The sequence below is a fragment of the Tubulanus polymorphus genome, chromosome 5, assembly GCF_964204645.1.
Source record: "Tubulanus polymorphus chromosome 5, tnTubPoly1.2, whole genome shotgun sequence".
Classification (NCBI taxonomy): Eukaryota; Metazoa; Nemertea; class Palaeonemertea; order Tubulaniformes; family Tubulanidae; genus Tubulanus; species Tubulanus polymorphus.
Window position 1 is genome coordinate 20,106,438 of NC_134029.1, and position 50,630 is coordinate 20,157,067.

At 39.6% G+C, this 50,630-nt stretch overlaps 4 protein-coding genes across 6 annotated transcripts; 2 read left to right on the top strand and 2 right to left on the bottom strand.

Annotated features, from left to right (window-relative positions):
* Positions 1–836: 836 nt before the first annotated feature.
* On the bottom strand, positions 837–17,819 carry LOC141905024 (FHF complex subunit HOOK-interacting protein 1B-like). 3 transcript variants are annotated; one of them, XM_074793732.1, is made up of 12 exons: positions 17,735–17,819; positions 14,312–15,208; positions 13,631–13,789; positions 13,039–13,125; positions 12,635–12,682; positions 11,231–11,398; positions 10,682–10,761; positions 10,430–10,564; positions 4,563–5,581; positions 3,792–3,970; positions 2,416–2,653; positions 837–2,059 (listed from the first exon to the last, which is right to left on the bottom strand). In XM_074793732.1, the coding sequence occupies exons 2-12, from the start codon at positions 15,137–15,139 to the stop codon at positions 1,776–1,778; spliced, it is 3,225 nt and encodes a 1,074-aa protein (XP_074649833.1). In that variant the 5' UTR covers positions 15,140–15,208; positions 17,735–17,819; the 3' UTR covers positions 837–1,775. The 3 variants fall into 3 exon arrangements, with proteins under 3 accessions (XP_074649833.1, XP_074649832.1, XP_074649834.1); XM_074793731.1 differs by having other exon boundaries at positions 10,430–10,597; XM_074793733.1 differs by lacking the exon at positions 12,635–12,682 and having other exon boundaries at positions 10,430–10,597.
* A 576-nt stretch (positions 17,820–18,395) lies between these two features.
* Positions 18,396–28,653, top strand: LOC141905680 (E3 ubiquitin-protein ligase SH3RF3-like). The gene is made up of 14 exons (XM_074794652.1): positions 18,396–18,458; positions 19,146–19,517; positions 21,211–21,272; positions 22,031–22,145; positions 22,913–23,014; positions 23,133–23,228; positions 23,487–23,524; positions 24,012–24,438; positions 25,097–25,200; positions 25,594–25,761; positions 25,856–25,943; positions 26,593–26,931; positions 27,382–27,671; positions 28,392–28,653. Exons 2-14 carry the CDS (start codon positions 19,170–19,172, stop codon positions 28,558–28,560), a joined length of 2,346 nt encoding a protein of 781 aa, XP_074650753.1. The 5' UTR covers positions 18,396–18,458; positions 19,146–19,169; the 3' UTR covers positions 28,561–28,653.
* Positions 28,654–33,680: 5,027 nt separating this feature from the next.
* LOC141905643 (lipoyl synthase, mitochondrial-like) lies at positions 33,681–37,442 on the bottom strand. Its single transcript, XM_074794602.1, has 10 exons — positions 37,358–37,442; positions 36,962–37,104; positions 36,580–36,682; positions 35,957–36,037; positions 35,719–35,875; positions 35,577–35,634; positions 34,856–34,984; positions 34,608–34,753; positions 34,118–34,300; positions 33,681–33,960 (listed from the first exon to the last, which is right to left on the bottom strand). Exons 1-10 carry the CDS (start codon positions 37,430–37,432, stop codon positions 33,899–33,901), a joined length of 1,137 nt encoding a protein of 378 aa, XP_074650703.1. The 5' UTR covers positions 37,433–37,442; the 3' UTR covers positions 33,681–33,898.
* Positions 37,443–44,850: 7,408 nt separating this feature from the next.
* On the top strand, positions 44,851–49,196 carry LOC141906298 (uncharacterized). Its single transcript, XM_074795545.1, has 4 exons — positions 44,851–45,010; positions 45,522–45,820; positions 46,500–46,560; positions 47,510–49,196. Exons 1-4 carry the CDS (start codon positions 44,851–44,853, stop codon positions 48,997–48,999), a joined length of 2,010 nt encoding a protein of 669 aa, XP_074651646.1. The 3' UTR covers positions 49,000–49,196.
* Positions 49,197–50,630: the final 1,434 nt, after the last annotated feature.

A 50,630-nucleotide genomic window follows, 5' to 3' on the forward strand; every position in this document is an offset into this window, starting at 1 on the left:
TTAAAACATACAAATGCTGCCGAGACCTAAGCATAAAAACGAAATGAACGACAATGAACTGAAAATACTTAAACGATTATTAAATGCTCGCGATCACAGGCAAAAACAAGCACTTGCGCATAAATTAACATTAACCATTCCACACGTAACATCAGATTATAAGCGTTATAAAATTAGTCGACAGAATTGAAATAAACAGTAGAAGCTAGAACCTGATGCACCAAAACAATCGGGCACCAAAAATAAAATCGATGAAGAAATTACATGATTTCTTTTTTTAATCTTTTACTAAACTATAGTTCTCTTTTAACGCGTTACTACACGAAGCAGGAGGAATTACACTATTTCTATTATTATGCCATCAAAATTTATAGTTAAATACAAACTCGGTATATGTCTGCTGCCTCAGTAACTAACAGAAATGATCAACAGAAATAATGGAATTATATCCATTTAAAAACAATCCCCAAAATGGTAGAACATATTTTCAACTTTTGAACAACTATATTTCTATGTCCTTCTTAAGCCTAACTCGGGTCAAATAAGATCTGACCTAATCGTTGAGTGTTAAGGACTTGGCAACCAGTCGCCGCTTTTTCAGTCGGGGAACATGAGTGTACTTACGACTGTTGAAACTGATCGCAGACCAGTCGTAAGCCGATCGGACATGTTATATTTCTTACTACGATCGGTATGGATCTTATGTGACGGATCTTATGTGACCTGAGTGTACTTACAACCATTTGTAGCCAAAGAACAACGACGTACAAATCACACGACTTAGGCATTCGGTTCAAAATGATCGTGGATCTCAGGTGACCTTAGAATAGCTAAGATGTAACAAACGAGTCGTGGCTGAATCTGTGACTCGACCTCGCGATGTGACATGAGTTCTTAAGACTGAATTGCAGACAATCTGAATCAGATCCAATCTTAGTGCGACCTGAGTATGGTGGTATAGTCCATATACTTGTTTTGCAAAAGTAAGTGAGGATATTAGAATTTTTGAAAATGTATTTAATGAGATATGAGGGCGTTTTCTATTAAATAGCTGGTAGTGTAAATGTAGATGTATATATGTTATACTTGGAGCAGGAATGACGATGGGACACAAAAATGAGATATTTTCATAAGACTCTCGGTCAAAAAAAGTTAGAAATATAAAATTTGGACCATTTATTATAATGTTAGTGAAGTTTGTTTAAGAGTTAAAACAATTGTTATTTTCTCTAAATACCGGGTAATCAATAGAGAATAATATAATATTGAGCACACCTATTTATTATACGTCAATTTGTGTAAGTCTTCGATTACAAACTCTGTTCATTATTAAAACAATAAATAAAATAATGTCCCCCAATACCGACATTCGATTTTAAGAATAGCACATTTTTTTCTCCTAAATAACTTTCTAAAATATATCAGAGATATCATCGTTGATTTTCAAGCCTCTCAACTGCGATAATAAATAAAATCTTACCAAATGAATAACAAGAATATAATGTGAACATCTATCTGATTTAAACTCTTTTAATACGTAATACAGATATTCTTCTTATACGAAGTATCATCTTTTGGACAGCAGAGTTCTTCATATTTTTAGGCTATGTACTAGCGTTGCTTTGAGCAACGGGCTGCAGACGTGTTTACTAATCGCGCACTCCGAAAGCGATTTCCGAGTGATATCCGTACGTTGCAATTATAATTCCCAGATAAAATTTTGCAAATTTCCAGTTCGAAAAGCGTGCGGCGCATCTTCATCCGGGGGAGGGATGCTAGGTGCTGTCGTAGCCATCGTCGACTCCGCTAAGCACGGCGTGTTCTTGCGAAATAGCCGCGAGCTCTTTGAGAAACTCTTCAAGAACGATGGCCGCGTAAACGGAGTTTTTCACCTTGATCGACTCGGCCGGGTCTGGTTGAATAGGCTGGATTATCGGTCGACTGTTTATGTAGCGGTATCCGCCGTGCAGCAGTTTCTCCAATCGTTGACCTTTCCTATCTTTATCCGGCTGCGGAGAGCGTCGAAAGAAATCGCTGAAACTCGTCCGTCTTTTCTCGGCTGAAAATAACAACATTTATAAATAAATTTGACAATTTTTCAACATTTGAAAGCAGAATAGACCAGGGTGGCCACTTTCCGCCTTTTTACAAATTCCCCGAGTTTTCCCTAATTTTTCCATGTTATAACAGAAAATTCGAGGTATTTTTCTAGGTTTAAAATGTTACTATTTATTCTATTTATTGAATTACTAGCGATAAAGAAATGCATGGTCAATAACATATCAAAATTCCCTGAATTCTCCAGGTATTGTGCAAAATTTGTCATCATCCCCGAGTTTCCCTGATTTTTTCCAAGATTTTTCTGATTCCCTGAGCTTTCCAGGTCAGTGGCCACCCTGTAGACCCTACTAGTACCTTGTTTGATCTCCGGAATAGCCGATATAGTTCGTATTCTTGCGTTGACACCACCGGCGGAGGTGCCAGCTCCGGTGCTCGGTATGAACATACTATCGCCTCGAGCCTTAGAAACGTCCTGCACTCCCTGCATGCTATCCCGCCACGCCAGAAATCGTCGCGCTTTCAATAGCAAACTCTCAAAATTATCCACCGTATACGAATAGCAGTCGATCTTGTGTTTTACCGAACCGAGAACCTGCGAAACACGTCGGAAAAATGCACATTCATTATTCTTTTTTAAACACTACGAATTGATTAATAACATATCGATGTCGCCCAATTTTGATACATCTAAAGTATAAAATGTGATGTTTTACACTAAAGCCCACGGTTTCAGTGCCTTAATTTTCTATGTACAGCCTTTCGGCTCGCACTGTATCCCTTGGAACCTACATCATGTATTTATGAAGAAAAAAAAATAATAGCATCGATTATCAATTATATTGTATGTACGGTTTTCGAAAAATAAATATCTATCTATCTATCTAGGCCTTGTTACACATTTCAGGTGCGGAATTAGATGTTAGCAACGTAGGCAGACGCCAGTGTCACGAAAACTTTGGGTGCTTGGATCCCTACCGGACACAGCCTCCATTGGTCGATGTCGCCCAATTTTGATACATCTAAAGTATAAAACCAGGGGCCAGTTGCTCAAAATTTGGTTAGAGTTAACCAGTGGATAGTTGATATGGTGACAATTGAAATTTTTACTATGGTATTTAACAGCCGGTTATCTTTAACCAACTTTTGAGCAACTGGCCCCTGGACCCAGTTCCACAGTTGTGAGTTAGAGTTAACTCTGAGTTAAAGTTAGTTCATTTTCAATGAGTTAACTCAGAGTCAAATCTTAACTCACAACTGTGGAACTGGACCCTGATGATTACAGTGAAGCCTTGTTACAGATTTCAGGTGTGGAATCAGATGTTAGCAGTGAAGGCAGACGCCAGTGTCACGAAAACTTTGGGTGCTTGGATCCCTACTGGACACAGCCTCCATTGGCTTTCCAAGCATCCAGCCGCGTATGTATGTAATCTATATATCATTTATACTGCGTATGTACATGGCGAAATAAATATTATATTATAAATTATTTTATCATTGCTAGGATATTGAACCAAAGAACAAATTTTCATGGATTATGCTCTTTTCTATATGTTGTGCTACCCTCAACAGTGGTCCCTGGATCCACCCCTGTATTCTCTAGTCCCATGAAGTTCCGCAGTTGTGAGATGAGTTAAAATCACATGTACAAGCAGTTCATTTCAAATCACGACCCAAAACTGCGATACAGACAGATCTGTTGAACGATAATCAAATTGTTGCGAATGACTTACCTGGATCAACGACTTAATCTGCGGCTGAAACACGAGGTTAGGATTGATGAGGAACGATTTGAGTAGAGGTTGAGGGTAGTAGGCGAGTCGTGCGATCACCCCGGTCAGCAGTAGGTTCACATAAAACGTGTTCTGCATTAGGCTTTCGAACTTCTGTAAAATTACTGTTAAAAACGGTCCTACAAAAACGGATAATTCAAAGAAGTTAACATCACGATACATATAATCTTTGTTTTAAATTAAGCCCATCACGTGATATTCAAACTCTTAAGATTAAAGTTCGGATCTTTTCAGACTATAAGAAATATCTGAAGTCACATTTCAACGAATATCCAAGTCAAACAGAACCCAAGTTGAATAGAACCAACTTCAACTTGAGTAGAATATTCGGTACGTATATACATCACTATATCTGATTTGCTTTCCCCCGACTATTCCCTGAAGTGCACGTTGTTTTCCCTGACTTGTTTTGCTAAGAATTCGATCAATTAACACAGTCAAATACACGAAACATGGACTTAAACTGTCTCAACAAATTTCCCTGATTTCTAGCTTTTTTTCTACAAAATTCCCTGACTTTACCCTGGTAAGTGGCCACCCTGCATATGTTTGAGGTGCCTTACTGTCTGAACTAATTTCCCTGATTTCTAATTTTTTTCCACAAAATTCCCTGACTTTACCCTGGTAATTGGCCACCCTGTAAATGTTTAAGGTGCCTTTCTATATTCAATCTACTTCACCGTCCACATATCATAAGAATTCATTAATTACCTATATTAGGCGGCCCTAAATCATCACTTTTCGCATCTTGTTGTTTGCCAGCGTATGTCGGTTGCGCGGCGGATCGCTGATTCACGTCGGCGTTATCTTGCACGGCGGGACTACCTTCTCGAGACACGGACAGCTCCTGCGTCGGTATCGCCTGCAGCGTTTCCGACGCGCTCGCGTTCGACTCGAACTCTGACAAGTTCACGTCGGACGGCATCGACTCCGACAACACGCTGTCCGTACGCAGACGCAGACTCAGTTCCGACACGTCCGAGTACGTGCGGTATCGATAATCGTAATCGCCCGCTTGTTGACTCGCCGCGCTGCCCGAACGATGCCGGTCGGGGTCAACGAATTTGAAACCTTTGATCAGCACGTCGATTTCGCGAATGCTCTCTTCGATGGTCATCTTTTCGCCGTCGTCGTCGTCGGGGGTTTTAACTTTACGCAAACTGTGTAGGAAGACGTTTAGATCGGCGTGGTCGCCGTCGTCCTGAGAACGATCCATGTCGGACGTTCCGGAATCTTGCGATTCGACGTCATCGCCGGCTGCGGCTGCTGCGGCGACGACTCGTCCGTTCGGTTCTCCGCTAGCTCCACCCGGAACCGCGTCGAAACTCGCCGAGCTCGGCTTACGCGGCGACATATCGACGATGCTATTCTTACGCGAATCGCCTTTCGTTTGTCCGTGCGATTTGATTTTCAAACTTTCCATCCCAGACGTCAGAGAATCGATCGTCAACTGCGTCGAGGAACGCTTTTTACCGGGATTCGCGGCGTCCCGGTCGACGATCGCGGCTTCTTCCTCCGTTGTCGTTTTATCGCCCGATTTACGAATCAGGCTATCGGCGGCTGGGCGTTCGCCGTCGTACGGCTGCGACCAGCATAAACACGATTTGGCACACGCGTGAATATTCGCTTTCGACTCTTTCAGGTAATCGATGTACGACGTTTCGTAGTGATCGAGGCGACTACCGTAACTTCCCGGCGGAAACGACATCGACGGATCTGGACAAGCCGCCCTAAAATGATCGTCGAAAAAACAGAAGATTTTATCAGACATCCACGACGATCATCATTTAGTTTCAGTCAAACCTGCTTTATTCGAACCGGTTTAATTCGGACTTTGATCTAATCTGGATTCATGTACAGTAAGCCTACACAATGCATGTTAACCCTTTCAGTGCTGACTGATTTATACCCGAAAATGCTGGAGGTTATTTGAAAATTTAAAAAGATTTCACTCCACTGCGCGTCTATACGGCATGGTGCATCATTAGTTATTAATATCTAACTATATTTGACAGGTACTACCATCTTTCAAAAGAGATAAATATCAATGACTTCCAACATCAATACAGCGCCATACAGTGAACTAGCATTGTCCATCACTGATTCATACACCGCACTGCGGTGTAGATGCGCTGAAAGGGTTGAACATGATGTTTTATTCGGATTTTTCATAAAGAACCAAAATTCATCGATCCCGAATGATCCAAATTAAACAGGTTTTACTGCAATTTCAATGAGGTTAATAAGTTTGTTTTCTTTTTTTCATTATCAAAATTCAGAATTTTCACAGCTCGGATTTAGATGACTTCCATATCAGTCAGTCGTCTTGGCTGGAAGAATGTCTACGCAGAGACTAAAGATTTCAAGCTTGAACGAAGGATTAATTGTGGTGTAGTATTAGTGCAGAATAATTATCTAACAAACGTACTTGAATATCATAATTAACGCATTGAATGTGCTTACGAAGATGTACATGTAGCATTAGGATTTTTGTGCCTGGGCTCAATTCCATCCGTGCGACAGGAGCAACTGTAAGCTTAAGACCTTTCATCTCAGTCTGATTACCTACAGACGATACAGGGCCGGATCCAGAGGCCAATTTTGAAGGACTCGTCACGTCCCATAAGGGCACTGCGATGTCCAAAAAGGCAATAGTAGGTTAGAGGGGCTAATTTTGAAGAACAAGTTACGCCCCAAAATGGTACTTTGATGTCCAAAAAGCCTGCCGCACTGCAAATGCACCAATTATCGTCATTGCCAAAATGAAAAAGGGCATTGAATTGAAATTTGATGGACAGGCTCATAAAGCCCCCCTGGATCCGCCCCGCAATATTTCACATCACCCTTATAGAAACCAAAGCAAAATCCTATTTGGAATCGGGCCCAGATCCATATTCACTATACATAATGCACATGTGCGTTTCAAAATTATTACGTTGAAAATGGACGATACTTTCAACGCAATAGCTGAACTATCTACAGGATAATATTTAATACTTCCGTGCTCTGGAATAAACGAACATAAATGTCTGAAAATAACGTATATATGAGAACCAGGGCAGCTGCGTCTACGTCTCTGATCCCTGATAACTAACGAAAGAAATGAAAGAAAGATTATCTACGATAGAAAACTATGAAGAATGCTTTTCTGAATAGAAAATGACTGAAATTATTATGGTATATGTAGTCACACCATGCACAGTTCAGTTACTTCAGTTTAGCAATTGATGATTTTAGTTGCAACACACCGCATAAAAAAATATGCTACTAGAAAGCTGATCATTCCTTATTTTATCAACATGAAGGCAGATTTTTCAGTATTTGTTAACAATTAATTTAACCCTTTCAGTGCATCTACACCATAATGCGGAGTATAAATCAGTGATGACTTTGCTAGTACACCGCATCATGGTGTATTGATGTTATTAATGACTAGTTTTTATCTCTATTGAAAGATGGCAGCACCTGTCGAACATAATCGAATATTAGTAACTAACAATACGCCGCACCATGACGATCTTTGCTGCAAATTTTCGAATTGTCTTCAGCACTTTCAGGTATTAATCAGTCAGTACTGAAAGGATTAAAGAACTGTTGAGCCAGGTTTCATTGAAAGATACGCCAAGAACTTATGGACTTCAATTTCTTTTTGGTTATGACCTAAATCCCTCATGAATTTCATAAATAGAAGCCAATTCGCCTTTTACTTCAGTAAGAATGAATGTTTTCATCTATGAAACAGCCTAAAATCTGAAACATACGTATTGTTAGTACGGCATGAAGCAACTGCTGGTTAAACCTTAGACATACTAATAGTGAGTTGTAGCTCGGTATGTCTACGGTTAGAATAAGAGGTGCTGTCCCGATCTGTGCATGCCGAGAATCAGAATATTTACAAACACATACTGCGGCGGTGGCGGGGATATTGGACGTCTGCTACTTTCTACTCGAGTCAGCTCGCGTAAGGACCCCAATAAACTGACTAGTCCAGACGTGATTCGTCCTCGAGTTCGCGAAGTCGTCGGCGCCGGTTTTCGAGAAGAGCTTTGCTTCCGACTGCAATGCAATTAATGACAATCGGAGATAAGCAGAGGAGATTTCAGCGAGCGAGAGAGAGAGCGTCCGGTAGGTTTCTAGAACTCTGTCCGACGAACAGGGTCATCATTACGAGTTCGCCAAGCACAGGAGGGCAGCAAGATATCGACCTATTCCATTGATAAGCTGTTTGAAAAATATCCGAAGCATAGACTACAGGGAAACCAAGCTTTCAAATAACACGTTCACCGCCGCCATGTTTAACAGGTTATCTCGTCATTGGCAATAGAGCTAGTTCATAATCAGCCGGCATTCAAAATTGACTAACCAAAATTACCAGAATGAAGCTGAATTTGTTCCCATTGCCGGCCAATTAGGAACTCTATCATTCCGATTGCCATAGTGCATATATCGTAGTGAATATGACCTACGAGATAACTCATAGTGGCACTGGGCCCAGTTTCCCATAAAGGATTAAGGCCTAAATCGCTTTAAGATAAGCCAAATTAATGAAGAAATTAAATCGATTTAAGAGTTGAACCTTTTTGTTAAACTGGGCCCTGGTGACAGTACTGGGAGTACGAGATATCTCATAGTCGGCAGCAAATGTGTTAAAGGAACCACGACTATAAAATGCATTAAGAATTTGTCTTGAAATTGAGTCTCGGCCTCTTTTTTAAGGGTTGAATAAAACTACACGGATCTACAACCATAGGTGCAGGTGTGATTTTTTACATTTAATACAACATTTCGTTACATTCGTTCGCTCGAACATGTTATATCCAAAAACCAACGAAGAAATTGAGGAATTACTGTAAACCGCTAATGTTAGCTTTCACTTATTGGAAAGTGATAATACCAATGTATTACCAACGAAATCATATACAACCTTTCCCCAAGACATGTGCACGCATCATCACGGATAGAAACAAAAGATGAATCGAAAATGCCGAAAGTTTCTTTTAAGTTTTTCGAATTTTTGTCTAGCGCGTACAGACCGTCAGATTTGTAGAAAATCATCTTTCGTTTCTAAATCCGAAACGAGCGAAAGTGCGAATTAGTCTAGTCTAATATATGTACGATGTTAAACGCAAAGCCTTACCCTAGTCTCATATCACAATCATGTGACTGAGATCTTGTACAAGCGGGCGACAGGTCACTCAAGCATCGTGTGTGGTCACTGATCGATAACACATAATAATTAAAACGTCTATTATCATTAATAATCATTAATAATCATTAATAATCAACGGTGTGTTCATTGCGAAATGCATTATGTCTGCTACGTAATCACAATTTGAATTAGGGTCCCTAGAGTTTTAGAGAAAATTTTAAATTTCGAGGAAGCGTCTGCATCACTTGCGTATCCCAAATACAGTAGACTCCTCCTAAATCGGTACTGTTTAGCTAAGTAAAAATTCGGAGGTTTTGTAAGCAGATTTTTATCCACAACCTAAACTCCATTTCTAATTGGGTAAAAAAAATCCTGGTCCCAGCTGTACCGATTTCGGAGTAGTCTACTGTAGGCCTACAATTACAAACTAGACACAAATATCTAATTGCTCATTTCACAAAATTGAAGAAATTTTGCTCACATTATAGGAGTTTCAAGCACCTTTAAAAACATTTTTCATTTTGAAGGAGTTTTCTAAGGAATCAGTAAGTCCTAGGGACCCTGTGAATTTACCGGTAGCAGGTGGCGCGAGTATATAGCGATTGCTGAATTGACTAAGGACGGCAAGAACATTTTAAGACATAATTTTTGTTTGCAAGTAAGGATTCATTCAAGTGCAGAAAGCCTACAGTTACATTGTATAGCGGCGATAGCAGTGCAACAAGTGGAATATTTACACAATTCCTGATTATCATTTACGGACATGCATAGATACTACTACATAATAACACGAAGATATACGAAGATTTAAAAGGGCCGTAGTTGATTGAATAATAAAATAGACTCTGCGAGTCTGATATTGTCACTGACATATATGCATGTTAGCCTCAAATATCGGAGATACCGTCTCAAACGCACAACGGAACTAGTCTTACAGCGATGAGCTTGATCAATTTGAACCAATTTTGATTCAAAGCTAATCCATTAGCACTCAAGCCGCCCGCATCTGCCCTGCCTATTTCTTAATCCTCAAGCCACCTGAATCCAACCCGCCCTGACTCTTTTTCATCAGCCAAACAAAAACGGTTTAAGTGCGATTCGAACACAATAGCTTAGATAAACTAGACACAAAGACACCAAATTCCGGACGGCAGAAGGTCACAATTTTGGTGGCCCACCTCACCAAATCTTATATCAAATCAAAGCCCAGAGTGTTTACAAGAATATAACCAAACTTGTAATACATGAATGAAAATTAACTGAAAATTAGTTATTTTGTATCATGATTATTTTGGATTTACCCTTAGATTTTCTGACAAGTAATAGACACATACATATTGAAATGTCCCAGTGCTAATGGGTTAAGTCAAACTCATAACTGTGGAATTGGTAACTGACTGATTTTGTACGATGTTACGAATTACGATACCTTTGTAGTTCAGGCGTGCTCGGAGCATTTTGCGGACTATCGTTCCAATCAGGTACGCAGCACGTCGGCGTCAACGACAAGAACTTTTCAGCAGCTTTACCGTACAAATCGACTCCTTTCAACGACCGACGCTGACTGACCATGACGTGCGTGCACGGAATCAGATACCTGAATTTAACACGCAAATTCTTTCTAATTTATTTATCATGATATATTTCTATCAACGTTCGCGGAGTATTTCATTCTTTTTACCTGAATATCAGTTGGTACATGACCTCTTCGCAGTTCAGGTCGACCAACGTTTTGAAAAATGCCAACGAAACCATGCATAACTGGAAAATAAAATAATCACTGGGTCATTAGCTAGTAAGTATTATTTTCCCAATTTTATCCACATGAAAAAAAGTTGAAAATTCGACAGTCCCTACATTAAGACATTTAATGATATGGTAGTTGAATTGATGTGGAGAATCATTGAAATACTGACTTTATCCGGGGTTCAGACAGTGGCTGATGTTTTGTCTGTAGCCCCATTATTATGAAAAATACAACCATTGAGATGGCTGAGGAATTTTGAAAATAGATCAATGCATAACCTTCATTTTTTCTCAGTCCTCCAAAAATTCAAAAGATTGTTTGAATAACAAAAAGGATTTTCATTTTTTTTCTGTTCCCTTCCATTTTAATAAAAAATTTTCTATTTTCAACTTTCCCTCCACCCTCTCATTTTCTCATCAAAAAAGGTCCACGATACTCCAAGTAAACAGAAAAGAAGGCTGTAATCGAGCAGATTAGCCTTACGCGAGTATTGCTGTTAATCCTAGTGACGAGTGAATCCAGTATAACGATTTCGTCGTGTTTTCCCGTCAGTATAAACCGTAGAAACGTTCTCATCAGAGCCGGCTCGGTGATCTGACGTACGAATAAATCCAAGTACGCAGTCGCGGCAATAATTTCTTCCATTGAATTCTGAAAGAAAAATTCATTTCGAAACTATTCGCATCGTAGGACGTTATGACATTTTGGTTTTCATAGACAAGTGAACATCTCATTTCAGCAAAAGAACAAAACCGACAGACACTAGCAGCCATCACACTGATTTGGCACGGGATTTGGCACAGGATTTGGCATGGATTAGACCCAGGTTTAATTTGGCCGTGCTTGATTTGGAAAGAGCGTTCACACAAAAATCACTCACTCAATACTAAACAATGCTTAAACAAAGCAAAGCGAGTCAGTTTCAGAACCAGTTGCAATTCACACGCAATCATTTGACCGTGCAAAAAGTTTGGCTCGGGTCGGGCCAAAATGGCATATGCGTGAACAATTTTTTTGTTGCGGGTCTAAATCGGCATGGGCCAAAAATGCTTGTGTGATTGCAGCTACTGACGGATGATTTAAACATTTCAACTGCAGCTAGTTTTTGAGTTGAAACATCGTAACCCTCTTGTGAGTTTTTCTTTGATTGTGGGTTTTACTCTATTCATAAGTTATGACATATACGTTTAAAGGGGTGGTACATCAAATAAAGGTGTACGTGTAGAGGTAATTTTCAAAAACTTGAAAACTAAACAGGCGTACCCCGAGGATTACACAAAAATGGAAACTAGTTAAGGTATAACATGCTACCGAATTGTGCAATTGTTAACTGAAGGATTACTGGTTAGCTAATACTAGAAATAAGAACAATATCCATGGGTTCACTCGGCTCGCAATATTTACACTAAAAGCTAATGTTTCGATCGACAAAAGATCGAGTTTCATTTTTGACAACATGGTTGTGCGATAACACGAAGCACCTGTACTACACATATAGGTTCATAGTAGAGATTAAAGCCATACATTTTCGATGCCTCTTGGTTGAAGCATATAACAAATTTTAGTTTGCGCCTCACCGTGTTCGAGGGATGGTCAATAAGTAAAGGGGACGAAGTGAAATTCCGTAACGAATTAGAAATTCAAAATTTTCAGCTGTTTTATAACAACCATGCTACGGCGAAGAACGTTTTAGTTTCGGAATTTCGCTTCATTATACCATTCACAGATTAGTGGTGCGTTCTAGTAAGAGTTTCCGAATAAAGTTAGTTAAACAAATAAAGGTCTTGTGTAACATATGAAAAAAGTGCCGCCGTCGGTCAAGTTTGGAACGGATGAAAAACGGAAAAACGCAAAGCCCGTTGAATGACGATGATGTTTTCTACGAACCCGAAATGCCGGCATATCGAACAGCGGAACGGGTATCCCACATAGATCCTGATAATCAATAGAGAATGCGAGATTTCAACGATTTAGAAATATCTTTAGAATATATCGAAATCGTTTTTTAGAGCCTGTTTTCGTTCATTTTCATCTGAAGTATTATATAGGGTACACAAATTATTAAGAGTCTAGACGTACGAGCAAAGCGTGCATAACAACAGACGCTACTGGTTAAACTAGCGAGTTAGATCTACAACAATTACGACTAGTTTTCAAATCATCGGGCCAATCTCCGATCAATATATTGATATCACAACAGTTAGATATTCACAATAGGATAGTAAGATCCGATATTTGGAGTTGTGAGTCCCATTATATTTGATATCGAAACTTCATGGCATAAGGCTTACCTGATGAAGTGCCGGTCCGAGAACAGGCACTAGAAATCCGTTGTAGATGAAATTTAATAGTTGATTACGCACTAACGGATGCGCCACCTGTAAAAAAAGTTTCGCTTCATTATTAGACGAAATATACCAGTAGGTAAAAGGTACTAAATTGATGCTACCAGATTTTAGTTTTTTCGGTCCAGTTAACTATCGATCAAGCTAGTCTAAGATGGGGATAAATGCCAAGAATTCAGAAAACGACTCCCAGATTTCTTTTCGGATTCGATTAAAATCTATCAATAATTTCTCATTTCTATGAATGATGAGTAAAAATCATGTTATACAGTAGACTCCGCTCTTTCGGGACCGTAAAAATGTGTCTTGACTGATATCATGAATGTTGTGATTTCATAAATAGTGTCACAAAAAATATTTCGATAAACATCCGAGTTGATCGGATCCGACTCGAGCAGAGTCTACTGTATATGGACCTTAAACATAAATCCGAGTTGTTGCGCCGACATGCACAGCATCTAGCGGGATAGCTGGTGGCACGGGTCCTTATTGATGACCGTCCCGCTTACTACGAGCTCCATAACAAACTTCCATTTACCTGTACGACAGCGTTACAGAATTCTAAAGAGTTGAGAAACATGACGAGATCGGGAATTTGCAGCCAATCTTCGCGGTTCAGTCGAGACCAGTCGTCGTTTTGAATGTCGAGTTTGCGCGGTAATGATGAATACAGACCGCTCAGACCAGTCGCTAATACCTACAATCATATAAATTAATATCCTAAACTAAATATCTCAACTGGGGTGAACTTCAGTTTTTCGTAGTTATTCGACTATTAGTGAACTAGGGGAAACCAAATGTCGGTTATAGTCCGAACTGCAGTCCAAAAGTAGCGAACCAACACTATTCAGGACAGTTACTGTAGTTCGGACATAGTTCCAAGATGGCCACCACTGTGATTTATGCATAAAGTAAAACTATAGTGCGTTCGATTATTAGTTCCAACCACTCTGATATCTTGTAATGGCATCCATTTACAATAAAATTAATGGTTCTTTCTCTAAGTCTTTAAGTTACACTAATCTTACTATTTCGGATACCAAAAGTACAAAATAAACCCTTAGTAAGCACTTTGTAAATTTTTTTGGCGAAAAGCAGGCACTTTTAAAAGGGGCTTTCTGAATTTCTTCAATAGTAAAGTAAGCGCTTAGGAGACTCGCTTTGAACCCTAGGCCTATTTGTTGATACATACAGAAATGAAATGAACTTTAAAACTTACGGGACAGAAATCCGAATTTTCCGCGATGTACATTCCGATATTTTCATTCTGCGACGAAAGCGCCATGATCAATAACAGCGCGTCGCGCGCCTGCTGCCCGATCGGGCCTTCCTTATGCACGTACGGTATCAACAGCGAAAACATGAAAAACCTCGCCGGGCCCTGCTCCGTACTGGCCGAAAAGAACAACTCCAACAGATTATGATTCTGCGTCAACGCGACGCACAGTTGATTCAACACAAGTATCAGGTGCGTTTCGATCGGCGTGTTCGGACAATCGGCGCAACTCGCCAACAAACTCAACAGCGGCCGAATCAACGGCTTGTGCACGATCAATGGCTGATTGCCCTGGTTGATGATCATTTCGTACAGTTTCAACAGTTCCAACTTGAGTCGTTGGTGAAACTCGGAGTTCTTGACGCACCACGAACAAACGCGTTCCATGATGTTCTCGCAAAGCAGGAACTGCAAAATCGGACCCTGCGAGCCGTTCGTGCTGCTTTTCTCTTCGACGAGCAGCAACAACATCTGATCGAGGTACCGCAACACGGCCTGCACGTCGTCGCCGGTCGCGCGTAGTTTGTTGTTATTTTGGCCGTTTGGCCGTTCGATGATGGCGACGATTTGCAGCCAATGACACTGAAACACCTCGAGCATCGTATCCGGATCCGTATCGCATCGTTGGCGCGTCGGCGAACCTTGTTTGACGCCGCCACCGCGTATCGGTGAGCCGTGTTTACCGGGCATTGTCTTCGTATCGCTTTTAATGCCGAAACTATTCATTAACGACCATCGTCTGCTCGCACTATTGCGGCGAAATATGCTCATCTAAAAACCCATCGCTTCGGATTATAGCTGATGAAGCATTGTTGATCTCTAGCTACCAGCTACAGCTACCTGAAAAACACAAAATTCATTAAAATGTGCAAAAATGAACTGTTGCATGTTTTTATGAGAAAACAAAACAAAAACAAACTACAGTAAACCTGGTCTGAGGTAAACAACGTCCAAGTTAAGGATAGGAAAATATGTTAGCAAGCCACAAGAATGATTTCATTTTTGTCTCCTGTAAGTCAAACGTCTGCGGTGGCTATGTCCGAGTAAGGCAAGGTTTGCAGTATAAAAGGACTACGGTGTGTAAAGGCATTACAGAAACTAGGCCTATCTTTGACTACTTCTCAGATATTAACTATCGTAACTGGTAGGGATAATTACCGGTACACTTGGGAATATTCCGAACCCGCAAAGAAGGAAGTAGTATTTAATGAAGGAAGTAGTATTTAATCAAGTCTCTACGCACTGACCCAATAAAACATGTAGCAGCCTAGACACAGCTAGTAGAATTAATCAACATTACATCATAGTACAATAGTACAGCGTTGTAAAATGAAATCATATTCAACAGCTACACAGCAGACTTGATAAATACGGTGTAATAAGCGATATAAAAGTTCAGACCAATTAAGCGTTTGAATGGTTGATAACTAAAATTGTGTTCAAATGCTTACACAGCGACTATGACAAATTACTTTTTTTTTCTACACCGCAATAACCATTGATATGAAATTTCAGACCAATTAAGCTATATGAAATATTTTCAATAACTGCCTAAGCTTCGAGTTACCGTTTTTGACTTGCTGATAAATGACTGGTTCACACGATGATATAAGCATTCAGAATAGCCTGACAGTATCAAGACCGAAGGAAATCAATTTTCAGATTTGATAATAACAAAATAAGTCTCAAGTACAAGTAGTTTATCGATGATTCGACCTCATCGCGGAACATCAAAATTAGTCAATTATCACTCGACCTAAATCAACAGTTTAGAAGGTAGACTTTCTAAAACAAAAACATGTTCTGAATAGGCCTAGGCCTACACTGTAGTTTCCATTTTCATACATTAAAACAGTGATAGTAATGGAGCTTGTGAAAAAATGTATGCTTTTATATAGGCATTTAGCCTATGTTAAGTCAAATGCAGTATTTGATGAATAGTATCTGGACTAATAGCTATTTTAGCGATCTAAAATTCATTTCTTTTTGAGGGCTCTCTGTTGCATGGGTGAGGAATGAGGGGTCATTACGATAGTTGTAGAAGCTAGTGAATATCATTAGAAAGTACCAAATTTATATTATTCAACCTAAATTGAGGTTAGCATCAATGTTTTCTACAATGCAGTATAATTGGTACACCAAAAAATGATCGGATGTGTACATTAAGCTATAAGATCTCTTGCTTTATAATTGGGAACAGTAACTTACAAGAGAAGTATAAAATTCCTGGTATTAATCGGGTCACCAGTCTATCTTTTCGACACAATATCTTTCATCATCGCTATAACTATCACTGATATCAGTAGAATTATAGATTATCTATTCAAAACTTAATCAAAATTGATAAATTCGAAATGGAGGTCGGTGTTTAGAACAGGGGAACCTGGGTTACTTTAAAAAAATTCAGGGGACCAGAAAATCTTTTCATTATAACCGGTAGTTCTGTATATAGCTGATCCTCATTTCAAATAACTTCAGATCTGATCAGAAAATCTGTTTGTCATAACCGATAGTTCTGTATAGGCCCTATAGCGCAACCTCGTTACAACTAACTTCAGATCTGATCAGAAAATCTGTTCGTTTATAACAGATAATTCGTTCGATCGAGTATGAAATTGGCAAAACTGTCTTATTTGGCACGAAAGGTTTGTTATAATTGATAAATCATTGTATCTGAGGTTCCACTGTAAATAAGCTCAGAATCCTGCGTCATTTACATTTTCAGGCGTGGATCATGTAATAACCTAATCCATTCGAGGGCTTGTAACAAAACTACAGCATCTGCATTTGAACTACTAAATTGTGGTTAGTTAATTTAACTGCCTAACCACACATCAGCTTCATCCAGACTCAGCAATGCCAGCAGGCTATTTTATTACAGGGAACCCCCTATAGTTATCGGGTACCCCCTTTTAAGATCCCCCTTAGTTACTACTACCCCCTACTACAATGAGTGATATTACGTACAAACTCATTGGTTGGTCTGATGGTGACATCATATAGGCCGGAACTACGAGAACAAGAAAAAGAACAAGGCGGGTGAGTGGTAGGCGGGTGGGTGTATCTGCCCTTCCTCTCCGAAACCAATTATTTAATTTATCAAATGAGAGAAAGTTAGCAATTCGATTCTAGAAAAACTCCCATCAACAGCAGCAGCACATCTAACGGAATATCTGTACAAAATCGAAACAGCTGGATTTTTAATAGGATTTATTGATTTTTATTGAAATCTAAATGTCAACTTCAGAATCACGATTAGTAATCCCGATCCATTCAGCGTAAGCCCGACACCAAAACTAAATCACAGTCGTTACGAAAGTGCGGTAGATTTTCGTGAAACCGTTGAACGGATACGAATATACTTACGACAAGACGATCAGTAGTATTTAGATTAAAATTACTTAATTTTCAATTCAATCAAATCAATTCGGGCCGCCATATTTGTGTCACGTGAACAAACAAAGTACTTGTTGACCCGGAAGCGAATAAATCAGATCAATTAATTTTATTAAATTTTTCAAAATGATTTTAAATCGATTTTAATTTTGATGTGACATTTTGAGAGAAAATCAAACGGGTCTGTGCAAAAATCCAGCAAATTCTATCCGATAATCGGGGAGTGTCAACTTAGGCTCTATTCTTTTTATTCGCATTGATTAAACAGCTAAATAATTCTAGTAATTACAGGGTATTCTGTTCTGTTCGAAATGACATTATGTAGCAGATTAGAATTATTCATTTTGTTGAATAGAGTTTGATATTTCTTAGATAAATAAAGTAAATTTAATTGAAATCGTACTCATCCGCGCACACTTGGTTTCGATAGTCTTTCCCGGCAAATGAATTATACCCGCTATAATATCTTAACCCTAATTTTGGCGTTTAAAGTCTATGAAAAAGCAATCTTATTGCATCTTGGAGCTTTTAAGTGAATAGAAGTGGAAACTATATTTCACATGTTGCGGATGTAGAACAACCACCGCTATAGGAAGGTGTTGTTCGGTCTGTCAAAGTGTCCTGCTGATAATTCGATAATTCCACTGAACTAATATAGATTATCGGATTATTACGACGTTTTTAAATTAGAAAGGTAAGCTGATGGATTAATCCTACTCTAGTGAAATGTTTGGGAGCTGTTGAGAGACAATTCGAGAGTTGGGAGGGGTTCAATCGAACGGAGACGAACATTAATTTTCTTCGTTGATTTCTTCCAAATTCCATAAAAAACCCTTGCCTATCATCACAAATACTATACTAATCCTAATCGAATCCTACTACAATCAATGCCAGGCCGAACTTAGCATTTGAATTTTTGGGAGTAGAAAGAAACCTGACAAAAAGGGCTATTGGATGTAACGATATCAAGCCCCAAAAAGGGGTATCTGTCCCCGCGGCCTGGGCCATGTAGTTAGTTACCTAATCGGACGTTGGTGGTAAGCTTTTTATAATCGGGTGGGCTTATACCAACAGTGTGGTTTGTGAAAATATCAAATCGTGAAACTCAACCACAGACAGGTTACTGACCGCAATCACTGGTCACCTGTCCCGCTAAAAGGATTAACTTGGTATGGAAAGATACATAATCATTGGCATTCAGAAAATCTCAGATCTGAATTCCCACAACCTTTGTTGTAACATTTCAGTAGTTAAAAAATGATTCAGAAAAATACAAGAAATTTTATTTAAACGAATGCTTTTGATTGACATTTATTCATATAAAGAAATTCTCAAAGTTGAGTTAAGCTTTATTCAAGCGTTCCTCCTTTTCTATTTTCAGTCCTGGTTTCATCAGAAATGGATAATGGATGAACAGGCGTTGAATGAATTATTGGAATGTTCGGTGTGTTTAGAGCAGCTCGATTCGTCGAGTAAAGTTCTGCCGTGTCAGCACACGTTCTGTCGTCGGTGCCTCGACGAGATCGTCTGCGCGAAAAGCGAACTGCGCTGTCCCGAATGTCGGACGCTCGTCGATATCGCCGTCGACAACCTGCCGCCGAATATTCTGCTCGTGCGTTTGTTGGAAGGATTGAAAACGCAATGTCGACTGAGCGCCGTTCAACAGACGACCGTTCACGCGGGGATCGGTCAAACCGCGGACCCCGGCGCGGAAAAACCTCATCAATCTTCCACGACTCATCATTCTCTCAAGGTGAGCTCTCTTACAGTTTTTCGGAATTTAACCTTTTTTCGTGTAGAACAGAGTGGCCACTGACCTGGAAAACTCCAGAACCAAAAACTAGGGGAATTCCGATAAAATGCTATTGACCACGTGTTTCTTTATCGGTACATGATTCAATGAAAAACGAATGAATTCTAGCATTTTTAGACCTACAAATTTCTCCAATTCATTCTTACAATTTTGTGTAATCACATGGAAAACTCAGGGGAAACTCAAGGGATATGTAAATGGGCGGAAAGTGGCCACCCTGTAAAATATTAGGATCCTTATACTCCAGGGCCCGGTTTCGTACACCGAGTAACAAAGTTATCCTTAGGGGTAAATCCTCAATCTGGGTGACAACCACCATAGTTGCAAGGAGAAACCATGGTTCTAACAGACAAATTACAAAATTTTCCCAGGGACTATTTTTCTTCCACATCTATGAAACCCACCCCAGGAGAGTACACATTTTTGACTGACATTGAATTAGATTCTTGGGCACATTCTATGCACCGACCTATATCAGCTAGAATATTTTTCGTGCCCGATTATTAGATTTGCTACTCAGAGCTTCGATATTCCAAATTCACAGAGATCATCAGCTGTTAAATCGAGTTCAGATGAACTGAATTGAAGAAGAAAATAATTCGATCTAAGAATTATACCTTTTTGTGAAACTTGGCACACATTTCATTGGAATGAATTGAAGCAATTAATATTCAAACAGCTCTACGTCATAAATCAATATTCAAACAGTACCTCATAGCCTTATGAATGCCTATATTTAGTAATAGTCATCACTTCTGAAAGTACTGACTTTCCTCACAGACTTGACCCTTTGAAATACTTGCGAGTAACGTGGAAAGAAGAATTCTCGGTAGAAAGATGCGTTGTTACTGGTTGTGATGACATTTGTAGAATGATCATGATTTAGGCGAGGATGAGCCCTTCTAAAACGATATTCGAAGCACTCATTCCCTCCTCTCTGATGTCGAGAATTCCTTCCTTCACCTGTTGTGCTCGTAATACAACAACGGTAAGCACCATCACGGCTGCCTACACTACAATGGATATAGATTGTTGGGAATTAGGCACAGTTTGGGATCTGATTGAAAAGGAACTCAAAATGGTGCAGATATATTATATTCAGGTTTGGTTATTCAGTCCAACGTTACTTTCTCTCATCAATTCATGTTTAGCCTGATATATCTAAATCGCATATGATGATAACGAAAAAATTTATTTTCTTTAATAATCAATTTTGCGATCAAAAATGATTTTATTTTAAGTTATTGCGAAAAGAAATGAATTGTAAATTATTTTTCCCAATTTGATACCGCTAGTTGTAGCCGCTGGCTCGAAAATTTCCACCAAAGTCCATAGGGAATTTTTCAATACATGCAACCATATATTGTGGTCAAATTCAGTTCTGTAAATAGCGAACAGTGTGTACGTCGAAGGTCATGAGACAGTGCCAAAAAGTAGATACATTTATGAAGCCGTTTCCTGTATTCTGGGAATTTAATTCGCTTCATTAGTCGACGACTATTAACCGATTAACTGTTAGTGAATTATTATCGCAAAAACAGGTCAGTGCATGCCTCTTGATATTCACGTGACGGGGGCATGAATCGAAATCGAAATTATTCATGAAACTTTTTTTTTTCATTCTTTATTTTAGAAGATTAATGTTAGTCGGCCGTGCGCTCAGGCATTGTATAACTACGACGCGTTAGATCCAAGGTAAGCCGAACGATTATCATTCTAACAATACAATAATGACGTACAGATATTGTTTTCATGATTCGGATAGGCGCGCATAAAAACAGACATTTCGAAAACGATTACCAATAACTATTAGTAATTGTAAGGCTCAGTGTATTGAATATGTTTTACGTAGAAATCTGTTATATACTATCAACTGTGCCTCATACGGAAAATAGTTGATGATGTAATTAGTAATTGTAGATTGATAAATAATAGTCAATTAAACGTGACTTCTAGAAAAAGAGTACATTGTACTTAATGAATATGATGTATATCTGTAAAGTAAATGGCCTAACTCGAACGAACTGGGACCGGCAAAATCAGTTCGAGTAATGGATAGAAAAATACTTAGGAATTTAGAAAGATAATTCGATTTTTGTCCAAGCTAGTCAAAAGTCTTAAGTTAACCATGTCCGAGTAAGGCAAGGTGCTACAAAATAAAATACAGAAATTGGGACTAAAATAATGAATTTGAACACGGATAATGACGATATATAACATTATAGATTGAGTACCGAGTGTAGGTAGATGATATTATAGTCCACTTTACGCTTAGTTTATGAGAGAACGAACTATAGTCAGAGTGTATTATGTTATGCGTAAACCGCAGGAATGCGCACTCGGATTATCGTTACATCTTAGTTCTGTTGATTGACAGGCAGAACGAGTAGCGGCGCGTAATGCTACATATTTCTTCATTCATTCATTTGCTCATTTTTTTCTTTCTCTCGCAGCGATCTTTCATTCAAGAAGGACGAGTTGATATATTTGCGTCGACAGGTCGACGATAATTGGTTCCACGGCGAGATCCACGGTAAACACGGTTTCTTCCCGGCGAGCTATGTTCAGGTATATATCGTCGTCATCATTTTTTATCCGATCGATGAAGAAATTAATCCCGGCCCGCGGCCTGAAAAAATTCTAGTTCCGCTCATTTATAATTTAAAAGGAAATATGAAGCAGAAACGTTTTACTTACAACTATTACATCATACTACATATGTGTTAAAATTTTTTCATCTACTTAGACCTTTGTAATATCAACGGATATTGCTCAGAGGCCATATCTGAGATAGAAAATTTAGAAAATTTTCTTGGAGGATGGCCCGTACCGTACCAGCCAAATTACTAACGAACTCACCAGCTACGGGCCTGTAATCGACAGTAATTATTAGTGAAATGGGTTGGTTTATCGATTATGTAACTGATTAATATTGATTTGTATGAAAATTTAGACTCGATTGTCAAAGTAATCCATCTCGATGTTTATTTCCACGGGTGGATCCAAGAATTTTGAAAAGGGGGCCGAAACATCCTAGGCCTAGTTGTATATACATTCGTACTTGGTTCATGACCGCGAGCACTGTAGGCGTGAAGCCTCTTACTCTTTGAAAATGTTTTCAGAAAAAATGGTTCATTTTCTGAGCATCTAGAGCGACTAGAACGAAATGACCAGCAATGATTTGCCACTATATGTGCAACTTTCTTATGCTACGTTTTGAAAATGTTATCCTGGCAAAAAATAGGGGCCTGGGCCACTTTGGCCCTCCTTGGATCCACCACTGATTGCCCTGCTATATAAATTTAGCTTAAACGATCGAATGATATATTTTTTAGGTGATAACTCCGCTGCCCGACTCTTCCCCGAAGTGCAAGGCTTTGTATGACTTTCAAATCGATAATAAAGACAGCGGGAAAGACTGCGTCTTCTTTAAAAAGGTTAGCCGCGACGACGTTTTTTCAATATATTTCACGGAAGCGAACATCCGAAATATCATCATAATTCCCGGTAAGATCTATCTAGGGAAGTAGAAATAATGATTTTCGGTATTTTTAGGATGATATATTGACAGTCCTACGTCGAGTCGATGAGAACTGGGCCGAAGGGAAACTCGGCGAAAAAATTGGCATCTTTCCCATTGCTTTCGTCGAGGTATTTATCATTAGATTCGACTTAACATCACTCATTTCGATTTATGTGTCGACATTAGTTAGTTTCATAAGTCAAGAGGTTTTTAGACCCTTCCTCGTCGTATATGGCAGCTTATCACGAAATAGTAATCGTTGCACATTTCCTCGGCAATTAAAATGTTAATGATCGTGTTAACGATATTTCGTGTACATCAGATTGAAATAGGAACGTCATCCTGTATTGATAGATTCAGTGATAAATTTGCTTTTTGGTTTTCAGTTGAATCATGCAGCTAAAGAACTCTTATCAAAATCAGTGTAAGTAAATTCATCTTCGTAAAACTCGATTTTGATCGTTTTCATACGTATGATAGCTGCGTTCATTTAGCTGACCTAGCCAAATCAATCTTAAGATCTTAAATTCAGTCCACTGAATGGAAACTGTCGAAATGGCTTAAAAATGACGTCGATTTGAGATTTGAATTGATCGAATCTTAACCCATCTGCAGAGCCGTTTTCAGAGCTTGGTGACATCTGAACCAACCTAGTTTTCAAATCAATGGCAGGCTAATTAGGTGTGACAAGCTTAGGGATCATAATAATGAATCGATGATTTTGAATGTGGTGGATTTGTTCATTGCAGGTCGAAAACGACAAATAACCCAAACTGGCCTAGTCGTAATAGTAGCAAATCTAAAGTACTCAATATCGAAACATTTCTTATTAGTAAACCCGGTGATTTGGCTTGTCCGTCTGTCCGATGGCAAACTATGTACGATAACGTAGTATACTCTCTGTTTTCCAGACATAAATCGACCCCTCCGCCGACCCAGCCCTCATCTCGTCGTCCTCCCGCCCCGTCGCCTCAACATGCCTCGTCTTCGCGGCAGCTGACGTCGTCGCCGGTCGCCGCGATATCGAGGCATCAATCAAACTCGCCGAGCTCGTCGCCGCACTCGTCGTTGCACCGGCGTACGGAGTCGCCGCGTTCCGGTTCGTCGAGTCCGGCCGGTCTGAGTCCCTGTCCTTCTACTGCTGTCACCCAACAACATACTTCTTCATCTGCTGTTCATTCGAATCCGGACACTCCCACCAGTACCCCTCCCAGCGCTCCGCGACACCAGTCGATGGCCGTTCCGACGCCAGCCTTAGCTACAGTGATGTCGTCTACGCCGCAAGTACAGATTACGTCGGCGACTTCCGTTCCGAAAGCGGTCAGTCAAAATTCACAGGTAATAAATTCAACAAGTTTTCTCTCCTCGTTCTCAACCATGTTTCATTTTCAAACTTCTCAAATGGGCTGGTTTTCGTATATATGGAAGAAAGATAGTCCCTGGGAATATTTTGAAATTTGTCAGCTATAACCATGGTTTCTCATTGTTGCCATGGTTTCTCATTGTTACTACGGTGGTTGTCATCCAGATTGAGGTTGATACTCAGTCTATGAAACCGGGCAATGTCTGAAAAGTGCTACTTTTTGACTCCCGGAAGTCATCTGAAAAAAGTTTATCACAACCGTAATAATCGTGCTACTTACGTAGGTGTTGATCAAATAAATACAAACCAAGCACACATCGCCCTGCATCACTTCTGGGCAATTAACTTACCAGTGCATTTTATGGCATAAGCGATTTTATCTACAGGTTATATATACCGGTATATATTTATTTCGTAAATAAGAATTTACAATCGAGTTACAGAACAGATTACATATGTATTGTATTATGTATCTTATACACGTGGACTAAACTTGCTATGATTTTACAAAACATGATTACGGTAGCAGTTACATTGTCAATCTCAGACATAAAAATTCACTAAAACTGCTTTTTACCGCTACAAACCTGGAAAAAGAAATCTTCATTTTAATTTTTCTCCGGATTGATTCAGATAATCGTGACCGGAAACCGAAGTCTGGCTACAAATGTGACCGCGTCGAATAATCAAAATCTTGGTCCTCCACCGAGTGAGCCACCACCCCCGCCACCTCCGATGTAAGTTGTTATTCGATTTTGTCGAGAGAATGCCACAATTATAATGAAAAACGGTCCTAAAATGTAACTGGAGCTGGTAGTTTATTCAACGTTTCGAGTATTATCCTAATAGTCATCTGCAGGAATACTGAGTTACAACAGAAATTATGAAATATATATATACGTACAATCCAGAGTCGAAGAGACTAATTTAAGTAATAAGAGATGATACAAACTAAAGGAAAATTAACATAGAAACAGTTATTCGATTTGTTTGACTGAATTACTACAATAGATTGCAGTTACTTATAACAAGGTTCCTACGACTGCTCGAATCCATAAAAACTCCTTCAAAACGTTAATCAACAAATTATTCGCGTAACGCATGTTGTGACTGTGCGTTCTTTTTCACAGTTACGTGGCCATCTATAATTACAAGCCGCAAAAAGAGGATGAAATTTCCCTCGTGAAAGGCGAGCACTACACCGTGTCGGAAAAATGTCAGGACGGTTGGTTCAAGGGCATCTCGTTGAAAACCGGCAAGCTCGGCGTATTCCCCGGTAATTACGTACAGTTAGTCAAGTAAGTTTAGATATCGAAGATATTTTCGCGAACATCTTTACGAGAAAACTTCACTTATTAGATCGATTAATTTGTTAATGTTCGTAAATTGCAGGCACAAAACAGGCCCGCCTGTCCATTCTCCAGCCAGAAGCCCACAGTCTTCTTCAAATGCTCAAGAATTACCCAGTCTTGATTATCAGGTAGTGTACATTGATGAATACGTTGCTTCTCTAGGGTTTATGATAGATTGTATACTAGAAATTCGGCTTTACCCAGTAGTGCTTGAGCTGAATATTTCACCGAGTTGAGAATCAGAGAATCGAAGGTTTTTCCGAATAAAGTTTTAGCGAAATTCACCAATTTGAGAGCAGTTTTCCGATAGTCTGATACATATCACCTCATACATTTCTGATATAATGAATGTGCTGAACCATATTTCTAAGCATACCAGGCTGTGGATTTTGTGGGTTAAGCGTAATCACATTATGCTACTGCGGAATCTTGTTAAAACGAACTTTGGGGTACGAGAAAATATGTTCGTAACAACGGATAATTCATTGTATCCAGTATGAAATTAATGAAATTGATCTATAAGTCTAGGATTGTAATAACCGATAAATCATTCGATTTGTGTCATTAAAACGAGGTTCCACTGATCAGTGTCACTCAAATTGTTATTTCTATAAACATAAGCCAAAAAGTTAAGATATCAAAACATTGACATTTTTTAACGATTTTTAAAGATCTGAAATATAGGTTTTACACAAAAAACAACATATTTAGCTCTTTATTCATTACTTATTGCAAAATTTTACCTCTTTATTATTTCTGTGCTCATATATTTCAAAGGTGCGTGTATCTGAGTCGTCATCGCAGAGTTTACAACCGCCGGCACTGCCGCCGAAAACCGCCAACTTGGTCGATCTTTCGCCTTCCAGTCAACCACCGCCGACCCCGGCTCGTAACCACGACGACCCCGTGCACGTGATGTGTCAGGTGTCGACGCGACGTAACAGCGCTCCGGCCGAACGCAATTCCGGAGTGATAACGGTAGCCCTGCCGCCGCAGCGTAAATACAACAAACCGTTGCCGGCGGCGCCATCTACGCCGGTACATTCCTCGACGGATACTTCGTTTATAGTGTCTCCACCACCCCCGCCTCCGATGGCCGCTTGTAAAGACAGCAAGGTAGGTGTCGTATGATCGAGTTCGCGTTTATATTTTCCTCGAAGAAAATTCCCGTTCATTTCATCGACGCCTCGGGCTCGTGCCTACGTTGATATTGTACACACTTGTCCCGCTGTCGATGAAACATCTGTCAATTAAAACATTTTTAAACCAAGAAATTCTTCATGTTTACTCAAGGAATTTTGTGTTATATCATGGAAAAATAAGGTTTAACACAAGGGATTTGTAAATGGGTGGAAAGTGGCCACCCTGAACTGTAATAATTACGAGACGAGTAGTACTATATAGGTTAACTATTTCATTTGACGTACAAGCTTTCGCTACTAATGTATATGTAAAGTAGCTTCCGTTAATGTATTGTAGCATCAGGTGAATGATTGTTAGAACCTGTTACGATAATATATATAATCCATTGCAACATTGTTGAATAGACCGCTTTTTTCATTGCAGTCGAAAGATAAAAAAGATCGAGAAAAGGGCGGAATCATCAAATACCTGAAACAGCACGGACGCAGTAAAGCCAGCACGAAACACGCGCCGTCAGTCAGCGAGATCGGCGACGTGTCGATCAGTCACGGTCGATCGAGTTCGTTAACCGGTATCGACAGCACCGGCGGTATATTAACGGTACCGGCTCCGCCTTCCGTTAAACACCACGGCGGCAGCTTGCAGAAAAAGGCGCTCGTCGAAATGAGCTCGGCGGCGAAACCTGTCCGACCTAAGCCGCTCATGAGAGAAAGGTATCGTGAATTATTGTCAATCGAAACGTCGATATTCCGAGATCGTGAGGCCAGTTTTATAGAATTGATTTCAACTTGTGCCTTTGGGTTAACTAAATTTACTAATAGTTTACCACTCAGTTAAAAAAGTTAAAACTGATCTATAAAACTGGCCCCTGATCGTTATTTCTCCAAATGAAATTCCTTCTATTTTTGGTGCGATATGTAACAGTAGTTGATTTCAATTCTTCCATTCATAATCATGATTAAGGCTGATCTTGATTTAGCGGGTTTCACTATACTATCTGTAAACAAACAGAAAAAAACTTTTCTTCCTTGAAATTTTTTCCGGAAAATTTTCTAATTCGATTGTTCCTTATTACAATACCGGTCAAATCGAGTATCCACCAACCTTGCATCATCCCCTGGCAGGGATTCAAAACTGATAGCATCAATTGCCCGTTGTATTATCGCCAAAGCAAATTTCACGGCTAAACTACAAATGGAAAAACCCGGCCTAAAATGAATTATATCTGATTGGCTAATAATGACATCATCTAAGTAAGCACTTGGTCTAGCGTGGCAGGCTTTCGCACGAAGTTACCAGTTTTGAGTCTCGATGCCATCAGATTCTAATCCCTGCCAGGGGAGAATGGCACCCTTAAGGACAGTGTACTTAGAGGCTTGAAGCAAAAATATGTGTCGGTATCGCTGTTGTACTAATTGATGTTCTATTTGTAGGTATCGTTGCGTGGTAGCCTACCCGTCCACTAGTGATATAGAACTCGAACTGAAAGTGGGCGACGTCATTTACGTGCACAAAAAACGCGACGACGGCTGGTTCAAAGGCACCCTCGCGCGCACCGGTAAAACCGGCCTGTTCCCTCGAACATTCGTCGAATTGTTCTAACGACGGCTCGTTACCCGTTTAAAAAAAGATCTGTCGACGCTTTTCTCTCTGTCTCTTTCACCTGTTATTAATAGACTACAGGGTAAAATCATCATTGATATATTAATGTCATTGTCGATATTTTAGTATGAAATGAGTACGATATGTAATTGTTTCTATGAATATTATAATTGATTATGTCATCTATCATTATTATTATTATAATAATAATTATTATTATTGTTAATATATGATTATCGAATGCATTTAATGCTTGCATCGAATACTGTTTGACGTGTCTTCGGCCTTGTGTTCGATACAACGCGTGCTAAAATTGGAATTAAGCGCGCGTAATTTTGCCTTTTGGAATCTTTAGCGGATGTTCCATTTTATAGCATACGAATGCGAAACAAGCAGCCCTGACTATGACTACTACCGGTATTTGAGAGTAGTCGAGTTTCTCCTCTTACGAGCTCAACTAATCACAAAAAGATCGAAATACTCTCAAAATTAGAATAATTTCTAGTTCATTTTCAATTGAACCACTATTTTTCATGTCAAATTTCTCTCCTTCCTACGATTAGAGATATATCAGGTAGTCTGGTATGGAACAAGAGGTATTGGTCAACATTATTCTTATGTACATGTACGTGTATGAAATACTTGTACAAGTATTTCGAGTTTGGCCGAGGCACAAATATACAAAACGCGATGATAGTTTGCACGTCGTAATAAATGGATCACTTGTCGATGAAGAAACGCTAAAAAACAAAATGGTTTCGCGTATTACGCGTGAGAAGCATATTTATGTCTTCTATAGTTCTCACTCGAAAGTACATGAATATTATACTGAATTGTGTGCAATAAGCTATTAGTGATACGGACAAATTTCGACCGAATATGAAATATCGAAACGGTTGTTGGGTATTGTTTTACTCATTGTAGCAACTTTTTCATTCAAATGACAGATCACGATGTATGAATTTGCTACGGTAGACCTCGGCGTCGACTTACGCTGTTAAGCGTATACGCTTTCGTATAAGCAGGTTTAATCGTAGAAAACTGTAATCTATCGGAAATTCTGTTTTTTTTCCCCGACCTTTTTTTAGTCGACTGGTTAACATGATTATTTTCTTGAATCGACCCAATGGGAATAGGGCGCTCGTACCGTAATCAAAATTAATGATAATAAAGTTCTCTTTCTCCCTACCTCAAAAGAAATAAACCTTACTGAAAAATAAACTGGTTCGTGTGTTCAGTCTGTAATTTGACTCGGTATTTTAAACGATATGTGTAATATTTTAATTTTCACTCGTTATGGTATTTCCATACCTGTAGGTGTGGTCAGTGTTAATTCAATGTTTTAATTAGGCAAGTGTTGTCAAGTCCGATCAGGCAAATCGTGTACAGTTGATGTAATTTCGCCTGGATTAAGCCCTACCCGCTCCTGTTTTTAGTGATGACTTGAATTCGTATTGCTCTACACCCTAACCAGGCTCGGTCTACTAGACGGGAAAATAAAGGCGAATTTATCAGAACGTATACAATTCTTAGTACTATCACTCGAGCTGCATCTTTATCAATAGCTGTACTAGTTTTGCACTCTGCACAACTTTCCAAGGGTGAACTCAATTTGGGTGCTGTACATACTTGCCTTAACATGCTCAAGATGCATGGTAACCCTGAGTGCAACCGAGAAAAAATTGATTTCGGCCATATTTGTTGCAACGAAAACCATCATTACTCATTTATCCAGAAAGGATACCTTGCACTTGAGTATCCAATAACCCTCGAATACCATACCTGGAATTGGGTTTGTTTTGATAAGTTCGCTTTGATTCGTCACTGGCCAGTTCCGTAATAGTTTGTGATCATTTGAATAAGATTAGCCCTTGAGTCTAACTTAGTCTTCGTTAAACATAAAAATGAGACTGGTGCGTTAGCATAGTTGGTTTTGTTCGTGAAATATTTGCTCAAGATGAGTTCAACAATTTTAAACTACTGGTACGTATTTCCGTAGAACTATTACACAGTTCTGTGGTATTTGTGATAAACGGATATAAGTGGCATTGCAAGTGAGCGACGACACACCTAGGTGTGACTTTCTCTCGATAATTACATACTGTTGTATTAGTACGAAGTAGGGCGCTATAACCTCAGGCCAGTCGGTTCAAATACTCATTTTGTACTGCAGCGAGGATGAATTTAACTGTTGTTGATTTCTCCTCGGTTTAACTGAATATCACTGTTGTGATTGGTAACGCTATATTAATTGACGCCATGGCAGACGTGTACATGTAACTAACATGCCATCGAAATTAAACACTTCAAATTCATCTTCTGTTTGCTATCTGCATGTTCTGTAATCCGGGGAAATCATGTGATCATGCCATGTAACTATTTAACGCATTTTTTTCAGGCTTTTAGATTTGGTTTCTCCGATGCCTGATTAGAAATATGTCTTCGTACATTTTTCTGGTACGTTTTTACATTGTCTTTTCCGCGTGATTCTGTGAACGAATCCGAATATTATTATCGTGTATGTACAGTACCTAAAAAAAATAAACTGCTATTTCTAGCTCAAAGATTTTCTGGAAAATGATCAACTACCGTTGGGTCCTCCTGTGTCATGATAGATGAGACAGTGGCTATCTATTTGAAATGTAATCAGGGACATTTAGCAAGCTTTTGCTGTTTATATATAAGTACAATGTAATTATCATCATCAATCATTTGAGAATTCACTACTCTTTTTCATGGCTGTATTTTGTAAATGGTTTATGAACCTCGGCGATTTTTACCTGCATGCTTGTGTACATGATGTCATATTATTTATTACGTGTATGTTTACCCGCGACGGATGATTCTTGCGTCGTCTGTTCAGAGTTCGAATCGCTCGCGCACAGCTACTGCAATATCATCTGTTGCGCAATCTTAAAGGCTTCTTATATTACGATATATGTAAACTTGACTGCTGGCAGTCGAAATTCATTGCGTTAGAACAAGCTCCTCAGTACAATCATTACACGTCCTCTCTTTATTTTAAACATTATTCACTGTTTATGGTACCGTACACGAGCTACTGTGTTATCAATTATCAGTTGGTTGGATATTCCAGGTAAACATGGCTGTACCTTCCTTTTGTATATTCCTTCGAGAATTGCGATATGTTTGTGGTTATATCTCTATGGCTTAACAAAATATGTTATTTGGCAAACGAAGGTGTCGAGTATTTTAACCTTTAAATAGAGCTTCCAATCCCGAAATTTAATTTCCATTTGGTATTAAAATGCTGTAAATTATACATTGTCTACCAAAAGTGACACAGGCCATTATATCCATTGACCAATAGCACTACAGTAGAACTCGATTAATTCGGATTACTAGGGACTGCACAGATTTCTCGGAATTAAGAGTAATAGTTTACATGGTTTCGGGTGAAATGGACCAAATATTTTCATCCGAATCGATGAAAATCTGGATGGAAAAATCTGAATTAAGCGAGTTCTACTGTGTTATAGATGGGCCTCTTGAGGTGAACTTGTTAACTCCTCGCAGCAAAGCAACCGTGAAAATTTTGGATCAAGCACATGCTTGTGAGGGTTTAATGAGTACCAGTATCAGAGTATAACTGAAATCAGTATTTCGTTCTGTGCTGGTAAGAATGGATCATTTTTTTGTTGTAACTGAGGAACTTGTAGCTTTTCCATCTCCCGTCGAAAATAAGCATATTTATCCCGCTAACATGCACCAGGTTCGATACTATTATACTTAACTGTGAATTTGTTCACCTTTGCGTGAGCTCGGCTTTCCAGCCGATTGTGCCCTTATTTGCGTGCATTACTTCCATTTGAAGATGGTCCATCGATCCATTTCAACTTTCACAAAGTTAGTGAAATAGAATCACGTATAGCTACCAACATCATCAAAAGTGTAAAACATGGTGTTTTTTTATATCGGGAATACCTTTGATTGTTTTTAAAGACTTTTATTTGTAAGATGCTTACCGGTAATTAGAACATTTGAATGTAATAGCATCAAAATCATCATAGCTTCGAAGAATAAAATCGTTAAACTTAGTTCATTTACATGTTCTGTAATTCATTGCTTTGTCGTAAAATGGCTCTTCGAATCCGGCGATATACATTAACATACAGCTCATCACTGTGATTATCATCAGTTATATTTTGTTTTGCAGGGATACATTTTTGTAATACGTATTGTATTTTGTTTCTGAAGACAGATCATGTAGTAGCGTGTATTGTGTATACCGAATTAACAAAAAAAAAGGTAGCAAAAATTCAGCTGTTATACAATTATTATTACTATTCAATAAAATGGTTACTCTTAATACAGATTATTTGTCAGTCCTTTGTTCAAATGTTTGGTGTTTTTTCAACATCCAATAGAACAACGAACAAGTGTGGAAACTTCAAGAAGGGACCAAGAATATGTTCACGTTTATGGCGATAAATCCTCAGAATTGGTTATTCCATTGAAAGACTAGAAAATTGACAAATATCACTTCCCCCATTCCTGACTATCACCTATTCTAAATTTCAATTTGTCAGGTTAATTGTACACGAATGTAATATGTTATTGTTTTTTAGTCCCCTTCCATCTATGAAGGCTTATCTAAAGAATTCTCAATGTACGGGGCTCATTTGGAGATCGATGAGAACAGACAGTGACCAATAGCTAGCCAAGGAGCAGATCTAGGCGTAAGATTAAAGGGTATTGACAAATATTTTAGGGCTAATCAATAAGAGGACATTCTCACAGCAGTTTCTAGAACTCTTCCAACTAAATTATGCCTTTGTTATACAGAAAATGCCCTTTTTAGTTTTTATCGACAAAATTGTGGCTTTTGGCCAAGATGCCTTTAACTGAATGGGCACTCAAAATTCTGAGGGTATTCCGAGGTCTTGCGAGACCCCCTGGCTTCAACCACTCAGTCACTATGCCTTCCAGCCCTTTCACAATATAAGGCCAATATACTCGAAACAAAATTTTGGCTGTTGAACAAAACCAAGAAACCACTTAGATAATATAAGCCGATGAAAGCTTCCCTGTTGGTGGTCCCACACGCAAGGATAAACACAATTGTTCCGCATTCGACAAAATCCTTTCAAGTCATTTATAATTTATTCACTTAATCTTAATATATGTACAATACATACACATGTATTTACAGTTTGATAATTAAAAACAATTTATTCACATGAACATTTTCGCAAATCATTAATATCTAAGGTGTCTCGTATATAACTCGTATAATAAAGATTGTTTCTTTTCTCTCAAAACGTATCTTGAAAGAGAAATACTGGTAAATCACAGATCTTATAAAAATATGCATCCTCTAGGAGCTAGATTCCGTAACACTTTGTCGTTGTATGGCTAGATTCTTTAGGAAAAATTCCCCTGAAAATCGAGCGAAGATTATCATTAATAAGATTTCATGTTTAAGTCTCTTCAGCAGTCATAAAGAACAGTTACAACTAAGGGATTCAAGTACTCGGGTATGTTATCGCCTTATCCTGAAAATCCGTACATAGGGGTGCTAAGAATGAATAACTACCTGCTTTGTAAGATGATCTGACTAGAGGTCCACTGGCTGTGTAAGCAAATCCCATTTTCTCGCCCATCTCCTGCCAATATTGGAACTTCTCCGGCGTAACGTATTCCTTCACTTTTATATGTCTCTTCGTTGGCTGCATGTATTGTCCCAGGGTCAGGCAGTCCACGTCGATTTTACGTAAATCTAAAAAGAAATGAGAATTGTATAGAAATTGAAACTTTTTCAAAACTAAAATTAAACTTATGAAGATGATGATAGGGAAATAAATCAATTATGAACTTCGAGAAAACTTTTTGAAATTTGACCCTGTTCTTCAGTGACGAGATCACGTCGCTGAAAAACAGTTTTAGTGCTAAGTTCTGCCACTTATATTACCACCCATTTTAATGAAGCTTAGTAGCTCAAAGACATACACACATACCAACAGTATGAAAATAAGGGTCTCAGCCCGAGAACCAATGTCCATGCAAAATCAAAATATGGATCTCACCTTCCATGACTCGCATGATTTGATCATCAGTTTCACCGAGTCCCAACATCAACGATGTCTTTGAAATCATCATTGGTTTATACGACTTAACGTGCTTTAATACCGATAGCGATTGTTCGTAATTAGCGCGGGGATCTCTTACTAACCTACAGAAATATACCGAAAACGTGTTAATTCACCAAACTACAGGCGAGTAGACTTGCTACAAAATATTACCAGGCTACAATGTACATTACTAGATTGCTTACAGTTGTAATTCTTTCACAGTTTCCATATTATGAGCGTAAACATCCAAACGGGAATCGACGATTGTCTCGACGCATTTTAAATCGCCTCGAAAGTCAGGAGTCAAACATTCGACCAGCGTAGAAGATGCTCTGTAATGAGATCATACACGTTTCAATCGATACAGCTTCAGCTTCATGGCAACTGCGTCCTCCCTCGGTAGGGGTTTGAACCTGATGTCATCGAGAGATTCGGCCACAGCGTGATATCTAGTCAGTAACCTGTCCATGGTTTAGTTCAATCCAAAATCGGATACTTTCACAAACCACAAAGTATATTTTTGAAGCGTTACTTTTTTCAACCATGTTTTGGCCGTTGTCATCCTAACGTTGGTATAAGCCCATCTGATTATAAAAGCTTACCATCAACGATTAGGTAACTAACTGCACGGAACCCTGCCTGACTAGCCCAAGTGCGCAGGTTTGCTACATGCTGCTCCAATCACATTGCCTGTTGTATAATTCGCTGAGGCAAATTCATGGATATTCAAAGCTCGGAAAAACCCAGGCTAAAATGAAATGTGATTTCTGATTGGCTAATGACATCATCTATGCTGTACATGAACCTGCGCACTTGAACTAATCAGGTAGGGTTTTGGTCCCTGGCTGAGTCTAGCGATGCCATCAGGTTCAAATCCCCGCCAATGGAGGATGCTCATGGTCTGAAAAATGTTATCAATTTTACCGTTTTTTAATCTCCGTAACGGTCTGAGCGAAGTGTGCAGCCCCTCCATCGGGTAAATCTGAAAAGTTAAATATCGATGCAAAAAATTCAAGATTCTACTCGAACTGAAGAATAGTGACGAAAAATATGACAACTCACTCACCATCTCTATCGACTGATGTCAGAACTACATAATCCAAACCCCAATCGGCGATAGCCTGAGCAGTATTCACCGGTTCATTAGGATCCGGTGCCGGTGGATTCCGCGCCGTTTTCACCGAACAAAATCTACATCCACGTGTACACGTATCGCCCAAAACCTATAAGAATATTAAACCGTTTGTACAGCAGGACCCGGAATAACGATATCGCAATCATTCGTTTCTTGCGTTAAAACTCACCATGATCGTCGCCGTTGCGGTCTGATTTTCACCACCGCCCCAACAATCTCCGATATTCGGACACCTTGCTTCTTCGCAAACCTGACAACATAATCCGATCAATATGTACCGGTACTACTCACACACAATCAAGCGGCCACCAGTCTATATACTTAGCCAATGCATTGTTCCTACAGATTGATCTTTCCAGAATTCTAGGGGTTTTCTGATTGCATCAAATGCTTTGTTAAGAGGCAACCTGTCCGTCAAAGAAATCTTTGGCGGTGTTAAATAGAGCAATGAAGGTACTGCGGCCAGGATGCTTTTCCGCTGATGACGAGTCTTAGTGATGCTCGATATAGCAGATCTTAATAAGATATTCTATCAATTTTCAAAACCCAGTTCTAGTTTGTTGGTTGAGTTTGACTCTGTAGTTTAAGATATTTCACTTCTAATGTTCCAACCTTAGAGCCAAATCTTTAACTCAAATCTGTGGAGTAGGCTCCTTCTTGGGTTTATCGATACATAAACTTGGAATTTGAAATCCGTTCATCATATTCAAAACCAACAAACCGCGACGTCGAAGAACAACTACCTATACGAATCATATAACCAACAGATTTGGCTGGTAATCATTTACTTACTGTGTGTAAATTGAGTTTCTTCAATGAAGTTTTAAGCCTTCTATAATTGTCGTTATATTTACTAGACTGATGATCGGTTTTCAGCCAAGGAGGGAGACGTAACCTGAATGAAAGGATATTGATACAACTCATCAATAATCTGGATTAACCAACCTGGTTATCTGGTTTAAGATGAAAGATCTGGATTAACCAGATTGAGTGAATTATTGCCTAACATGCGATAGATGTCGCAAGGTTCTAAATTCAAAATGAACACTCAGCGAGTCGGAAATTGCAAATTTTGTGCAATTAGGATTGAGTGAAACCCTGGGAAAACAGCCTCCAAAATTAAGGGATTTAAAGAATCCTCACTCAACAGACGCAATTAGATCTTATTTTGCACCTTTCTCCTTTTTTCTTCTTCAAATTGATACCGTCATAATTTTGCGTTACAGTTCCTTCGACAAAATCTCCGAAATCTGGTCCATTGGCAAGTTTTTCTTTCTGCTCTTTCGAAAGCGCAAGAAGCGGATGCCGCGTCGATGCCTAGTGCGAGATAGGAAATTGTAAAATTTCAAAAATACATTTTGGAATAGATTCCGGATAAATCAAAATCTTATGGCTTTTGCACGCATAAAAATGAAATGGGGATCACCTGTCAAAATTTCAATAAATCAATTCGTATTTGACTTAAAAAAAGTTTCACAGCGTCCATTTCAAAATTTAAAAAACCTTGATTAAACCATTTCGAGCAAGAAATAAGCTCTTGAAATATTTTTTAATCTTTGTGGCTACTTACGAAACTTCTGGCATTTTTGTGTAGCGAGAAAACGGATATTTTATGTAAGTTCATTTCGCGTATAAGTACAGCCATCTTTTCACCAATATAGTTTAAATTGAATTGGATTGTTGCAAATTCAATCGACTCGTCAATTACGATTTATTCATCATCACAAAAATCTCACAAAATCAACAAGATTTGTAGCGACGATAATGCAAAGAAGAGAAAAAATGAGTACTATAGATTATTTACTTATTACAACTTTTTACACGATTATCCCTCGAACAGAAATGAACGGATATTCTCGGAGCCATCCTTTTCTGAATTTACTAAGCAGTGGCAATTTTATTTCCGGGTCAGTCAGTTTGGATTTCTGCTTGTTGGAGGCATTCGAATATTATTTGCAAGCACTCGCCTCCACAGTTTGTTTCCACTTCTGCTGGTCTAAAAGGGCAGGAATTGTCGGATATTGATGTTATATGCAATACAGAGCTTACCATAACCTTTTTTGTAAGTTTGCATTATTTATTCTTCGTTCATTTTCAATTTTGGGGATTCATTGCTTGCTGCATCGGTTTTTTGGCCGGTATTTAAAAAAAAAAAATTAGCTTAAAAAGCTATAAAAAATTTTTCTATTTTTTCAGGCAATATGAAATTGCGATATTGCCAGGACAGTTTTGAATAAATTTTGTAAAGTTAGAAACAGTCACTTCGTATTACGCAAGATTTGGGCAATAGGCCAAATAATTGAAGTATTTACCTTTGATGCATTTTACCATCAAATGTAGGCCTATTTGGAATCGGTCCTCCTTATTACCGAGATGATGTATTTTACCGAGATCAACCGAGATGAAATTAAATACATCATATTTATCTATTCCTTATCGATTTTTACAATTGAAATCATATCAGTAATAAATGCCTGCTGGAGTCATATTTTACTTATTTTGTCGGATATTTTTTGTAAAAAAAAATAACTTTTAACTTAACCGAGATGAGATCGTCGATCAATCAAATTCAATGGAATTTTATTGCTAACCAAGTTTACGTATTTGAAGTCAAAATTTTTTTACATAAAAAAATATGTAAAATATAACTTCTAGAAGGTTATTATTACTGATATAACATGATTTCAACTGTTAAAATCGATAAGGAATAGATAAATATGATATATTTAATTTCATCTCGGTTGATCTCGGTTCATCTCGATAAAATACATCATCTCGGTAATAAGGATGACCCTTTGGAATTGCTTATGAAATGTGAATTTTATTGTCTCTTACACTGTATTCCGGGTGAACTGAAGTATGAAGAGATGGCAGACTATTTAACGACTGCTTTCACATTGGTAACTGAAATATCTGACAGCTGCCAATGTCTGTGACACTTTTTATCTCAGCGACGACACTTAAATATAATATGTTAATATGAGTACCCGGGGTGTTCTTATGCCTGGAGAAATTAATCTCTCTATAAGAGCGAGCTGTGGTTTATGTCTTATCGTGGAAGATCCAGATTATGACTGAAAAAGACGGGTCTGCGTTAATTAAATCATAAATAGAAACCTGCCGATGGCATTATGCATTATTAAAAACAAATAGTGATAGATGATTATGGTCTCCATGTCTGTCATCGGAACATCTTTACGACTTGACAATCTTAGCCTCAATTATATGGTAGACCATGGATTCTAAAACGTCCATGGGTAGACCTAGGCTAAGTTGAAATTCCTATGAAGATATTAGCTGAAAGTTAACTGAGCTACGAATGTAAACAGGGCTAGCTTACTACTATAAGGCCTATCAAGCTTACAACACTGGCCTCTCCGCTAATTGACGTTCATCAGAACGCTTTGAAAGTTCTTCTTTTACGCGGAAAGCAGCTAATTCGATGGATTGTGGTCGCCCTGTGTTGTCGAGAATATGAAAAAAGCAAATTGTAAGGACGTGGAAAAACGTGAAAATTCCAGAGTTCGTTAATCCAGCCCCTGCGTTTGTTATATATCTGAGGTCAGTTTTCTGCCGGGAAACTGGTCGTTCTTAAGTAACAAATCGAGAGAGTAATTACCCTTCCACTGACCGCACCTTTCCTGTAAACAGTTCATCACTCGGGCTGTCTGTTTCCATGGTTACGTTGATACCGTATTGACAGTTGCGCCAAGTGAGATTTTAACGGCGTTCCCAAATCATTTAAAAAGATATCTAACATTTAATATGGCTTTGTTGTCCTAACGATCAGATATGATTCTATTCTTTGAAAAGTCGATGTTTTTAAAGTTTTTCGATGCCTGCATTTACATGTAAGAAATGCTTGACATCTTAAAACGAATCTAATCATGTCGCGAAGATTTGAAGAACTGTTCTTCAGCGAGAACCTTTGAGCATCATTTCTTTGTTGCGGGATCGTTGAGAATTTAACTGCATAGTTTAGCTCAGTTTGGACGGCTATCCTAGAGCCCAACGCGCATCCGATGCAGGGAAACAGGAGATGGAAACATGTTTCCTAGCGTTTCTCTGCGTCATGAGCATCTCCGAGAAATAAAAAACACGGTTTTGAGAAACGATGTTTCCAAGATCAAACATGTTTGGTTCTACAGTGTCGGGGTTGAATTTGGCTTAGGGGATTTTCTCTTGGTTTCATCTGCTTTAGAGCCCGTTATTAAACCTTTGACTGTTCAGATTGAACTCAATCTGTTCGATTGAATCCAATCCAAGACCAAAAAGACAAAGGAATCATCTTCAGTTGATTACTGATTTTCAAAAGGTCATCAGTCGATATTATGAGAAAACTTCTGATTAATCGAGTTGAGAGTTATAGAGAACTTGCGTTTCGTGTAGTCGGTGATGAGGCCATCGGCGTCGTGTTAATTTACAGCGAGCGATTCTAATCTCGTTATTCCGAGAATCCGTCAAGGACATCGACGACGAACGAAATGGGAAACTTTTTTTCGTGTTTTGTCAGAAGAAAATATCGTCGCGGCGACCTTTCAAAATGTCGCCGGAATAATTCTCAGAAAAACATCCGCAGTTAGAGTTACATCAGAAGTCTTCGAAGTTTACGCGGTGGCGATATTACCACTCCGTATAGGATAACAGTCACATATAAATCTGATATACGCGTTGCGCGCGGTGTTTACGGCGAACGAGTCATCTCCGATGATCCCGTTTAATTGGATCGTTTCATATTTCGCGTCGTCGTCGTCATCGGAAAGTTCTCGTCTCTCTCTGGCTATCATGGTAAGGACATTAGCGCGCACGCGTTCGTTCGGATTTTATATATTTAGCGAACTGTAGCGGCGAGCGTTGTCTTTCTCGCGTCATCATCATTGTCGTATTGTATAAGAAGTCATTTATGTAACGCAACCTACGTACGTACGTACGCGCCGGGACTTGTCATTAACATCTGCAGTGGCAGGCCTATCCTCGCTCACTCGCTCGTCGTGTTGTCTTATCCTCTTACAGGTGTGAAAAAAAAAACATTAACGTAGCCTAATTGCAAAAAGTGGCGATGTTGTTTCTGTAGAATTCGGACGGTTTTATCTACTCGAAACGTTTATTCTATTTCAACCGATCTTAGCGGTTAGGTTTTAAGTCGATTTAAGGTATTGGCTTCAAATTGGTATGTTTTTATGTTAAATTATTTGTTGTTTTTTATGTTGCTAGTCCGGCGGCTTTCTGGTCGAATATGGTAAATCGACTAAAGGGCCTATAATTTTTTTGGTGAACTGTCCAATAAGTCATTCCATCTCAAACGGTTTTTCTGGACCCCGTCGTATATGGCAACCTCGTTTTCCAATTCAAAAATATTGGTAACTGTCGGTAATTTTCGGTGTTTGTTTATTCAATAAGCTAATAAGGGACCTAAATCAGCTTACTGTCACTTGATATCAGAGATAAATGAACCTGATATCAGAAACGAGAGTGACAAAAAAATTCTTGATTTCAAATTGACTTTTTGTAGTTTCAAGGCATATTCGACAGTTCGCCAGAAAGTCAGCGAGTTAATCTAAAAGTATATCGGAATCAGGACATATTATATCGTATGCATTTCAATTATTTTGACAGCTTTTTGTTTTTCTCTATCGACAGACCGGTATTTGTCGTGAATTCGTAGTGTTGACCTCGGTCGTTATTGTTTACTAGTTGTTTTGTTTTAAGCCCAACGGACACGACTCATGGTAACAGACATGTTTCACCTCGGAAGTATTGTTCCCAAAACTGATTCTCGTAAACACGTATATCTTGACACAGGGAAACCCTTTCAGTGCGTTTACACCGCAGTGCGGTGTATATAACGGTGATGGAATTTGCTAGTACACCGCACTGCGATGTATTGATTTAATAAGTAATTACTAATTATCTCTCTTGAAAGATGGCAGCACCTGTCAAACATAGTGAAATACTAGTAACTAACGATATACCGCGCCCCTGTGTAGACGCACTATAGTGGTATTCCCGTTATTCAACACACTAGGGTGGAATTTTTCAGAATTTTCAAATTATCTTCAGCACTATAGGTTATTAATTAGCCAGCACTGAAAGGGTTAAGAAACATGTTCCTATAACTGTTTTCCTCGACGTGTGCGTTCGGCTTAGCGAGAAACATGGATTCGAGAAAACATGGTTCTGAGATCGAACACGTTTGATTCCGTGTTTCTGTGTTTCCCTGTTTCTGTATATCGTGGGCTTTAACAGTAAACAAGTTCGAGAAACGATATTCTGAGGTCGAACACGTTTCATTCCAGGGTCCGATCTGATATAGTATAGTATATTCTAGTATATTCTCATCAGGGCAAGTAGGTTATCATTATCACTTGTCCCCCTCCCCCCTCGGGCTAGTCCCCCCCCCCCCTAGTGCAATTTTATGTCTCAAAGCTTTTTTCCCACTGGATAAAACGGATGATAGTGCCACCAATCGGACTGCCTGAATAGGGCAAGTAGCTTTTGGTAGGGGCAAGCAAAATTTCAGATATGCTTACCCCCCCGGGCAAGTGGCTTTCATTCCTTAGATCAGACCCTGTGATTCCGTTTTTTCATTTGTCATATGCGTTGGGTTTTATTGATGCTGAAATTTGCGTTGTCAATTGTAGGTTTAAATGAATAGATTTGATTTTCAGTATTACAATAATATTACCGGTACCTTAATGACAACAAAATATCCAGTTTTATTAGAGGAAGCTTTGTATAAATTGTTGTTAGATTGATCATTATGCCGTTGCGAGCATGTTCTGTACTGAAGAACCTTTGCGAGGAATTGAAATCCGTGCTTTTGTTGTTTGTTATTCTGAAATCGTGGCCACACGTAGAGGTAGCCGACTGAAATTGAAATCATGCTCAAATAGTAGATATTGTTTATCGTCGTCTATTGCGAATTAGAATAATTCGTATAAATCCCGTTATTTCTGTTTGAACCATGCATTGTTCGGTGTTCGTGGTGAATTAATTATCGGACAATCCCTTGAGGGCTTCTAATCTTCTAATTCCCTAAAAGGTCTTTCAATTAGGAATTCAGTAAGGTGGGTTTTGATATATTCGTCTGATCAGGCTTGCACCGATCATTTTCACGATGATTTCAATACGTAGTATAGTGGAATTAGGTACTTTACTCAAAAGGATGCCTATGATCCGCGGCTCCTTTGATTTGAGCAACATGCCAGAAGCTCCTTTAAAACTCCTTCAATTTTGAGAACTAGACAGTTGGAGATTTTAGAAATAGTACATAAATAGGTATATGAAAGTGATACAAATGCTTCCTCGAAGAAACTTTCTCCTTTGAAACTCCTTGTATCCAGGGACCGGCTGTGGCTGAGTGTTTCCAGCGTTTGACTATGGGAAGCCAGGTCGTGGGTTCGAACCCTGTACGTTACCATAGTGTCCTCGGGCAAGACATTTATCCTCATTGCCTCGCCCCACCCAGGAGTAAATGGGTACCTGGCCTGATAGATGATGCCTCCCTGAGCGCTTGTTAGCAGCTCGGTGTTAATTCTCCCCAGCGAGAGATGACCGATACATGTTAGAGTATTAAATGGCTTGGGTAGTAATACCGAAACATATAAAGCACTCTGAATTTGCTGGATTTAACGCTATATAAGACACATATTATCATTACACAGTTCAAGCTTGGTATAAATTGTGTTTCTACGATTTTTCCCTTCTTGATATAACATTGATTAACGTCTATTTGAGGTTCGCTCGCCGCAGCCGCTATTGAACGCACATTTTTTGTCCCCGCGGGACAATATGGCCCGACTCACTCGGGTTACTACCGCCCGTGAACGTCGTATTTTTTTTTATCGGCTTAAAACGTCAACGGGATTCATCTGCATTCGCGATTAGTCGGCGTGATCTTATTACGCTGGTTATAATGAAGTGCTGCTAAGTTGATTTGTTGTGTATGAATGATGTTATTTCGATCCCGCGGGTGTCTGTACACACACATACGCACATACGCGCGCGCCCGGTGGTGTCTCGACGGTGCCCGGTGTAAACGTTCACTCTGTCTCGGTAAATTCGCGCCTGTAATTTATCAGGCTGCAGCGATGTTATTTCGACTATAAATCACGCTCTTCCCGTCGTCGTTTGATAATAAAATCATATCTCTAGGATTCTTTACGCGTGTCGGCCGCTTACCTGGAAATCAGCGAAAAATCGGGGATTTTGAAAAAATTCTGTTTATTGAATTGCTTGCATTTCATCGATTTATCACCCATGAAATTCGAGGTCGTGTAACTGGGCGTCCATTTATCCGGAAATCAGGGGATAGTTAGTTGAAAATTTGTTAAGGTAGTTAGATTGCACGTATAATCAAACTAAGGCGGCCACGTACCTGGAAATCAGGGAAAATTCGGGGAATTTTCTATTGATTGAAGTAGTCTGGGAATTTTGCAAAAAAAGCTAAAAACCAGGGAAAAAGTCGGAGATATTTGTTGAGATTGCGCGTAAAATCAAACAGTTTCCGTCTGTGTCTTGCATATTTGACTGTGTTAATTGATTGGATTTTTAGCAGATCAAGTCAGGAAAAACAACGTGCATGTCAGGGAATAGCCGGGGTAAAAAGCAAGTCAAACAAAAGCGGCCACCCTGTCAAACAGTTTCCGTCTATGTTTGACGTAGATGTATTTGACTTGAGTTCGGTTGGATTCTGAGCGGGTAAAGTCCAGGAAAACAACGTGCATGTCAGGAAATAGCCAGGGAGAAGTCAGGGAAAAAGCAAGTCAAATAGAAGTGGCCACCCTGTCAAACAGTTTCTGTCTATGTCTTATATCGTTGTTATAAGACATAGACACTCACTGTGTTAATCGATTGGGTGAAGAGTGAGTTAAGTCAGGGGACACAACTTTTAATGTCAGGGAATAGTCCCGGAAAAAGCAAGTCGAATAAAAGTGGCCATCGTGTCAAACAGCCACAGCTGTATGGTTAATGTCTATATATTTGTTTTTTTCTCGTATCATTTTAAAGATCGCAGTGCGCAGACGTCGTCGTGATGAACAATGATAGTTGACGGTAGTCGCGATGGACAGGGAGACGGTATCGGTCGCCCTCGAACAGAGGTACGTCCACGACGTTTACAGCCGTATCGCGCCGCACTGCTGTCGCACGCATCATAAAGCATGGCCTCGTGTCCGACAATTCCTCGAAGATCTCCGACCGGGATCTCTCGTCGCTGATATCGGTGAGTTTTATCGTTTTCGATCGGCCTATTTCAATTACGTCGCGGTATAACGCTTTAAAGGGACCATTTCTACCACGTGGCAACGTTTGGTATCCAAAATTAATTTTTTCGATGATTTATGTTGTGGGATAGGATAAGTGCCCTGGTCTTAAATGATGGGACTAGTCTCACCTTTGCCTTACAAAAGCGCTTACTAAGTGCTTACTTTCATTATTAAAAAAATGGCTTTCTCACTCAGACTAATACTGCTATGAACCCTGTTCCATTTTATCCGATCACTGAATTACTCTTTAAGGAGCAACTGCATTATTCAGGGTTCCTACGGGTCCTTAAATTCCTTAAATACCCTTAGATTCAGGAAATCAAAATTTCAGGGGTTAAATATTTCCACTCTAATCCCCCTTGAATTCTGAAAATTGCTTCTGTAAATTTTCTGAATTTCTGAACAAATAAGCTGGGTATTTTTTTATATTTGACGATTCTGAGAAAACCTCGACATTTTTGTTTACAGGTTGCGGTAATGGACGTTACTTAGACATCAACAAATCGGCGGCGTACATCCTCGGCTCCGACCGGTGTTCGAAGTTCGCCGAACTCGCCGGCGAAAAAGGCCACGAAACGATGGTGTGCGATAATCTACGCGTGCCGTATCGCGATTCGTCGTTCGACGCCGTCATCTCGATCGGCGTCATCCATCATTTCACGACGACCGAACGTCGAGTCGAAGCGATCCGTGAATTAGCGCGAATACTACGCGTCGGCGGCCGATTGATGATCTGCGTCTGGGCGATGGAACAGACCCGACGAAATGTAATTATCAATCTCTCTCCTCGCTCCTCTCTCTTTTCCTCCTTTCCTCTCCACCCTCTCCCTCCTCTTTCCTCCCCTCTTCTATCTCCCTCCTCTCTCCTCCCCTCTTCTCTCTTCTCCCTCCTCTCTCCTCCCCTCTTCTCTCTTTTCCCTCCTTTCTCCCCCATTCTCTCTCCTCTCCACGTTCCTCTATCTTCCTCCTTTCCTCTCCACCCTCTCTCTTCCCTTTCTTTCTCTCCTCGTTTTTCACTCTTCCTCCTTTCCTCTCACTTCGCGCTCCTCTCTTCCTCCTTTCTGTCCTCTCTCCCTCATCTCTCTTCCCCTTCTCTATCCTCTCTCTTATCCCTCCTTCTCTCTTCTCGCTCCTCTCTTCCTCCTTTCCACCCTCTCTCCCTCCTTTCCTCTCCAATCTCTCCCTCTTCTCTCTTCCCCCTTCTCTATCCTCTCATCTCTCCCTCTCTCCTGTCTCTCTTCTCGCGTACCCAGGATTTATATCGTATTTCGCAAATCCACCTGCAGGGAAATTAAAATTGATTTATGTCCTGATAGGTTGTACGGCATTAATTACTACGCATAACCGGGGAAATTGATGATATTCAGTTTTCCGCATTTCGACGACGACGTTTGAATAAACTTGGATCCGAATGTTAGAATGATGTTTATTTTTCGTTAATTACAGTTCGATGCTCAAGATGTTTTAGTGCCGTGGAATAAAGATACGAAACGACAAAGAAAACGAGGTAACCATCTGCGCTAACGAGTTCTGTATACCCTCGAGATCCGGGGCTCGTATTTTGAATGCTGTTTACCCGTGTGTGAAGACCCGCACAATCTGCGGTGCACTGACTTGTCCAATGATTGTGTCGTCTAAAAAGTGTCTTAAGAAGAAAACAGGGTGGCTACCTACCCAGGAATCGTGGAAATCAGAGAAAAGTCAGGGAATTTTTTTTCAAAAAAAGCTTTAAATCAGGGAAATTTATTGAGATCGCTAGATCGCGCGTAAAAACAAATATTATCCATCTATGTCCGTATTTGACTCTGTAAATTGATTGGATTCTCAACAGATCAAGTCAGGGAAAACGATATGCTTGTCGGGAAAATTCAGGGAAATATGATTCAAATGAAATTGGCCACCCTGGAAAATCATCAAAAGATCATTGTATTTAGTTCTAAGTGCCATGATGAAAGAAAAATCTGTTTCGCGCAAGCTGTTTTCTATTCTTGTGTAAGATTGTTCTACTTAATAGCTGGAATTCTCGAACAGATTTTTAATTACGTCTGCTGACTATCATAAGACTTCTCTTGACGTCTAGAAGCACTATGTAGATTAATTTGTTTGGGTGGCTACTTGCCTGGAAATCATTGAAGTCAAGAAAATTTCTCATCTTTTAAATCTGGGAATAGTCGGGGAATTTTGTAAAAAAATCTTGGAAAACTCATGGATATTTGTTGAGATTGCTAGATCGCGCGTAAAATCCAAAAGTTTCCGTCTACGTCTTTCGTAATTGATTGCGTTAATTGATTGAATTGTTAGTTGATCAAGTCAGGGAAAATAACGTACATGTCAGGGAATAGTCGGGGAAAAGCAAGTCAAATAAAAGTGGCCACACTGACCTACTTGTCATGAAATTCCCTCGGAAGTAGGATTCAACGGATGATGGATTAATTTCTATTTTTTCTCATTCATAGCTCGGTCAAAAACGAGAAGATTACAACACGCCAGCAGTAGTTCGCTGAGCGAAGATGAAAACCTTTCCGACGCCGTATCGTTAGACTCCGAGCCGGCCGCGCGTCGAAACGGCGACTCGAAGAAACAAACGCACAAAAACACGATCAGGAACCTGTTCGAAAAAATCGCCGATCTTGTCGAGAAAGCTCAGAGCGTCGACGGCGATACGTCGTCTCCCGTTCTGAAAGCGTCATCGCCGCCGCCGCCAAGTCCGACCGAATCTCACGAACGTATCCGACAACAAACGCTCGAAAACAAGACGAACGCCCCCTATTCCCCGATTCGTTATTCCCCGCAAAAATCTCCCGTGCTGCCGCCGATGTTGTCCGACGCGACGGCTGATAGCGTTCCGCGCCGCGTTCGTAAAACGTCGCGCGATTACGACGAAAAGCGCAACAATTCGCTGCCGGACGTGTTCCGCGGCGGAAACATTTTCAATTTCATCAGCTCGAAATTCACGAACCGAAAATCGACGAGCGAAGAGAACGTCGTCGTCGTCGATAAGGACAACGCGTATAGAAATCTGATCAATCATATCATCGAGAAGGAGCCGCATATTTTCGAGGCGAATAATTTATCGTCGTATCGCGATTTATCTCGAGAGGGCGATGGCATCGGCGGCGGTATCGAGGAGTTCGACTTTCAGGTGCGCGAATTCCCGCAGAGCAGTCGCCCGCGTCGTCAATTGCTTAGCGATAGTGCCTTACAAACAACCGATGCAAGCAACGGTTATCACCGCGCTGATTCGATACATTCCAAACGACGAAGCCATTCCGATCGCGTTTACGCGACGACGACGAATGGCGCCTCGTCCGTGTCGGTCGAGGATTTCTCGTCGTTCAGTATTACGGATGATGACAGCGATAGTTTGTTCAGTAACAGTCGCCTGGGATTCGGCGAGTTTTCGACCGAACCCTCGCAGCAGCAGCCGATGATTAAACCGACCAGTTTGAATATCACTCCGTACGACGATAATGTTCCGATGGCCGCCGTTTCCGAACAAAATGGCCACCGTTGTAATAATAACAACGATCGTAGCGAAGAATCGCGATTTTCTAGTAGTAAATCTAGTCACCTATCCCTTCCGTCGCATTCTAGTCGTTTAGGTTCGGACGAGTTTTCCAGTAGTTCGTCCGACGTTCACTCAGGTAGTACGCCTAGTAGTCAAAACGAAGATCTCAAAAACGCATTTGTCGTTAGTAATCTCGCCACCACGGAATCGTCGCGTCCGGCGATCGCGAAAAGTCCCGACGTCGGAAAGAGACGACAGTCGCGCGAGTTGAACGCCGCCGACGGTATCAAATCGCCGACGTATCATCGATACTATCACGTGTTCAGGGACGGAGAGCTGCCAAAGTTGATCGAGCGCCATGTGCCCGGTTTGGCCGTCGTGCAAGCGTATTACGACCACGCGAACTGGTGCGTTATTGCTGAAAAAATCGTCGTTTAGCCGCACAGACGACGATAACTATTAAATGAAACAAACACTTTTATCAGAGTACAGTTAGAGTTTAGAAAGTTTTTTAATTTTGTAGTCGGGTGGTTTTGATAACCAGCAATGCTAATAATGTATTTGTAGGATTTGAAATTCAGGACTCTTCATACGAAATTGGGTTCAAATTTTAATAGAGACGATAACTGTGCAGCAGCCATGACTAGCCCCGGTTTATACGCCGGAAGACCCTGTTTTTTAATCGAGACAATTAAGCGGGAAATACACTGACAGATCTATTTCATGTCGTTAATTTATAGCCGTTTGATGTGCAATAACATAGGGTCAAGGTCGCGTCGATAATTTGCGACCAGATGATCTGAAAAGATCTATATACGCTGGACGGCGTGTGAAGCGTGAAGCGCGATCGGTATGTTTTCAATGTGTTACATGAATGAATTTGTATGTAGTGATCGGGTACGTTTTTACGAATTGCTTGTACGCGTAGTTATTTTTAAAGAGGATAGCGAATTTTTTATCGTAGACATCGTTTGTCATATACGGATTTATACACATGAAGCACACACTGTTGTCGTATATACAAAAGAAGCCGACACACAATAATCAATTTTTACGGTAAATGAGAATTATCAAGTTTATTTCAACGACGCTTGACCTTTTAGATTTAACGAAAGTGAAGTAAACTGATTTGAAGCGACAATGTTTATATTATATTTAAATCGTTAAGATTGTTGTAATCAGATATTATAGCTGTCACCGATTGTTTCTTTTGTTGTAATTCGATATATAGTCTCTTTAAAACATGGCCGTCCTTTGCCTCTAAAATGATTCCGATATTTGATGCAGAAAGCAGGTTGTATTGCGAATTTCATCGTTACTTACGAGGGACCAATATAAACATGCATGCATGTCCCCAACGCGTAGGACATGTCTTTATATTGCGTATTCTTTGTACCTATGTTCTTGATTTACCTTCATTACTGGGATATCGATAATTTGTACATTCACACAGAATTATTTAACTATTTATGATCGTTTCGACTATCACATTAAGGTAAGCACAGGGAACCTTAAATCATTGAGTGCTCTGTATGCTCTCTCCGGGGTCTCTCTAGAACGTTTTCATTCGGTAGTCAATGAATTCCAGCTCGTATGCATGGTATTTGTTGTCATATCATCGCCATATCTTGAAAAAGTATCTGGCCTCTTGACTGTTACAATTTCCACCTGTCTGCGATCGGTTAGAAAATTACATTCCTTTAAATGGATGCACCCCAAGTGAAAGCTGACTGGTTTTTTATGGCTTTAAAACTCAACTGCAACCATAGCCCTTTTCAAACTGCTGTCAAACATGTATGCAGAAATAGTCATGCATTAACACTCCCTTTTTACACTGGTGACTTCCAAATGTCAAATGACGTAATCTAGTGCCTATTGAGGAATGAAAGATTTTGCGTAATGTCTCTTATCGAATGAAAGTTGGCTTTTTTATTCTTCATAGCTCTGACTGTGCACGGAAAAATGATACACATCAGTATAACCATCATTCATTAAGCCATGAAACCTAGAATTAGCATTAGCGAGATAATATTATTATTCGTCTGCGTTGTTTTTGATGATTTTTGGCT

Bases quoted from the DNA above. Each gene is read 5' to 3' on its own strand.
- LOC141905680 (XM_074794652.1), top strand. From the start codon at position 19,170: ATGGATGAACAGGCGTTGAATGAATTATTGGAATGTTCGGTGTGTTTA. The intron at 23,015-23,132 runs GTTAGCCGCGAC...CGGTATTTTTAG, and splicing joins ACTGCGTCTTCTTTAAAAAG to GATGATATATTGACAGTCCT. The intron at 27,672-28,391 runs GTATCGTGAATT...TTCTATTTGTAG, and splicing joins AAGCCGCTCATGAGAGAAAG to GTATCGTTGCGTGGTAGCCT.
- LOC141905024 (XM_074793731.1), bottom strand. From the start codon at position 15,139: ATGAGCATATTTCGCCGCAATAGTGCGAGCAGACGATGGTCGTTAATG. The intron at 13,126-13,630 runs GTAAATGGAAGT...CTTTTTTTACAG, and splicing joins TCTGTAACGCTGTCGTACAG to GTGGCGCATCCGTTAGTGCG. The intron at 11,399-12,634 runs GTTCGTAGAAAA...TTTTTCTTTCAG, and splicing joins TCGATATGCCGGCATTTCGG to AATTCAATGGAAGAAATTAT.
- LOC141905643 (XM_074794602.1), bottom strand. From the start codon at position 37,432: ATGGCTGTACTTATACGCGAAATGAACTTACATAAAATATCCGTTTTC. The intron at 35,635-35,718 runs GTGAGTGAGTTG...TTAACTTTTCAG, and splicing joins GACATCAGTCGATAGAGATG to ATTTACCCGATGGAGGGGCT. The intron at 33,961-34,117 runs GTAGTTATTCAT...CTCGATTTTCAG, and splicing joins CAGATCATCTTACAAAGCAG to GGGAATTTTTCCTAAAGAAT.
- LOC141906298 (XM_074795545.1), top strand. From the start codon at position 44,851: ATGGACAGGGAGACGGTATCGGTCGCCCTCGAACAGAGGTACGTCCAC. The intron at 45,821-46,499 runs GTAATTATCAAT...CGTTAATTACAG, and splicing joins TGGAACAGACCCGACGAAAT to TTCGATGCTCAAGATGTTTT. The intron at 46,561-47,509 runs GTAACCATCTGC...TCTCATTCATAG, and splicing joins GAAACGACAAAGAAAACGAG to CTCGGTCAAAAACGAGAAGA.